General features: G+C 44.2%; 1 protein-coding gene and 2 long non-coding RNA genes across 10 annotated transcripts; all 3 read left to right on the forward strand.

Moving 5' to 3' along the window:
• The first annotated feature begins 521 nt into the window (after positions 1-521).
• Positions 522-49,938, forward strand: LOC127293739 (uncharacterized). Its single transcript, XR_007846082.2, has 2 exons — positions 522-561; positions 49,713-49,938. It is a non-coding gene; the product is annotated as an uncharacterized lncRNA (long non-coding RNA).
• On the forward strand, positions 41,769-45,705 carry LOC127293745 (uncharacterized). Of its 8 annotated transcripts, none has more exons than XR_007846108.2 (7): positions 41,769-42,150; positions 42,281-42,364; positions 42,451-42,504; positions 42,801-42,871; positions 42,944-43,020; positions 44,319-44,453; positions 44,577-45,705. It is a non-coding gene; the product is annotated as an uncharacterized lncRNA (long non-coding RNA). The 8 variants fall into 8 exon arrangements; XR_011742468.1 differs by having other exon boundaries at positions 41,769-42,014; XR_007846088.2 differs by having other exon boundaries at positions 41,769-42,364.
• A 4,503-nt stretch (positions 49,939-54,441) lies between the features above and the next one.
• On the forward strand, positions 54,442-55,017 carry LOC127331539 (uncharacterized mitochondrial protein AtMg00810-like). Its single transcript, XM_051357713.1, has one exon. The coding sequence runs from the start codon at positions 54,442-54,444 to the stop codon at positions 55,015-55,017; it is 576 nt and encodes a 191-aa protein (XP_051213673.1).
• Positions 55,018-72,089: the final 17,072 nt, after the last annotated feature.

Genomic DNA, 72,089 nt, shown 5'->3' on the forward strand with positions numbered 1-72,089 from the left:
TCAGCAGTGTGGCCGGTATGGTGTGATCTTCGTCAAGGTAGTCTTCTCCAGGGTGGCGTCAGGTCCGGAGCCCAACACCTCTGCAGCTCTCGGGTGAGCTTCTCTCATGTTCGATGGTTCGACGCCTTCGAGCCAGGCGAGAGGGCAGGGACCCTCTTCGGCATGAGAACAGGTTGGTGCTTCTGGTGCTCGGTGTCCTGGCTGTTCTCCTCGGATTCAAGACTACAATTCTGCTCCGGGCAGTGCCTCGCCGTGCCTCCGGCTGGTGTCCTTGGTGTCGAACAACGGCGGTCTGCACTACTGCGCTCGCGCTTAGTGCAGTGTTGTAATTCGTTCTGTGTGTACCCTTGTATCTTTCTTGCCGTGGTGTGCGTGGTGTGGTGTCCTGTTGTAACTCCTGGCCGGTTGATGGCTTTGTTAATTCAAAGCTGGGCTTTCGAGCCTTCTGTTTAAAAAAAAAAATTATTTATGCTCAAAGCCTCGCTGATACTTACAATAAAACAACATAACATAGGATATCCACATATTTTATTTCGAGAAACACCCATGCTTATTTACTAGGTCGATTAACTGAATAATATGGAGACTTGCATGGGCCTTTATTGCCTTTGGCCAATAAAATTAGCCAATCTTGGGAATTTTCGCCACCGTGTCGACCCAGATGCGCACACGGCTCTCATCGATAGAATGCGTCACTATTGATCCCACCGCAACAACTTGGACGTTGAGGTCTGGTCGATCTGCTTTGATCTTTTGCTCCGCCTCCTTGATCGTACGCCCGACTAGCTCAGGCCATTCCATCTTGGGAGCGTCGCATGACTTGCTCATGTTGGAAATGGAACTTGGAAAACACCTGTAAGTAGTAGAGCTTTATGGTCAATATCGGTGAATTGCTTGTCTGTTATTAACAGTTGACCATGCTGATCCTGTTTTAGCCACAGGCTTGAAGTTGACCCAGCAGCTGTTCTGTACCTTATTATGAGGCTTGTAGTTTTAATTTGTAGGAATTTGTAACTTAATAATCTCATAGCATAAAAAGAGAACAATATGAAATTATGAGATATGCTAAACCGAAGAACAATAAAATGACAAGAATTTCCAAAAAGAGCAGAGATGGAGGAATGAGATTGTACTTACCACCAGCTCGATGTTTCTATATGTGATTCATCGTCTTTAAGCACCTGCCTTCTTTCAATACGTAGGGTGTGTGTGTGGATGAAGATGTCTTGGCTTGTATTTATAGGCACTCAAACTGGGCATGATTCAAAGCCGTGCGTGCGCACGCTTCGCATCGCAGCCATATCTTCATGTGCCTGTGAGGATATTGTTATTGTCAACAGTTTGGACCCCGCAAAAAAAAACAGTTTGGACCCCGCAATCCAGCGCACGTTGATGTGTGCGTATACGAGAGTTTGATCAAAACCTTAGGGCAAGATGCATACAGCCCTCCAAATCCAAACGAACTATAGGAAAAAGACACAATACAAATAATTATCTCAGAAACTACAAAGGCGTCTATCGTGATAGCGTACCAATTCGTAGATTACACTGTCATCCATACTGAATAAAAATATCTATCACCGTGTCTTTCAACCATGTAGATACCTCCATAAACATGTTACGATGCTCGACATGATGTAGTATGTAGAGACAACCCGGTAGATTACCTGCATAAGAGAAAAACTTTTATCATTAAAAATCTTTTCGTCTATACATAGCCATAGCGAACAAATAACGGAAAATGGTTCCACCCTAATATAAGTAGATTAAACCTATGATCCACGTCATTAAGCCAATTACCGAATATATTTGCAATGTTGTTGGTATAAGGTAGAACCTATCAGATAACAGACCATATAGATCTAGCAAATTTGCACCGTAAGAATAAGTGTTTCCATGGTCTCATCCTAATGACAAAAGACGCATTTTTTTTTACTTCCATGCTAATTGCGTTTTGCAAGGTTGTCATTAGTGAGGATTACTCCTCAATGAAGATACCACGAAATGTTTTTAAAATATTTTAGCAGAATCTTCATCTTTCAGTTTTTTTGTTATTATCTACCGGCATATCTGGCTATATTAAAGCTTTGTACTTAGAATTCAACGAGAATTTACCATTCTCATGCAAATTTCGTCGAAACTCATCAACTCCATGGGTCAACTGGACTAAAGCGAGACGTTGTAGCAACACATTCCAAGATGCAAGCCTAGAACTAATGATATCTCTTCTAAATTATACTTTCCTAACTGCAATGCATTCATAAATTTATTCTTACTTGAAGCATATTTCTTTCACATTATAGGTGAAGTCTCGGTAATACTAACAAAACTATTTGCAGTAGCATGGAACTGTTTATAACAAGATATGGTGAAAATACATGAGTATAGCGGTTTGTTGCTGCTGTTCGCCTTCTTAACTTCTTGATTTGTTTTATGCAATTTTAATACTAAGACAATTTAGCATCGGTACGTTTGTGTCTAAATGTGTCTGACAGTAGCACCACACATATATTTTGCCTAGTAAAAATAAAATCAGCTCGATCGGTAAGATAATTAAGACGATGCAACTAAGCAGATCGACCACGTGTTTCCTTCTATTATTATTAACAAATATAGGATTGATACATTTGGACATTAGCAGAATACACCGGTCCCTGTTGCTTCCCTTAAATAGAAATAAAATACTAGCACCTAAGATCTTGTTGCACTACAACTGTTCTTGCCGAGTTCTCACTTAGGAGTGTGCCCAACATGCAGGACATGTTAAGGAGAATTTTGAACTTGCAGCAATTCCCACAATAGTTACATCGTTGATAGCTTGATAAAAATAGCTAGGGGGTCATTTACAATTTCTTTTGAAGATATAAACCATAGGCAATTTATGGGTTTCTTGACGAACAAATAAACTTACCACCGATCCTCTAGTGAGATTGTCCTGGAATCGTGAAAAGCAATCCTTCATTGGCAGGCAATATGATAAATATCTTGGGTATGGTCTTCGAGAGTAGCATTTCCGTGACACCTATCATCCCACAACTTGATATCTGAGCCACACTCGATAGAGTCCTACCAGTGCATCTATAGGGAGACCCAAAAGCTTTTGAGAGTTCATTCATACATTTCTACTAGTAATTTTCGTAATTTCATAAAGTTGGCGGTGGGTGTAATAATGTAGAACATAATTTGACGTAATTGGGAAAGCGCGAGTCATGTGGAGTGTTACGCAAGTCGGTGCTGACCTACGTGTTTGCTCTGATTACAATGATTGTAAAAGCATTATTACCTAATTAATAAAGCTAACAGATTCCCCTAAAAAGAGTTCAAATGAGGTCTTATACACATTTGGGACTACTATAACCAACTACCATGAGTCATAGCAAAAATTTGTCACAGTTTACCACCTATATAATAATCTATGCACATAACACAACCACAGAATTAACTACAATAGCATGGGACCATGGAACTAGACAATCAGGAACTTCATGACCATCATGCGATAGTCACAACCACAAGAGATGTCGACCATGGTCGTTGATCCAATGTCAAATTTCGTACCGAGGGTTCTCCGCCACCGCACACCTCCTCTAGCATCTTTCCAACTACCCCCGCCACTCAGCCACCGGATCCGGCTCACCGGCCTCTAGATCTTCCTCCGTCTCGGTTTAACAGGCACACACGTAATTCAAAAAACTGCTTTGACCATTAGTTTGGTCAATAAAATATAAAATATGAAATATATTTAAAAATATATATCATTTGAAACCTTTTTTGAATACGAATCTAATGGTATAAATTTTGCAGACATATAATTTATATTTTATTGACCAAATTAATGGTCAAACTTTTCATAAACTACGTGCGTGCCTGTTAATCTGAGATGGAGGGAGTACCATTTTTCATATTCTCAAATCTACCCCTTTCCCTATTCCCCACTTTCTCGTGCCACTCTGCTAGCCAAAATGTGGCCGATGAACTCATCTAACCCGTGTCTGAGGAGCTTCATCCTCTTCATTGTTGAATAGAGTGCCCACATCCGAGCCGCGCCACATGTAAGTGGCCTCCGCCACGGCATGTGCGTACGGTGTTGCTCGTAGGCCTCCATAGTAGCATGGCGCGGGGTGATGGAGCTGGCGGACCGCCAAATGCCTTGTCATGTGAGCGATGCATACGTAGGAAGCTCGTGGGTCGCCGCACATGCTATAGCTGGCTGATACGTCTCAAACGTATCTATAATTTCTTATGTTCCATGCTACTTTATTGATGATACTCACATGTTTTATACACACTTTATGTCATATTTATGTATTTTCCGGCACTAACCTATTGACAAGATGCCGAAGAGCCAGTTGTTGTTTTCTGCTGTTTTTGGTTTCAGAAATCCTACAAAGGAAATATCTCGGAATTGGACGAAATCAACGCCCAGGGTCTTATTTTTCCACGAAGCTTCCAGAAGACCGAGGGGGATACGAAGTGGGGCGACGAGGCGCCGCCACACTAGGGCCGCGCGGCCAGGCTAGGGCCCGCGCCGCCCTAGCGTGTGGGGCCCGTGCTGCCCTAGCGTGTGGGGCCCACGTCAGCCCCCCGACTCTGCCCTTCCGCCTACTTAAAGTCTTCGTCGCGAATACCCCAGTACCGAGAGCCACGATACGGAAAACCTTCCAGAGACGCCGCCGCCAATCCTATCTCGGGGGATTCAGGAGATCGCCTCCGACACCCTGCCGGAGAGGGGAATCATCTCCCGGAGGACTCTTCATCGCCATGATCGCCTCCGGAGTGATGTGTGAGTAGTTCACCCCTAGACTATGGGTCCATAGCAGTAGCTAGATGGTTGTCTTCTCCTCATTGTGCTATCATTGTCGGATCTTGTGAGCTGCCTAACATGATCAAGATCATCTATTTATAATGCTACATGTTGCGTTTGTTGGGATCCGATGAATATGGTATACTATGTTATGTTGATTATCAATCTATCATCTATGTGTTGTTTATGATCTTTCATGCTCTCCGTTGCTAGTAGAGGCTCTGGCCAAGTCGTTACTTGTAACTCCAAGGGGGAGTATTTATGCTCGATAGTGGGTTCATGCCTCCATTAAATCTGGGATAGTGACAGAAAGTTCTAAGGTTGTGGATGTGCTGTTGCCACTAGGGATAAAACATCAATGCTTTGTCTAAGGATATTTGTGTTGATTACATTACGCACCATACTTAATGCAATTGTCTGTTGTTTGCAACTTAATACTGGAAGGGGTGCGGATGCTAACCCGAAGGTGGACTTTTTAGGCATAGATGCATGCTGGATAGCGGTCTATGTACTTTGTCGTAATGCCCAATTAAATCTCACACTACTCATCATAATATGTATGTGCATTATCATGCCATCTTTATTTGTCAATTGCCCAACTGTAATTTGTTCACCCAACATGCTATTTCTTATCGGAGAGACACCACTAGTGAACTGTGGACCTTGGTCCATTCTTTACATCGAATACAATCTACTGCAATACTTGTTCTACTGTTCTCTGCAAACATCATCTTCCACACTATACATATAATCCTTTGTTACAGCAAGCCGGTGAGATTGACAACCTCACTGTCACGTTGGGGCAAAGTATTTTGGTTGTGTTGTGCAGGTTCCAAGTTGGCGCCGGAATCCCTGGTGTTGCGCCGCACTACACTCCGCCGCCATCAACCTTCAACGTGCTTCTTGGCTCCTACTGGTTCGATAAACCTTGGTTTCTTACTAAGGGAAAACTTGCTGCTGTACGCATCACACCTTCCTCTTGGGGTTCCCAACGTACGCGTGTTGTACGCGTATCAAGCTCTTTTTCTGGCACCGTTGCCGGGGAGATCAAGACACGCTGCAAGGGGAGTCTCCACTTCCAATTTCTTTACTTTGTTTTTGTCTTGCTTTATTTTATTTACTGCTTTGTTTGCTGCATTATATCAAAATACAAAAATAAATTAGTTACTTGTTTTACTTTATTTACTATCTTGTTTGCGTTCTCCATATTAAAAACACAAAAAAATTAGTTACTTCTATTTACTTTACTTATTTCATCATGTTTCCTCCTAAGTTTACTCTTAAGGATGTACCGGTAGGAAGAGGGTCTATCATTGGAAAAGATAATATAGAAGATTTTTTCACTCATATTAGTACGGTTGAAGATTTTGAAGATAGACACTTGGTAGAACTTGCTCCTACTTATGAAATTGCTGCTGCTTCTTTAGTACACATGTTAGAAGCTAGATTTGTTAATCTCAATCCCGTAATACAACATATGTTTCTTACACTAGGTGATATGGAAGAAGGAGAAAAGAAAGATTTTGTCTTATAAACCCTTCTTAAAGAATTTGGTGATGTAGCAAGAAAAGCTAGAAAAGTCTTTACTAAATATAATATGCTTGGCTCTTATACCAACTTTGCTAGCACCCTTGAAAAGATGGAAAAAGATAGACAAAAGTACACTAATAAAGTTAATTATGAGGGGAATAATAAAACATCAATACCTTGCAAGCTCTTAGGGATGTGCGAAGCACTAGAAAAGAATTTTGATTGGATTGTTCCTGAAAATTTGTTTGATGAGAGTAGCAAGCCTAAGAGTAATGAAGAAGGAGCCTCTGAAACTTACATAGAAAAGATACAATGCATAGTTGAGAAGACTCCAACCCCTGATGTTGATGCTTCATCTCTTGATAACACTTGATACACACTTTCTGCGCCTAGCTGAAAGGCGTTAAAGAAAAGCGCTTATGGGAGACAACCCATGATTTTACTTCTGCACTTTTGTTTTATATTTGAGTCTTGGAAGTTGTTACTACTGTAGCAACCTCTCCTTATCTTTATTTTATTGCATTGTTGTGCCAAGTAAAGTCTTTGATAGTAAGGTTCATACTAGACTTGGATTACTGCGCAGAAACAGATTTCTTGCTGTCACGAATTTGAGTAGTATTCTCTGTAGGTAACTCAGAAAAATCTTCCAATTTACGTGAGTAATCCTCAGATATGCACGCAACTTTCATTCAATTTGAGCATTTTCATCTGAGCAAGTCTAGTGCCCCAGAAAAATTCGTCTTTACGGACTGTTCTGTTTTGACAGATTCTGCCTTTTATTTCGCATTGCCTGTTTTGCTATGTTTGATGGATTTCTTTATTCCATTAACTTTCAGTAGCTTTGTGCAATATCCAGAAGTGTTAAGAATGATTATGTCACCTCTGAACATGTGAATTTTGGATTATGCACTAACCCTCTAATGAGTTTGTTTCGAGTTTGGTGTGGAGGAAGTTTTCAAGGATCAAGAGAGGAGGATGATACAATATGATCAAGGAGAGTGAAAGCTCTAAGCTTGGGGATGCCCCCGTGATCATCCCTGCATATTTCAAGAAGACTCAAGCATCTAAGCTTGGGGATGCCTTGGGCATGCCCTTCTTCATCGACAACATTATCAGGTTCCTCTAGTGAAACTATATTTTTATTCCGTCACATCTTATGTGCTTTACTTGGAGCGTCTGTTTGTTTTTGTTTTTGTTTGTTTGAATAAAATTGGATCCTAGCATTCATTGTGTGGGAGAGAGACATGCTCCGCTGTTGCATATGAACACATATGTTCTTAGCTTTATTCTTAATGTTCATGGCGAAGGTTGAAACTGCTTCGTTAATTGTTATATGGTTGGAAACAGAAAATGCTACATGTGGTAATTGGTATAATATCTTGAATAATGTGATACTTGGCAATTGTTGTGCTCATATAGATCATGTTTAAGCTCTTGCATCATATACTTTGCACCTATTAGTGAAGAAATACATAGAGCTTGCTAAAATTTGGTTTGCATGATTGGTCTCCCTAAGGTCTAGATATTTTCTGGTAAGGGTTTGAGCAACAAGGAGGACAATGTAGAGTCTTATAATGCTTGCAATACGTTCTTATGTAAGTTTTGCTGTACCGGTTCATACTTGTGTTTGCTTCAAACAACCTTGCTAGCCTAAGCCTTGCATTGAGAGGGAATACTTCTCATGCATCCAAATCCTTGAACCAAAAACTATGCCATTTGTGTCCACCATACCTACCTACTACATGGCATTTTCTGTCATTCCAAAGTAAATTGCTTGAGTGCTACCTTTAAACAATTCAAAAGTTATTACCTCTTATTTGTGTCAATGTTTTATGGCTCATGAGGAAGTATGTGGTGTTTATATTTCAATCTTGTTGGGCAACTTTCACCAATTGACTAGTGGCTTCATCCGCTTATCCAATAATTTTGCAAAAAGAGCTGGCAATGGGGTTCCCAACCCCAATTAATTAACTTTCATAATTTTACAAATAGACACTCCTCCATGGTATGTGATTGTTGGACGGCACCCGAGGATTCGGTTAGCCATGGCTTGAGAAAGCAAAGGTGGGGAGGAGTGTCATCTAAATAAAACTAAAATAAAAAGATACTCCTTCATGGTATGAGATTGTTGGCAGGCACCTGAGGATTCGGTTAGCCATGGTTTGTGAAAGCAAAGGTTGGAAGGAGTGTCACCCAAAAATAAAAAATTTCATGGGAGCCGCTCTTTGAAAGTCTGCCTGGCAAGGGGGTTAGAGTGCCCACTACCATTCATTGACAACAACAAACACCTCTTAAAACTTTACTTTTATTCTCTCTCTATGTTTTCAAAATAAAAGCTCTAGCACAAATATAGCAATCCATGCTTCCCTCTGCGAAGGGCCATTCTTTTACTTTTATGTTGAGTCAGTTTACCCACTTCTTTCTATCTTAGAAGCAAACACCTGTGTGAACTATGCATTGATTCTTACATGTTTGCATATTTGCATTCATCGTATTACTTTATGTTGACAACTATCCATGAGATATACATGTTACAAGTTGAAAGCAACCGCTGAAACTTAAATCTTCCTTTGTGTTACTTCAATGCCTTTACTTTGAATCTATTGCTTTATGAGTTAACTCTTATGCAAGACTTATTGATGCTTGTCTCGCAAGTACTATTCATGAAAAGTCTTTGCTATATGGTTCAGTTGTTTAACCATTATCTTTACCATTGCTTTGGATCGCTGCATTCATTACATATGCTTACAATAGTATTGATCAAGATTATGATAGCATGTCACTTCAGAAATTATTTATATTATCGTTTACCTACTCGAGGACGAGCAGGAACTAAGCTTGGGGATGCTTGATACGTCTCAAACGTATCTATAATTTCTTATGTTCCATGCTACTTTATTGATGATACGCACATGTTTTATACACACTTTATGTCATATTTATGCATTTTCCGGCACTAACCTATTGACAAGATGCCGAAGAGCCAGTTGTTGTTTTCTGCTATTTTTGGTTTCAGAAATCCTACAAAAGAAATATTCTCGGAATTGGACGAAATCAATGCCCAGGGTCTTATTTTTCCACGAAGCTTCCAGAAGACCGAGGGGGATACGAAGTGGGCGACGAGCCGCCGCCACACTAGGGCCGCGCGGCCAGGCTAGGGCCCGCGCCGCCCTAGCGTGTGGGGCCCACGTCAGCCCCCCGACTCTGCCCTTCCGCCTACTTAAAGCCTTCGTCGCGAATACCCCAGTACTGAGAGCCACGATACGGAAAACCTTCCAGAGACGCCGCCGCCGCCAATCCCATCTCGGGGGATTCAGGAGATTGCCTCCGGCACCCTGCCAGAGAGGGAAATCATCTCTCAGAGGACTCTTCATCGCCATGATCGCCTCCGGAGTGATGTGTGAGTAGTTCACCCCTGGACTATGGGTCCATAGCAGTAGCTAGATGGTTGTCTTCTCCTCATTGTGCTATCATTGTCGGATCTTGTGAGCTGCCTAACATGATCAAGATCATCTATTTGTAATGCTACATGTTGCGTTTGTTGGGATCCGATGAATATGGTATACTATGTTATGTTGATTATCAATCTATCATCTATGTGTTGTTTATGATCTTTCATGCTCTCCGTTGCTAGTAGAGGCTTTGGCCAAGTCGTTACTTGTAACTCCAAGGGGGAGTATTTATGCTCGATAGTGGGTTCATGCCTCCATTAAATCTGGGATAGTGACAGAAAGTTCTAAGGTTGTGGATGTGCTGTTGCCACTAGGGATAAAACATCAATGCTTTGTCTAAGGATATTTGTGGTGATTACATTACGCACCATACTTAATGCAATTGTCTGTTGTTTGCAACTTAATACTGGAAGGGGTGCGGATGCTAACCCGAAGGTGGACTTTAGGCATAGATGCATGCTGGATAGCGGTCTATGTACTTTGTCGTAATGCCCAATTAAATCTCACACTACTCATCATAATATGTATGTGCATTGTCATGCCATCTTTATTTGTCAATTGCCCAACTGTAATTTGTTCACCCAACATGTTATTTCTTATCGGAGAGACACCACTAGTGAACTGTGGACCCCGGTCCATTCTTTACATCGAATACAATCTACTGCAATACTTGTTCTACTGTTCTCTGCAAACATCATCTTCCACACTATACATCTAATCCTTTGTTACAGCAAGCCGGTGAGATTGACAACCTCACTGCCACGTTGGGGCAAAGTATTTTGGTTGTGTTGTGCAGGTTCCACGTTGGCGCCGGAATCCCTGGTGTTGCGCCGCACTACACTCCGCCGCCATCAACCTTCAACGTGCTTCTTGGCTCCTACTGGTTCGATAAACCTTGGTTTCTTACTGAGGGAAAACTTGCTGTTGTACGCATCACACCTTCCTCTTGGGGTTCCTAACTGACGCGTGATGTACGCGTATCACTGGCAGCCTCCTTCTCCGGCTCGCGTGGGGTGGGGCGAGCACTCGTCGTAGCCGAGCAGGACAGGGGATCTTTGCGGCAGCCCTCTGCACCTCGTATGTCACCATCATGATCGGCAAGGTGAACCGTGCAAACTGGCTTCGCAAGGTGGATGACCTAGGTCGGGAGCGGTTGGAGGAGGGCCTGGGCCATTCCTAGGAGATCGACGCTCACGAGGCAGAGGATTCTGATGAGTACCACCAGCTTCTCCTCGTCTTGGACTACGATGACGAAAAGGAGTTAGATCATCGATGTCGCCACCTCCTACATGGCCCATGTGAAGTACCTGGTGGCCTTATTAGTTAGGTTTAGGGTTCCGGAGTAGCTAGTTGATCTAGTTTCGAACCACATATGTTAAATATATCAACTCGATTTGTGTGCTGATATATATACTAGCTAAATAGAAATACCCGTGCGTTGCTACTGAAAATACAAAAAAAGATGTATTCATTAACTGTTTCAAGCATGTCACTTTGTGTGTCCACTACGTCTTACTCGCGCTTCAACCTGCATTGTCGATCATGCACCCGTTGCAACTTGTTACAGACTTTTCTCTATAATAAATCCTAATAAATCCCTGACATCAGATAATCAATTGGATTTATCTAATTTATGAATATTTCTCATAATCTAGTTCATTCAAACTGTTAATCCTAATTAACATGTAAGCACACGGTTCATCGTATTTGACAAAAAAAAATTCTACTCCCTCCGAACAATAATAAGTGTCGGGATTTAATACTAGTTCACCTCGCTAGCCGTTATTTCCTTCCCCTTCCTGTGAGATACTTATGATATTTTCTCTTGTCACATGAACAAACGACGACGAACATGTATGGCCTTCAGCTAGACGTGCATTTACAAAGCTAGCTATCACCGTAACTAATCATTCCACCTGATGTGCACGTAGAAAATAGCAGGAACACACACGTCCGCCCGCGGCTGTGATCATTCTGGCGAGACAGCGCACATACAGAAGTGGCCGATTGATACGAGATGCCCAGTACAAAACGCTACTTCGATGCATGTGCTGAGTGCTTCAATGCAAAGTGCGCTAGTTCCATGCATGTGTAATGTGCTGGCTAATGTGTTGGCTAATACGTGAGGAGCCGATAGATCGAACCACGTGTTTTTTTCCCGTTTTCGTTAAGCCAGAACATGGCTAAAACTGCCGAACAGGTAGCTCAGTTAGCGACCTGTTTCAATTTATAATAGTAGTAAAGATGATGAACTCGTTTGCTTATCTGTGTTAAAAAGCAGCGTAAACAGTTTTTCTAAAATCTGCACTATCTACTCTAGCAGATCAATTGTCATACACTACAGGAAACGGATAAAGTGCCGATGGCCATCCACTGTGCTGACGGCTAAATATCGGGGCTGTCGGCACAGGGGCCGTTCCGGCCAGACCAGCAGGCAAGCTGTCGACACGTGAAGGCCTTTGCCGACAGTAACCGTCGGTATAGTTTTCATCGTCGGCACAACCTCTCCGCCGTGACGGCTAGGTAACAATGTTAGGTCTGTGCCAAAGGAAAAGCCGTCGGTATAGCTATTTTCTATTTACAACATTAATTTTAGAAAAATCATAAGTAAATTATTATAATTTAGAAAATTACAAATAATATATCAAAAATTTCAGCAAACTAAGATCTATCTTGGCAAAATATCAAACTTGGAATATTGCAAATATCTCAAAAAACCTTTTCAAAATGAGCTATCATGTGCGGTGTTTCATGGCTTTCACACCTAACGACGCATAGTTTGTGATAATGTGCCCAAATCATGCACACATGTGCATCTTGGGATGATGAACAATGTTGCACGAGGAAGCTTTCATTTTCGCCGCACCAAAAACTATTTTCCATTTTCTGTGTCACAAAAACGGAGTGTTTGGTGAAGCAACCACCAAATAAAAGTTTCACAATAGTACCATCCCATTTTTCAAAAATACTAGACCACCTTAAATACACGATGTCCTAACTAGGGTATCTGAAACATTTCCATCCACCCCTCGTGAAAAAGACAAATTCCAGCCAAGTCAGAAGGAAGTCGGTCAGATTTGAACTACATGTACATGATCTAATGCTCGTGATTTTTTCCGAAAAATAATTTTTAGGTTCACAATGTGCTATTTCATCAGAGATCTATTGCAATTTTAGCGAGGCTCATCCGTAAGCTAAGAATCTTCATGCCCGCCGTTTTGATCACAGTTTGAAGCGGGCATAAGAAATTCAAAAACGATCAAAACAATGAAAACCTTCACGTGGTGTCATATTATGTGACACAGTTGAAAGGAAAAATATCAAACTTGTAATATTGCAAATATCTCAAAAAACCTTCTTAGAAATGAGCTATGATGTTTGATGTTTCATGGCTTTTAGGCCGAACGACCAATGTTATGGCACAGTTTGTGATAATGTGCCCATAAAGTGCACACACGTGCAAATGGGGATGGCGAATAATTTTGCAAGAGAAAGATTCCCTTTCGTCGCACCAAAAATCTATTTTTCATTTTCCGAGCCCCAAAAATGTGATGTTTTGTGAAGTAACCACCAAATGAAACTTTCACAATAGTACCACCCCATTTTTTAAAAATACTAGACAACCTTAAATGCACAATTTCCTAACCGGGGTATCTCAAATTTTTTTATCCACCCATCGTGAAAAAGACAAATTCCTGCCAAATCGGTAGGAAGTTGGTCAGATTTGAACTATAGGTACATGAACTAATTGTCATTATTTTTTTGGAAAAGTCATTTTTGAGTTCAAAATATGATATAGATGTCATATTTTGATTCCTCTCATTTTCCTGATCGATTTAGACATATTATTTGTAAAATTATGATTTACAGATTTAAAGATATTAATTATTCCATATTAAATAGGAAAGTACAAATAATAAAATAATTTTATTGTCATTTGAATTCAACATTAATATTAGTTACTTATTGTAGTTTACATAAGTAATTGTTTGAAATTCAAAAAATAAAGATGTGCAACATCAAGGGATAGGGTTAATATGATTGATATGTTAGTATTATCAACAATATGTCATTTCTTTCACAGAAGCTCATCCGGAAGAAACAGAGAAGTTAAGCGTGCTACGGCTGGAATAATGTGAGTCTGAGTGAATGAACGAGAAGTTTGACCACGAGTGCAATGTGACCTAATATTAAGTGTAGTTAGAATTAAAATGATCCATGTGAGAGATTAAAATAATTAATTAAAAAAATCGAGTCAGAATTGCCAAACGGCCACAGGATGTTGTGCCGACAGCTAGCTTATATTGTGCCAATGACGGGGGGGTCATCAGCACAGGGCTGTACCGACGGCATGGCCGCCGTCGGAACCTTGATTAGTTTCCGTAGTGATACTGCATAATAGACAAGGCACGACACAACAATTTATGCTCTCGAGCGTGCTCCTTCCATCCACCACAAATAAGTGTATGATTTAGTTTTATTTTAATTTAAATTTTATTAACTTTAACCAATTTTTTTTGGAGAAAATCTCTAGGATTCTAAATTAATATCGCTAGGTTCATCTTGCTATGTAGTTCAATAATATAGTATTTTGATATTATAATACCTTCATCCCAAGTTTTAAGGCTTATATCTTTTTTTGAAAGTTAAATCAAATAAAGTTTGATCAATGTTTTTAAACAAAATATATGATAAAATATAATATTTGTAGATATCATATGAAAATATATTTCATTATCTATATAATGATGTTGATTTTGTATTTTGCATGTTAAATTTTTTTGATAAAAAATTAATTAAACTTTATATAGTTAAATTTCTGAAAAAATAAGCCTTAAGATGGAGGTAGTATATGTTGCTATTTTATTTAAAAAGTAAACAAAACTAGTAATAACGTACGTTTATTGGTGGACGACTAGGAGAAGTATGCGTGTAAGCCTTTTGACTCATTATAGTGGGGAATAACATAGAGTAGTAAAATGCACATGTTACTACTTTATGTTACCACCTTCATAGTGGTTAGTAACATCAAAGTAGTATCATAGATCTATGAATTAATTAGCTTGTAGACTCATTGTATCTTGAAAGGTGTGATATTACAGTAACTAGCTATGTTACTCAATCATCTTCTCTACTCTTTAATTTACTGCCACATAAATAAATTTGCTGAGTTGGACACTTAGTTACTACTAGTCAAGTTACTTTCACTATGATTCACTATGAGTAGTCTTACTGCAACCACACCTTCCTGCCCAGGTGACGGAGGGGTGCTTTTTTGAATATATTTTTTGGCCCAGAAACTCTCGTAGTCACGGCCATGCATGCATGTTGATGCGTGGAACGATATCAGATTTGACAACGAAACCTTATCATTTAGTTATGTATCGACATCATACCGGATAAGTTCAAGAAAAACAGCCTCCTCGCTAGGAAAATTCCGATGATGCAGGGAAATGAGTGCACATATATATACATGCTACGAGGAAAATACCACCTGATTTTGTAGATCGGAGGACATGGCCAATTGACCAGGCATCTGCCTAATTCCATTGACTTGGATATGAACCCTTGCTTCGCTGACCCACACAGCTCAAAGCCACGTCTCTTCTTATCCCCAAGCATAAAAGACAAATCCTTAGTGTATCAAGTTGCTGTAGAGGTTTAATTTTTTTTTCCTTGTCAATTCTTTCCAGAAAACTGTGCATACAAGGTTCCATCCTCAATGTGTATACTCCATACACATTTTTTCAAATAAAAGGGCAAAAGATTTAATTCAGGCCCTATCTCTCCCCTCGTTATACCCATTCTACCAGACATGGCAAATGAAGAACAAAATGTGCAGGGCATTTTCGTGAACTCTGCCATTCTGCCAACACACGTTTTAGAATAAAACAAAATAAATTGCAACATATATTTAATTGACATGATGTAATTACTGAAATGTAACAAATAGGTTTAGTTTGAGCGTTTATCTATATTGCACATACTTTTGTTGTTGGTACCAGTTAGCACTTCATTTCCTAGAGTTATCGCGTTGTATTCTATAAGTAGTAAATATTACTAGGACGTATGGTAATTAAATAATGTTTCCTAATGAATGTTCTATGACGTCGAGGGCGTGAATAGGCGGTGTATAAAAACTTCTACTTGGAAGCTAAACTAGGCGGAATAAACTAAACATGTGTTTACTAGTTTAGCTAAGGCCTATCAACTAGGGGTTTGCCTAAGAGCACCAACAACCTATGCTAGCATGATGAGCACAATGTGATAACAAGCTAGGTAAAGCACATCAAGCAAGATAGATATAACAAGGTAAAGCGCATAGGTTAAGGAGCTCGGGTTGAGAAGTAACCGGTGCACGAGGAGACGACGATGTATCCCGAAGTTCACACACTAAGGTGTTACGTCTCCGTCTGGAGCGGTGTGGAGGCACGTGGCACTCCAATGAGCCACTAGGGCCACCCTATTCTCCTCGAGCCTTTCCACCAAAGGAAAGCCTCGATCCACTAAGGAACCTTGGGGTGGTCACCGAACCCTTACACGCTTGGGCAAACGCCAAGTATCGGCTTGAGGCAAATCCACAACGAGGAGGCTCTCAAGTACACGGCCACAAGAGGCTTACAACACACCACCAAGAAAACCAACTCCACCAATGATGCTATGCGCCACAAGAGGCTAACACACTTCACAAAGGCCACAGCGCCATAAAGACCACCACGCCACTAAGACGATGAGATCACTAAGGCTACAAGGCCACAAAGGAGACACGGTGCCACAAGAGGCAACACGGCCACTAAAGGCAAGATGGCCACTTAGGCAAGATGGCCACTAAGGCAAGAATACCACTAAGGATGAACACACACTCTACGAGATCGAAACCCCGGAGAGAACTCAAACCGATGCACCTAATGCAATGGCTAAGAACACCACTAGGATGCCCAAATTCTTCTCTCCCAAATTCCAACAAAGCTAGAAGAAGCTATTGGGGGAATAAGGGAGGAAGAACAAAGAGGAGAAACACCAAGAAACTCCAAGATCTAGATCTAGCAAGATCCCCTCACTTAGAGAGGGATTCAATTGGTGAAGCACTAGATCTAGATCTCATCTCTCCTTTCCCCTAAAAATATGCAACAAATAGTGGGGGGATCAAGAGGAGGAAGCAAGAACCCAAGGTCACAAATGAAGGAGAGAGGATGGAGGGGAAGGGTTGGTTGGGTCGGAGGTGGAAGAGAGGTATATATAGGGGGCCCAGAAATATGACTGTTGGGGCTCAAAAAAGGTCAGATCCGCGCCCAAAGCGGTACTACCGCTTGTCGAAGCGGTACTACCGCTCGCGCGCGAACTGCGCAGAAAACGGTCAGAAAACGGCCCAAATCGGCCCAAAGCGGTACCACAAGCGGTACTACCGCTCGGGCGGTACTACCGGGTCGGTACCGGGTCAATACCGGACTAGATGCATTGTCTCGTAGAGACCAAACCGGTACCTGACCGGTACTACCGCCCTTCCCTTTTTTTTTCTTTAAAATGCGATACGAAAACGGCAATATCTCGAGCTTGGAAACTCCGATTGAGGTGAAACCAATTTTGCCGGAAAGAGGACGACGAGAGATACCACTACACAAGGTGAAAACATGCAAAAGTGTTAGTGATGATTTTCTCATGGTCATAGAGGTGTAACCTCTCAATATGGTATATCGGGAAAATCATCACCCTTGCACATGCAACATGCAATGCATCCGGAATCCGTTTCCGATGAGCTTTAGCTTGTCATGAGAATGAACACAAGATCTAACTTATCTCATGGATAAGAACCAAGAAGAACTAATAAACACGATGCAATGCATGCAAGGTTTGAGCTCTCTCCGATGATGCGACCCACTATCCTATCGAGCACAAACCTTGTCCTTGCGCGTTCTTCTCGAGTCGGCAAGCTCCGTATTCATACTCTTCATACTCTTCATGATTGTACATGCCACCGTCTTCCTTCATCTTGTACGCACGCCACCGTCTTCATTCATCTTTTACGCCGTCTTCTCTCTTCGACACCATCTTCATCATTGTACTCCGTCTTCTCCATCTTACAACCTTAAGTCCAACACATAGCTATGGACTTGACCTAAGATTGATTCTCAATGCAACCGTTAGTCCATAGGGATTGTCATCAATTACCAAAACCACACATGGGGTAATGGAAATGTTCTTTCAATCTCCCCCATTTTGGTAATTGATGACAATCTGTTTGAGAGGGTTTAGATATGGAATTTAGTGAACAACCCAAGTTGAATATTTAGAACAAACTCCCCCATAATATATGCATGTGTGAATGAACTTGAATTTCATTGCATATACCGGCAATTAAAGCCTAGCCGAGTATCCTCTAAATATTCAACCATGCAAAGCAACAAATGCAAGGCATGAAAGGCAAATGCTTAAGAACCAACAAAAGCAATTCCCTTAAACCCTCCAAACTTCTCCCCCATTGGCATCGATTGCCAAAATGGACGAAAGGTTTGGAAGGCCAATATAGTGAGCGTTCCTCCATAAGTTGTGCATTTCTCATAATTGTGAGTGAAATCAAATGCACATATTCAATGACGAATATTCGGAGGAAATCAAACTATATTGAGGATCAAAGATTGCAAGAGGATGTGAAGGTGAGAAAGCTTCAACAAATGAAGCAAGCAATCAATGAACCAAGAAGAAACACAAGCTTAATAAGAGGCAAGTAAAAAAACGAAGCTTGTGCCAAAATTCAAGTATGAGTGCTTGAAGATGCAAATAGGATAAAATGAGCACTCAACCACAATCTTTGTGGAGTCATCAACAAGTCAAATAAGAATGAAGGAATGGACTCCAACAAAGAGGGATATCAAAAGATATGCACCATCTCTTATGTATATAAGTTTCTCTAAGTGGACAACATCACGAAGACGTTTGTCCACAAAGAAACATGCACACACAAGATAGGTACAAGAGAGATAGAGCAAGATATCTAAAACAAGCATGCTCAAGGACTTATCTCATTTTAAGAATCTAAACCAAATATAAGAAATGAGATAACCCACTCCCAAAGAAAGCAAGGTTCCAAATAAACCAAACCCTCAACACTTTTCATGATGGCACAAAAGTACCGAAAAGAAAAGGTTTGTCTTCCAAGGTCAAATCCTTGAAACAAGGGAGTGTTCTAGCAAACATAGGAGAGCTCCCCCAAAATTAGTGCACTATTTAGAATTTTGCATTTGATTACAAAATGCACAAATGCGGGATTATTGCTCAACCATGTTTATCAAAACACTAACAAGGTTCAAGTGAAATAAGGAGATCCAAAAGAAGCAAGGAAGACAAATGGAAGTCTAACCCACAAGGACAAATTCTTGGCAAGAAATGAAGCAATTGAGCACATGAGCCAAGTGTGAGGATGATCCGGAATAATACCACACAATTTATTACCAATTGTCCAAGAACAAGAGGTATTTAGGAAATATCCATATTGTAGATTGTGAGTATGTAAAAGTGTTAGTGATGATTTTCTCATGGTCATAGAGGTGTAACCTCTCAATATGGTATATCGGGAAAATCATCACCCTTGCACATGCAACATGCAATGCATCCGGAATCCGTTTCCGATGAGCTTTAGCTTGTCATGAGAATGAACACAAGATCTAACTTATCTCATGGATAAGAACCAAGAAGAACTAATAAACACGATGCAATGCATGCAAGGTTTGAGCTCTCTCCGATGATGCGACCCACTATCCTATCGAGCACAAACCTTGTCCTTGCGCGTTCTTCTCGAGTCGGCAAGCTCCGTCTTCATACTCTTCATGATTGTACATGCCACCGTCTTCCTTCATCTTGTACGCACGCCACCGTCTTCATTCATCTTTTACGCCGTCTTCTCTCTTCGACACCATCTTCATCATTGTACTCCGTCTTCTCCATCTTACAACCTTAAGTCCAACACATAGCTATGGACTTGACCTAAGATTGATTCTCAATGCAACCGTTAGTCCATAGGGATTGTCATCAATTACCAAAACCACACATGGGGTAATGGAAATGTTGTTTCAATCTCCCCCATTTTGGTAATTGATGACAATCTGTTTGAGAGGGTTTAGATATGGAATTTAGTGAACAACCCAAGTTGAATATTTAGAACAAACTCCCCCATAATATATGCATGTGTGAATGAACTTGAATTTCATTGCATATACCGGCAATTAAAGCCTAGCCGAGTATCCTCTAAATATTCAACCATGCAAAGCAACAAATGCAAGGCATGAAAGGCAAATGCTTAAGAACCAACAAAAGCAATTCCCTTAAACCCTCCAAACTTCTCCCCCATTGGCATCGATTGCCAAAATGGACGAAAGGTTTGGAAGGCCAATATAGTGAGCGTTCCTCCATAAGTTGTGCATTTCTCATAATTGTGAGTGAAATCAAATGCACATATTCAATGACGAATATTCGGAGGAAATCAAACTATATTGAGGATCAAAGATTGCAAGAGGATGTGAAGGTGAGAAAGCTTCAACAAATGAAGCAAGCAATCAATGAACCAAGAAGAAACACAAGCTTAATAAGAGGCAAGTAAAAAAACGAAGCTTGTGCCAAAATTCAAGTATGAGTGCTTGAAGATGCAAATAGGATAAAATGAGCACTCAACCACAATCTTTGTGGAGTCATCAACAAGTCAAATAAGAATGAAGGAATGGACTCCAACAAAGAGGGATATCAAAAGATATGCACCATCTCTTATGTATATAAGTTTCTCTAAGTGGACAACATCACGAAGACGTTTGTCCACAAAGAAACATGCACACACAAGATAGGTACAAGAGAGATAGAGCAAGATATCTAAAACAAGCATGCTCAAGGACTTATCTCATTTTAAGAATCTAAACCAAATATAAGAAATGAGATAACCCACTCCCAAAGAAAGCAAGGTTCCAAATAAACCAAACCCTCAACACTTTTCATGATGGCACAAAAGTACCGAAAAGAAAAGGTTTGTCTTCCAAAGGTCAAATCCTTGAAACAAGGGAGTGTTCTAGCAAACATAGGAGAGCTCCCCCAAAATTAGTGCACTATTTAGAATTTTTCATTTGAATACAAAATGCACAAATGCGGGATTATTGCTCAACCATGTTTATCAAAACACTAACAAGGTTCAAGTGAAATAAGGAGATCCAAAAGAAGCAAGGAAGACAAATGGAAGTCTAACCCACAAGGACAAATTCTTGGCAAGAAATGAAGCAATTGAGCACATGAGCCAAGTGTGAGGATGATCCGGAACAATACCACACAATTTATTACCAATTGTCCAAGAACAAGAGGTATTTAGGAAATATCCATATTGTAGATTGTGAGTATGTAAAAGTGTTAGTGATGATTTTCTCATGGTCATAGAGGTGTAACCTCTCAATATGGTATATCGGGAAAATCATCACCCTTGCACATGCAACATGCAATGCATCCGGAATCCGTTTCCGATGAGCTTTAGCTTGTCATGAGAATGAACACAAGATCTAACTTATCTCATGGATAAGAACCAAGAAGAACTAATAAACACGATGCAATGCATGCAAGGTTTGAGCTCTCTCCGATGATGCGACCCACTATCCTATCGAGCACAAACCTTGTCCTTGCGCGTTCTTCTCGAGTCGGCAAGCTCCGTCTTCATACTCTTCATACTCTTCATGATTGTACATGCCACCGTCTTCCTTCATCTTGTACGCACGCCACCGTCTTCATTCATCTTTTACGCCGTCTTCTCTCTTCGACACCATCTTCATCATTGTACTCCGTCTTCTCCATCTTACAACCTTAAGTCCAACACATAGCTATGGACTTGACCTAAGATTGATTCTCAATGCAACCGTTAGTCCATAGGGATTGTCATCAATTACCAAAACCACACATGGGGTAATGGAAATGTTCTTTCAATCTCCCCCATTTTGGTAATTGATGACAATCTGTTTGAGAGGGTTTAGATATGGAATTTAGTGAACAACCCAAGTTGAATATTTAGAACAAACTCCCCCATAATATATGCATGTGTGAATGAACTTGAATTTCATTGCATATACCGGCAATTAAAGCCTAGCCGAGTATCCTCTAAATATTCAACCATGCAAAGCAACAAATGCAAGGCATGAAAGGCAAATGCTTAAGAACCAACAAAAGCAATTCCCTTAAACCCTCCAAACTTCTCCCCCATTGGCATCGATTGCCAAAATGGACGAAAGGTTTGGAAGGCCAATATAGTGAGCGTTCCTCCATAAGTTGTGCATTTCTCATAATTGTGAGTGAAATCAAATGCACATATTCAATGACGAATATTCGGAGGAAATCAAACTATATTGAGGATCAAAGATTGCAAGAGGATGTGAAGGTGAGAAAGCTTCAACAAATGAAGCAAGCAATCAATGAACCAAGAAGAAACACAAGCTTAATAAGAGGCAAGTAAAAAAACGAAGCTTGTGCCAAAATTCAAGTATGAGTGCTTGAAGATGCAAATAGGATAAAATGAGCACTCAACCACAATCTTTGTGGAGTCATCAACAAGTCAAATAAGAATGAAGGAATGGACTCCAACAAAGAGGGATATCAAAAGATATGCACCATCTCTTATGTATATAAGTTTCTCTAAGTGGACAACATCACGAAGACGTTTGTCCACAAAGAAACATGCACACACAAGATAGGTACAAGAGAGATAGAGCAAGATATCTAAAACAAGCATGCTCAAGGACTTATCTCATTTTAAGAATCTAAACCAAATATAAGAAATGAGATAACCCACTCCCAAAGAAAGCAAGGTTCCAAATAAACCAAACCCTCAACACTTTTCATGATGGCACAAAAGTACCGAAAAGAAAAGGTTTGTCTTCCAAGGTCAAATCCTTGAAACAAGGGAGTGTTCTAGCAAACATAGGAGAGCTCCTCCAAAATTAGTGCACTATTTAGAATTTTGCATTTGAATACAAAATGCACAAATGCGGGATTATTGCTCAACCATGTTTATCAAAACACTAACAAGGTTCAAGTGAAATAAGGAGATCCAAAAGAAGCAAGGAAGACAAATGGAAGTCTAACCCACAAGGACAAATTCTTGGCAAGAAATGAAGCAATTGAGCACATGAGCCAAGTGTGAGGATGATCCGGAACAATACCACACAATTTATTACCAATTGTCCAAGAACAAGAGGTATTTAGGAAATATCCATATTGTAGATTGTGAGTATGTCCAAGATTATCTTCACAACAAGAAAGCATATGGTAAAGTGTGATTTGTTTGAGCAAACATGTCACATAGGAGCAAGATAATCTATAATATCAATTCTATGTGACACAACCTCAAGTGTTCACATTTTCTAGGTTTGTAAGATGCAAAAGGCACAATACTCCCCCATAATGTGATAAAGACATTTTTCGTGCAAGAGGCAAATAAGAACCAAGTGAGATAATTAATGGAAATTATAGGATTTTAATTCATCATGTCGCACATTTTAGGATTGTGAAATGCACAAAGCATATCACTCCCCCAAAAAGGGATAGTCCATTAATTTCTCACATGAGCCAACCACTAAGATATGAACAAGATGCAATAGGCTCAACAAAGAACAATTGTACATGATGTGCCACCCAACATATATAAGAAGCAAGATAAGCAAGTAGGAAGCACAACATACACAATCACATGCAAGGTACAAACCCAACACATGTAAAAGGGGAGCGAGTAACTTTTCAATGTAAAGGAGTTGAGGACTCGTTACCGCAAGGAGGTGCATGGGTAAAGGATGGAAGGAATACAACTTGACTTGAGGAAGTGAGAATGATGAAGATCCCCTAAGTCTTCATGAGCTAGTCAAGCCTCCATGCCCTCCACATGTACCTATTGATCAAATTTTGGCTTGTTGGTCCCCAACCAAGTTGGGTCCTAAGAAGTTAGTCACAATAGGCTTGGCAACCCAAATGGTTCTTTTTGCGAAACCACTTTGAGTGCCAACATATTTGGCAAACACATCGCCAACCTTATCCTTATGTAGAGAATAAGCACCATGGATCAAGATAGGGTTGGATGAGTTACCACTAGTGCAAAAGGAGGAGATGTGGCCCTTCTCACGACATATGTAGCATCTTCTTCTCTTCCCCTTCTTCTCACTTGATTTCTCCACAACGGGAGCCTTGGCTTGATCCTTCTTGGGTAGTGGCCCTTCTTCAAGTTGAGGTAGACCTTGAGCTTGGCCTTGAGGTAGACCATGAGCTCCATCTTGAGACCGCTTCCCTTGTTTCTTCACGCCAAGTGGCTTCTTCTTCAAGGGGCACAATATAACATGATGCCCTTCAATCTTGCACTTGAAGCACACAATCTTGGCGGGGTCCTTCACATGCCCTTGGCCCTTCTTCCACTTGTGCGAGGTGGACTTGTTCTTGTTGTTGGAGTTGAATCCAAGTCCACTCTTGTCATTGGGGAATTGCTTCCCTTCATGACCCTTTACCAAGTCCTTCTTCAAAGAAGTGACTTGGGCCTCGAGCTCTTCGATTTCCCCTACATGGTTAGTAACAACACAAGTACTAGATGAAGTGGAAGCTTTATTGTTAGAGCAACAAGGCAAGGTATGTAATTCACCACAAGATATAGCAATAGCATGGGTGGGTGAATTACTAGCACTAGCACATGGAATTGTAGAACGAGGCATAGAAGGTAGTTCACCACAAGATAAGTCAATATCATGAGTGGGTGAACTAAAAGCACTAGCACATTGCAAAATAGCATTTTGAGAGGTAGTGCTAGTACTCACATGAGGCTCACAAGATTTTACCTTTGACACGATAGCCTCATGGGCTAACTTTAGCAAATCATGAGAGACTAGAAGATCATCATGGGAGCTAGAAAGCTTTCCATAATTTTCTTCCAATTTCTCATAATTGCTTGTTAGCAAAGCAAGTTGAGCCCTTAGCTCAACATTCTCCTTCAAGATGGAGGCTTCACAAGAGGTAGAGTTAGTAGCACAAGCATTATCAATCATAGCACAAGGAGAAGGCAACTTAGCAAGCTCTATTAGGTTGAGAGGCTTAAATTGCTCATGTGACTCGGTGAGTTTGATGAGCTCACTCTCAGTAGCCCTAGAGCTACTTTTGAGAAGCTCAAAATCCTCAAGGAGTTTATCAATAGCACTTACTAGCTTCTCATTTTTAATTTGAAACTCATGTGCCACCTCTAAAGCTCTATCACGAGATTCCCTTTCCATAAGTATCCTTAGAGCAAGGTTCTCTTCAAGAGTTTCATTGGTGAATTTTTGTTCTTTAAGAGCTTCACTAAGAGTTGCAATCTCGTTTGCATACTCGCGCTCATGCTCTTCCATTTTCTCAATACGTTTTGTGCTCTCAATGGCAAAATCGAAGATTTTCATGAAGTTAGAGCAAGCAAATTTCTTCTTACGAAGAGCATGAAAAACCGACTCTCCCAACTTGTTTAAGGAAGCAACATTAAGTCCTTCCATATCATCATCCTCATCATCACTAGATAGATAGGGTTCCAAGGAAGGAGATACCTTAGAAGCCTTAGCCATAAGACAAGTGTAGGAACCGTGCGATGATGAAGAAGATGAACTACTTGAAGCTCCATCCAAGATCTTGTCTTGGCCCATAGTATCTTCGGTTTCCTCTACATTGTTAGTCACACAAATACTAGAGGAAAGCAAAGTATCTTCATTATGGCAACAAGACAAGAGAAGCATATCATCATGGAATGAAGATATGCAAGGACTATCAACACTAGCATGTAAAGCATTTATAGTGCTACAAGTGTTAAAGTCCAAAGATGAGACATTGCAATGAGATAGGGATGAAGAATCATCAAGAGAAAGCTCACCATCAACAATGCAATGTTCATCACCACTCACCATACCATTACCTTGTGTCTTACCACACATTGGTGAAGTGGAAGTAGTGTGATCATCCTCAATGGTCTTGGATCCACCATATGTATCTCGAAGCTTTGTCCAAACCTCATGAGCACTCCGGAAAGGCGCAATGGAGGAAATCACTACATGACTCACAACATGTCAAAGCACTTTAGTAGCTTGAGCATCTAGATAAGAGTTTTTCTTCTCTTCAAAAGTTGGATTTTGTGGATCCTTAGGAGTAGAAAAACCCATATCAAGAATTCTCTCCACATGTGGGTGCATGCCCCTAAAATAATCAAGCATGTAGAATTTCCAAGCATCATAATTAGTATCATCAAATGTAAAGGAGGAAATGTGCACTAATCCTCTAGCCAACGTCATACTCTCTAGGCGGTGAAGCCCAACAAGATAAGAGAGCCCTAGCTCTGATACCAATTGAATGTTCTAGGACGTCGCCTAGAGGGGGGGTGAATAGGCGGTGTATAAAAACTTCTACTTGGGAGCTAAACTAGTCGGAATAAACTAAACATGTGTTTACTAGTTTAGCTCAAGGCCTATCAACTAGGGGTTTTCCTAAGAGCACCAACAACCTATGCTAGCATGATGAGCACAATGTGATAACAAGCTAGGTAAAGCACATCAAGCAAGATAGATATAACAAGGTAAAGCGCATAGGTTAAGGAGCTCGGGTTGAGAAGTAACCGGTGCACGAGGAGACGACGATGTATCCCGAAGTTCACACACTAAGGTGCTACGTCTCCGTCTGGAGCGGTGTGGAGGCACGTGGCACTCCAATGAGCCACTAGGGCCACCCTATTCTCCTCGAGCCTTTCCACCAAAGGAAAGCCTCGATCCACTAAGGAACCTTGGGGTGGTCACCGAACCCTTACACGCTTGGGCAAACGCCAAGTATCGGCTTGAGGCAAATCCACAACGAGGAGGCTCTCAAGTACACGGCCACAAGAGGCTTACAACACACCACCAAGAAAACCAACTCCACCAAGGATGCTATGCGCCACAAGAGGCTAACACACTTCACAAAGGCCACAGCGCCATAAAGACCACCACGCCACTAAGACGATGAGATCACTAAGGCTACAACGCCACAAAGGAGACACGGTGCCACAAGAGGCAACACGGCCACTAAAGGCAAGATGGCCACTTAGGCAAGATGGCCACTAAGGCAAGAATACCACTAAGGATGAACACACACTCTACGAGATCGAAACCCCGGAGAGAACTCAAACCGATGCACCTAATGCAATGGCTAAGAACACCACTAGGATGCCCAAATTCTTCTCTCCCAAATTCCAACAAAGCTAGAAGAAGCTATTGGGGGAATAAGGGAGGAAGAACAAAGAGGAGAAACACCAAGAAACTCCAAGATCTAGATCTAGCAAGATCCCCTCACTTAGAGAGGGATTCAATTGGTGAAGCACTAGATCTAGATCTCATCTCTCCTTTCCCCCAAAAATATGCAACAAATAGTGGGGGGATCAAGAGGAGGAAGCAAGAACCCAAGGTCACAAATGAAGGAGAGAGAATGGAGGGGAAGGGTTGGTTGGGTCGGAGGTGGAAGAGAGGTATATATAGGGGGCCCAGAAATATGACTGTTGGGGCTCAAAAACGGTCAGATCCGCGCCCAAAGCGGTACTACCGCTTGTCGAAGCGGTACTACCGCTCGCGCGCGAACTGCGCAGAAAACGGTCAGAAAACGGCCCAAATCGGCCCAAAGCGATTTCGGCTTCTTGCGCCCAAGTTCCTCTATATAGGTTTCACGTCGGATGCCATCGCTGAAGGCATCGATTCCTCCGTCGACAGAAACGTCTTCGGCAGCGTTCAGGAGTTTGGTGAATCTTCCGATGTATGCGCGCATCAACTCCTTTTGCTTCTGTTGGCAATGCCGTAATTCCTCGATCCCAACAGGCCTCTTGTATGTTGCTTGGAAATTCGCGACGAAAGCGTCAACTAGGTCATCCCATGATTTGATGGAACCTTTCGGCAGGCCTCTCAACCAAGCTCGTGCCGAATCTTTTAGGTAAAGCTGCAAGCACTGCATTGCTGCTATCTGATTTCCCTTGTGTATGATCACAGTCTGTAGGTAGTCGTCTATCCATGACCTTGACTCCTGCTATCCATCGTACTTAGCAGCGTTAGTGGGGGTAGGTTTGAATTTTTTGGGCGGCATCGTCTCACAGATCTTCTAGCTCAAGCAGTCAGCTCCCCTTAGCTCGCCGTCGTACTCTTGGCTTTCATCTGAGGCATCACTGTCGTATTCCTCCCTAGCGGTGCGTCGTCGCCTCGCTTTATCGATTCTACTCTGGGTGATTTCGTCTCGAGCATCCCTCGAGCGATGCTTTGAACCACTGGCCTGTAATGTGGTCTTTTCCTTCTGTGGGACCAATTTGTCTCCTAAGACTGCAAGGCTTTCTAAGGTGCCATGGTGGGCTTGAGCCATAGAACCTTCGGGTCGTTGATTGATGTGGTACGCCGCAAGATTCGCAGTTGCTCCCTCGACGGTTTTCGGCCGTAGCATACCCACAGTGTCTGTAGTCATGAAGGACTTGGACAGGTTCGACGTTATTTCTCTAGCATCATCTTCCGAAAGCCTGGATAACCTCGATCGGTGCTTCCCTACGCCTTGACTGCTTCGGGAGGCGCTTCCTCGCGATCCCCTTTGTCGCTCGCTAGATTGTTCTGCGGCGAATAGACGTTTCTCGAGGGTGGCTTGCTCTTTCGATAGACGCTCCCGGTTTTTCTCCAATATAGAGCGATAGGCATTGAGGGTTCCAACTGAAGTTCCAGCGGGGAGTGATGTGTTATTAAGCAAGGCTGCTCTGGCTGCCGCCCATTCTTCCAGCGGGGAGGCTGTTGTTGTTACTGGCGCTGTTTTCAAAACTTAGCCGCCTGCTGGAGTGAGGGGTGTAATCTCCATCTCCCCTATTCCTTGCGTTTCCTGTGTTATTGGCAACATAAACTTGGTGGTGCGCCGCTTTCCAGGTGACCTCCTTGACGATGATGTCGACACTGTCCTCTCCCGATGAATACTGGACGCTGCAGATGAACAGTGTGTCGCTCGATCCCAACCCATGCCTGGTGTCGCAGTTCAAGCAGTAGTACGAGGTCATCTCTGAAGACACGGGGTTAGCGGATCCAACTGACATTGAAGACGTCGACCGAGGGGTCGATGGCGAGGATGAGTTCGTCGAGTCCATCAGGCCAGCCGAAAGGTCGACTGATGATGGCATGCTTGGTCCCGCGGCCGGTGGTGGTGATTTCTTCGCTGACCTGGGGGCATATGGTTCTTGCAGTCGAAGGAGTCCTTCCGCGTTGACGTTGTAGTGGACGCTGCCGAACGTCATTTCCATATTTCCTTGTAGATCTGAGAAAGTCGAGCGAGAAGAGTCGCTGTGCGGGGTGAACTCATAGGAGCCGAATCGAATCGGGCTTCCTAAGTTTGGCGATGATGACATCGACGAAGCTGCCGATGACATGACTGGATCTGCCGATGACGGATCTTGTGCCGACAGGGTTCCCACAGACGGCGCCAATTGTCGAGGGTACTCCTCGGCAATGCCCTCCGATTGGGGCTTAGGGTTTATGGAATCCTGTAGGCTGATGTCTACGCACGCTTCTATTCCTGTAGATAGTGCTGGGCCTCCAAGAGCAGAGGTTTGTAGAACAGCAGCAAGTTTCCCTTAAGTGAATCACCCAAGGTTTATCGAACTCAGGGAGGTAGAGGTCAAAGATATCCCTCTCAAGCAACCCTGCAATTACGATACGAGAAGTCTCTTGTGTCCCCAACACACCTAATACACTTGTCAGATGTATAGGTGCACTAGTTCGGCGAAGAGATAGTGAAATACAAGTAATATGGATGATTGTAAGTAGTAATAGCAATCTGAAATAAAGATGGCAGCAAGCAAACATGTAACAGAACTTGTTGGAAACGGTGTTTCAATGCTTAGAAATAAGGCCTAGGGATCATACTTTCACTAGTGGACACTCTCAACATCGATCACATAACTGAATAAATAAATGCTACTTTCTACACTCTCTTGTTGGATAACAAACACCATTCATTGTGTAGGGCTACAAAAGCACATCTCAAGACGGAGTAAACAAGCTCCACAACATCCGGAGTTCATATTTCAGTAACCTCTAGAGTGCATAATAGACCGTTGCAATTTAGGCCGAGTACTAACATAGCATACACACTGTCAACAATAGCTATGAAAGGGGGAATAGATCGCATCAATACTCATAGTAATAGTTAGCTTCATAATCTACAAAAGATTACAATCATAACCTACGCCAAGTACTACATGATGCACACACTGTCAACATTACATCATGGAGGAGGAATAGAATACTTTAATAACATCACTAGAGTAGCACATAGATTAATAGTGATACAAAGCTCATGATCACATTAAGATCACATGGGAGAGAGAGATGAACCACCTAGCTACCAGTAGAGCCCTCAGCCTTGGGGGAGAACTACTCCCTCCTCATCATGGGAGACAACAACGGCAATGAAGATGGCGGTAGTGTCGATGGAGATGACTCCGGGGGCAATTCCCCGTCCCGGCGGCGTGCCGGAACAGAGACTTCTGTCCCCCGAAACGGAGTTTCGCGATGGCGGCGGCGTCCCTGGAGTCTTACTGGAGTTTCGTCAATTGGTCTAGGGTTTTTAGATTCCGAGGGATAATATAGGCGAAGAGGCGGCGCGAGGGGGTGCCTGCCCACCCCATAGGGCGGCGCCCCCCCTCTTGGTCGCGCGAGCCTATGGTGTGGGGGCCCTGGGCCTCCACTACGTCTCCCCTTCGGTGTTCTGGTCCATCTCGGTGAAATAAGATGTTTGGCTTTCGTTTCGTTGAATTCCGAGAATATTGCCCGAACAACCTTTCTGGAACCAAAAATAGCAGAAAACAGGAACTGGCACTTCGGCATCTTGTTAATAGGTTAGTTCCGGAAAATGCATAAAATCATTATAAAGTGTGAGCAAAACATGTAGGTATTGTCATAAAACTAGCATGGAACATCAAAAATTATAGATACGTTGGAGACGTATCAAGCATCCCCAAGCTTAGTTCCTACTCGCCCTCGAGTAGGTAAACGATAACAAGGATAATTTCTGAAGTGACATGCTATCATAATCTTGATCAACACTATCGTAAAGCATATGAGATGAATGAAGTGATTCAAAGCAATGGTAAAGATAATGATTAAACAACTGAATCATATAGCAAAGACTTTTCATGAATAGTACTTTCAAGACAAGCACCAATAAGACTTGCATAGGAGTTAACTCATAAAGCAATAAATTCTTAGTAGAAAGTTTTGAAGCAACACAAAGGAAGATATAAGTTTCAGCAGTTGCTTTCAACTTCAACATGTATATCTCATGGATAATTGTCAACACAAAGTAATATGATGAATGAAAATAAGCAAATATGTAGGAATCAATGCACACAGTTGATACAAGTGTTTGCTTCCAAGATAGAAAGAAGTAGGTAAACTGACTCAACATAAAGTAGAAGAAAGGCCCTTCGCAGAGGGAAGCATGGATTGCTATATTTGTGCTAGAGCTTTTATTTTGAAAACATAGAAACAATTTTTTCAACGGTAGTAATAATTCATATGTGTTATGCATAAGACATCCTATAAGTTGCAAGCCTCATGCATAGAATACTAATAGTGCTTGCACCTTGTCCTAATTAGCTTGGATTTACATGGATTATCATTGCATAACATATGTTTCAACCAAGTGTCACAAAGGGGTACCTCTATGCTGCATGTACAAAGGTCCAAGGAGATATATCGCATTTGATTTCTCGTTTTTGATAGATCTCAACTTAGGACATCCATACCGGGACAACATAGAAAACAGATAATGGACTCCTCTTTAATGCATAAGCATTCAACAACAGATAATATTCTCATAAGAGATTGAGGATTGATGTCCAAACTGAAACTTCCACCATGATACATGGCTTTAGTTAGCGGCCCAATGTTCTTCTCTAACAATATGCATACTCAAACCATTTGATCATGATAAATCACCCTTACTTCAGACAAGACGAACATGCATAACAACTCACATGATATTCAACAATGGTGTAATAGTTGATGGCGTCCCCAAAAATATGGTTACCGCTCAACAAGCAACTTATAAGAAATAAGATACATAAGCGACATATTCTTTACCACAATAGTTTTTAAGGATATTTTCCCATGAGCTATATATTGCAAAGACAAGGAATGAAATTTTAAAGGTAGCACTCAAGCAATTTGCTTTGGAATGGCAGAAAAATACCACATAGTAGGTAGGTATGGTGGACACAAATGGCATAGGTTTTGGCTCAAGGTTTTGGATGCACGAGAAGAATTCCCTCTCAGTACAAGGCTTTGGCTAGCAAGGTTGTTTGAAGCAAACACAAGTATGAACCGGTACAGAAAAACTTACATAAGAACATATTGCAAGCTTTATAAGACTCTACAATATCTTCCTTGTTGTTCAAACACTTCACCAGAAAATATCTAGACTCTTAGAGAGACCAATCATGCAAACCAAATTTTAACAAGCTCTACAGTAGTTCTCCACTAATAGGTGCAATCTACATGATGCAAGAGCTTAAACATGATCTATTTGAGCAAAACAATTGCCAAGTATCAAATTATTCAAGACCATATACCAATTACCACATGAAGCATTTCTTGTTTCCAACCAAATAGCAATAAATGCAGCAGCTTTCAACCTTCGCCATGAACATTAAAAGTAAAGCTAAGAACACCAGTGTTCATATGAACGAGCGGAGCGTGTCTCTCTCCCGCATAAGCATGAATTTATTCAGAGAATGAAAATAACAAAACGAAAATAAAACACACAGACGCTCCAAGTAAAGCACATAAGATGTGACGGAATAAAAATATAGTTTCACTAGAGGTGACCTGATAATTTGTCGATGAAGAAGGGGATGCCTTGGGCATCCCCAAGCATAGATGCTTGAGTCTTCTTGAAATATGAAGGGATGAACCACGGGGGCATCTCCAAGCTTAGAGTTTTCACTCTTCTTGATCATATTGTATCATCCTCCTCCCTTTACCCTTGAAAACTTCCTCCACACCAAACTCAAAACAAACTCATTAGAGGGTTAGTGCATAATCAAAAATTCACATATTCAGAGGTGACATAATCATTCTTAACACTTCTTGACATTGCACAAAGCTACTGAAAGTTAATGGAACAAAGAAATCCATCCAGCATAGCAAAAGAGGCAATGTGAAATAAAAGGCAGAATCTATCAAAAAAGAACAGTCCGTAAAGACGAATTTTTTAGAGGCACTTAACTTGCTTAGATGAAAATGCTCAAATTGAATGAAAGTTGCGTACATATCTGGGGATCACTCACGTAAATTGGCAGATTTTTCTGAGTTACCTACAGAGAGGCCTACTCAAATTCGTGACAGATAGAAATTTGTTTCTGCGCATAAATCCAAATCTAGCATCAACCTTCTATTAGAGACTTTACGTGGCACAACATTGCAATAAAATAAAGATAAGAAGAGGTTGCTACAGTAGTAACAACTTCCAAGACACAACAAAACAGTAGTAAAATAAAAACATGGGTTATCTCCCAAGAAGTGCTTTCTTTATAGCCATTGAGATGGGCTTAGTAATTTTAATGATGCTCACATAAGGATGAGAGTTGAAGCAAAGAGAGCATCAAAAAGCAAGTATGAAACAAATTTAAGCCTAACCCACTTCCTATGAAAAGGAATCTTGTAAATAAACAAGTCAATGAAGAACAAAGTGAATAGCATAGGAAGACAAAACAAGTGTAACTTCAAGATTCTCAACATAAAGAGGGGAAACTTAATATTATTAAGATGCATATAACCATGTTTCCCTCTCTCATAATAACTTTCAGTAGCATCATTGATGAAATCCACAATATAACCAACACTTAAAACATTCTTATCATGGTTCATATGCATAAAAGTATCATTAATTTTGGCATAAGAAGAACTCTTCTCATTAATAGTAATTGGAGCAGGATCATTATCAAGAATTTGAACATGATAAACAAGTTGCATACTAAGGGAATTGTTTTTGGAAATCCAATCATAGCTATGACAAGTTTCATAAGGATAATTATAACCTATGTCATAGCATTCTTTATAATAACTATCAAAGATTGGAGGCATAGTGTCATCATAAGAAATAGAATAGATATCTTCCACAGTATGTTCATCTGTAACCTTACCATCATTGTTACTAGAGGGAGATGTATCAAACATATAATCATCAGTAGCAGAAGGATTTTCAAACACCTCATCCCCAAGCTTAGATCTTTCTATATCATTATGGGAAGAAGCATGGATAATACTAATACTATGGCAATTATTAACATCATCATTTTCAGAATTAGTTTCCCAGAGATTTTCAATATCAAAAGTAGTGTGCTCTTCTAAATCATGATCACTAATGTAGGTAAAGGGTATAGGAAGATCATTGTACTCAGATTCATTATCATAATAATCATTAGGAGCAACATACTTACGGTTACCTATTGTTATCTCATGCACGCGGGGATATGCCGTTACCTCTTTCTTTTTATTTCCCCTCTTCTTCTTCTTCTTCGTTCCCTTCTTCTTCTTCTTCTTCTTCTTCTTTTCCTTCTCCTTGTTCCCTTCTTTAGGAGGAAGAGGCTTGAAGGGAGGCTTCTCCACATAACCTGATTTATTTCCAGAAACAATAGAAGAAACTTGGGAGGATTCCTCCTTTTCTTTAATAAGTCTAAAACACACAGCGGTCCTATCATATTTTGGCAAAGTGTCATCTTCTAAAATATTTTGTATGTAAGTATTTGTTTGGCAATTATTAATGCAATAAGAAAGACACCCATGCAGGACACTATTAATATCAAGATCACTCATATCTAACAAAGAATTTTTTCTTGATAACTCTTCACACTTCAAAAATAAAGTAAGTTCATCATGCTGATTAGGAGTAATTTCATCATCACAATACAAATTTGCAACATTCATGGGGTTCGAATTATCATTGGAGGAGCATTGAAAATTAAAATGACCCACTCTATGGCAAAGTTCACAAATATAAGGATAGAGGGCACACACTTTTTCACCAAGATCATCTAGATCCCTAGACCACTTTCTAGTTTTTTAATTCCTATGATGGATACAATATTCATCTTCGATTTGATTAATTCCACAAGGTCTATGCATTCCACAAAAATTAACATGCTTATAAGAAATAGTATTTTCAGAAGTTTGGACATGTTTATTGCAATCATTAACAACAATTTCATTTTCCATGCAAGTGTCTTTGAAAGGTTCATGATACTTATCAAAATTCTTCCTAGGCAATTAAAAATGAGAGGAAAAAGCTTTATAAAAATTTGCAACAACTTGAGAGTCAAGACCATAAGTAGCACTCATATTACGAAATTTATCAGTATCCATAAAAATTTCAATGCATTCATAATCATAATTTATACCTAACTCTCTATCTTTGTCGTTCTCCCATCCTTCAGTATTCTCCTGAATCCGATCAAGGAGGTCCCATTTAAACTCTTCTTTGTTGCGTGTAAATGATCCAGAACAAGTAGTATCCAGCAAGGTTTTATCTTGAAAAGAAAGTCTTGCATAGAAATTATCAATGATGATATTACCAGGAAGCTCATGAATGGGGCATTTGAGCATTAAAGACTTCAATCTCCCCCATGCTTGGGCAATACTCTCTCCATCGTGAGGCCAGAAATTATATATGTGGTTCCGGTCTTTGTGAATTTCACTTGGCGGATAGAATTTAGAATAAAATAGAGGCACAATATCCTTCCAATCAAGAGAATCCCCATTCTTAAACAATTTATACCAATGCGCCGCTTTACCAGACAGCGATATAGAGAATAGTTTCTTCCTAACTTCATCCATAGCAATACCTGCACACTTGAATAACCCGCATAATTCATGTAAAAACAATAAATAATCTCCAGGATGGACAGTTCCATCCCCTTCATAGCGGTTATCCACAACACGTTCAATAATTTTCATGGGTATCTTGAAAGGAATACTTTCAGTAGGTGGATTTAAAATATCACAAGCATCATTAGAGTTATCGCATATGGGAGATAAAGTATTATCAGAGCAAATTTTCTCCCCTAAAGATGGGAAGCTAAAAAGATCATAAAAACTAGCTTCCCCCAAGCTTAGACTTCTCCATAGAATTAGCGGTAATTGCGTTCATACTAATAACATTGCTACTAGCATGCAAATAAGGTTCCATAGGTTTTTTAACTTTCGCATCAAATAATTCATGTCTTAACTCAGGAAATAAATTAAAAAGCTCACTGTTGTTTTCCATTATGCCTAACTAGTGATAAATAAAAACAAGAAACAAAAAGATGCAATTGCAGGATCTAAAGGAAATAGCTTCGAGCACTCACACACCGGCAACAGTGCTAGGAAATAGCTTAGTAGTCGGAGGATGTGAATACCTTTTACCTTACCTCCCCGGCAACGGCGCCAGAAAATAGCTTGATGTCTACGCACGCTTCTATTCCTGTAGACAGTGTTGGGCCTCAAGGAGCAGATGTTTGTAGAACAGCAGCAAGTTTCCCTTAAGTGAATCACCCAAGGTTTATCGAACTCAGGGAGGTAGAGGTCAAAGATATCCCTCTCAAGCAACCCTGCAATTAGGATACAAGAAGTCTCTTGTGTCCCCAACACACCTAATACATTTGTCAGATGTATAGGTGCACTAGTTCGGCGAAGAGATAGTGAAATACAAGTAATATGGATGATTGTAAGTAGTAATAGCAATCTGAAATAAAGATGGCAGCAAGCAAACATGTAACAGAACTTGTTGGAAACGGTGTTTCAGTGCTTAGAAATAAGGCCTAGGGATCATACTTTCACTAGTGGACACTCTCAACATCGATCACATAACTGAATAAATAAATGCTACTTTCTACACTCTCTTGTTGGATAACAAACACCATTCATTGTGTAGGGCTACAAAAGCACACCTCAAGCCGGAGTAAACAAGCTCCACAACATCCGGAGTTCATATTTAAGTAACCTCTAGAGTGCATAATAGACCGTTGCAATTTAGATCGAGTACTAACATAGCATACACACTGTCAACAATAGCTATGAAAGGGGGAATAGATTGCATCAATACTATCATAGTAATAGTTAACTTCATAATCTACAAAAGATTACAATCATAACCTACGCCAAGTACTACATGATGCACACACTGTCAACATTACATCATGGAGGAGAAATATAATACTTTAATAACATCACTAGAGTAGCACATAGATTAATAGTGATACAAAGCTCATGATCACATAAAGATCACATGGGAGAGAGAGATGAACCACATAGCTACCAGTAGAGCCCTCAGCCTTGGGGGAGAACTACTCCCTCCTCATCATGGGAGACAGCAACGACGATGAAGATGGCGGTGGTGTCGATGGAGATGACTCCGGGGGCAATTCCCCATCCCGGTGGCGTGCCGGAACAGAGATTTCTATCCCCCGAAACGGAGTTTCGCGATGGCGGCGGCGGCCCTGGAGTCTTACTGGAGTTTCGTCAATTGGTCTAGGGTTTTTAGATTCCAAGGGATAATATAGGTGAAGAGGCGGCGCGAGGGGGTGCCTGGGGGGCCCACCCCATAGGGCGGCGCGCCCCCCCTCTTGGCCGCACGAGCCTATGGTGTGGGGGCCCTGGGCCTCCACTCCATCTCCCCTTCGGTGTTCTGGTCCGTCTCGGTGAAATAAAATATTTGGCTTTCGTTTCGTCGAATTCCGAGAATATTGTCCGAACAGCCTTTTTGGAACCAAAAACAGCAGAAAACAGGAATTGGTACTTCGGCATCTTGTTAATAGGTTAGTTCCGAAAAATGCATAAAATCATTATAAAGTGTGAGCAAAACATGTAGGTATTGTCATAAAACTAGCATGGAACATTAGAAATTATAGATACGTTGGAGACGTATCATAGGCCGACACGAGACATCGGTTAACAGACAAGCGGGGAGAGCAATTTACCCAGGTTCGGGGCCCTCGATGAGGTAAAACCCTTACGTTGTGCATGTCTGATCTTGATTTTGAAAATATCGGGTTACAATGGGGTGCCGAAGGTTTCGGCTGTGATCTCGTCGAGAGGCTAAGTGCTACGGCGACCTAGCTCCAGACTTATGGTGGCTAAAATTGCTAAGATTGATTGTGTCCCTTGGCAGCCCCTCTCCTGGCCTTTATATAGGAGGCCAGGTCTCAAGAGATCTGTCCTGGTACGACTAGGTTTACAAAAGACCTAGCCCTAAACCTTCCTTATTCGGCTCCTCTCCGTCTTGTTCTTCAAGGAATCTTCTCCAGCACCATCCTAGTGGCCCACCTTGCCATCGGGTATCTTCATGGGCCTCCAGTTGGGCCGCACAGGATAGGGAAATGTCAGTTACCCAAAGGGTAATGCCCACGTCACCGGTAGCATGGATCAAAGGCGGCGGCGCTGCGGCCCGAAGGAGCAACGCAGCGGCACCCCGATGCTCGATCGGTGGTAGGCGCGTGCTCGGGGACATGCTTAGCGTAGTCGTGCACGGGGTCGGTTGATCTGACCGACGGCGGCACAATACGCGCCATGGCGTGGATGACGCGCAGATCGGAGCCGATGGCGCTACAGAACTGGACGCCTATACTGCCAGATGCACGGCTGGAACGGTCGGCCTGGGGTCCGGTACGACCGGCCTGGGCGCCGGTCCAACCGGCCTGGGGCCCAGTCTGACCAGCCGGGGCGCCGGTCCAACCGACCTGGAGCCCGGTCTGCCGGCCTGGGCGCCGGGTGACTGGGCGGAAGCCCCTGGATAGCGGCCCGGTAGGCACCGGTTCTAGGCCCGGTTTGGTCCGGTCCGACCCAGTCTGGAAGCCGGTCCGACCTGGTCTGGAAGCCGGTCCGGCCGGTTGTAGCGTCGGGTAATCCGGTCAGGTGGCCGGTCTGCCGGTCGTGGCACCGGCCCATCCGGTGCTGAGGCCGGTCGGCTGGGTCGTGGCGCTGGCCGCTTGACGGATCTGACCAACGGCGGCATGATACGCGCCATGGCATGGACGACGCGCCGATCGGAGTCGATGGCGGCGTTGTCGATGTAGTCCCGGTCGATGGCGACGAAGACGGGCAGGCGATGGAGACCGCGCGAGCAAGAACAGCCTGTTGCGATGCACGTAGGGGCGCCCCGTGTGCGGCGTGTGGCTGTGTCGTGCGGTTGATGGCCGGTGCAGGTCGATGCCGTTGTCGAAGCAGAGGCACAAGGACGACGGCGACGGGCGACTCAATCCGATCTATGATCGGTAAACCAAAAAGGAAAAACGCCGGTCGAGCGACCGGCGACGCAAAAAGAAAACCAATCTACGGATTGGAAAAAAAGACTCGAGGGCAGCGGATCAACGGATCGGCGGACAAACCCTCATACGGGTTGCGCGGCCCCCGGAGTAGGCTATGGAGATTGACCTCCCCGGAGGCGGCGCCGGCGGAAGCGCAGTCGGCGGCTAGGTCAAGATCAGCGCCGCTCTGATACCATGTAGAAGGATAGAGAGGGAGAGATATGCGGAATATGTTGGATGTATTATTGAGCCTCATGGACGAGTATATATAGGCGTACAGGGACCATCTTGGAGTGCAGGACAAGACACAAGATATATCTCTATCCTAGACTACCTAAACCGTATGTGTACTCTAACACTCCAGTCTTGACAAAACTTGGTTCTCACCTACGACCGTGTCCTCTGACATCTCCAATCTCCAGGACGCTCCCGAAATGCAACTTGTGACATCTGCAAGGTCCATGTTCCACAACTATAGCTCTGCCAATAAAGATCACGCAATTTTTTTTTGCGCCTCGGCGATTGTGGCTATGACTACGACTTGCACTACATCGACTATGAATACCTCGACCACGCCTACTACATCATCGACTTCCTCGACATCGACATCAGCGCGACGCTACAACGATATATCGAAAACCATAGTCCACATTGTCAGCATTAGCACTTGTGTTCATGATACTTCTGGTGTGACTGCCCGAGAGGGAAGAAAGGAGACGCACATGAAAGGCATCAAAAGGCGACACAGTCACAGCCCTAGGCCAGCCCAAGATCATCAGAGACACATTTGATGATGATGAAGCGGAGAAAATGAAGAACTCAAATCACGCGAGTTTAAAGAGTTTAAGCCTAATCTAACTTGTACGAATTTTGATTAAAGGGATGTTAGGATTATATCTTTCCATATATGTAACCGAATATGCTAGGAGTATAAAGTATATTTGGATCTCTAGTTAATCCCCTTAATTCAAACAATCCATGTAATTCGTATGTAACCAAATATAGCATATTCGGCTAACTATACACACGCATACAATAGACAAAGTATCGCTCCCCACGTGAAAACTCGACCGGTGTTTCCTGCTATTATCAACAAAAATAGGAATTGATGCATTTAAACATTACGGGAATACTAGCACAGCACTTGTTGCTTCCCTTATAAAATAAAAATAAAACACTAGCACCTAAGCCTTTGGCGCATTAGAAATGTTCTTGGCCGAGTTCTCATTTATGAGTGTGCCCAACATGCAGGACACGTTAACATGACTTTTGAACTTGTAGCAATTCCCATAATAATTACATGGTTTATCGTTTATAGGTTGATAAGAGTAAAGTTAGGAGAATCATTTATACTTTTTTGAAGACATAAACCCTAGCCAATTCATGGACTCCTTGTCAAACAAACAAACTCACCACCGATCTCCGAATGAGATTGTCGTGGAATCCTGAAAAAACAATCCTTCATCAGCAGGCAAAGATCTGGGTATGGTCTTGGAGAGTAGCATTGCCCAGACACCTATCATCTCACAAGTGAGTATCCGAGCCACACTGGATAAAGTCCTACTGATGCATCGATAAAAAGATCCAAGAGCTTTTGAGACTTCATCCCCACATTTCTACTTGTAAAGCAATGTTCAAGAAATCGTTAATCTTAACTTATCGGCCAGCCTCAAAATGAAGATTAATCACTTATCGTCCGATTAATCGATTTTATCGGTTGCCCATTTATCAGCTTCATTTTTTGTATATTCTAATTTGCAGCACTCAATTTTTTATAATATGCTATGTAAAAATAATATTGGAGCATTAAACAGAAGTATTACCTTGATTATTTGCATTTGAATCAATCAAAATGAAAATTTTGAGCTAATGCACAGTTGTACAAGACCACAGGAAGAAAATAACGACTGCCATACAAAATTTCAGTGAAATTTCACGGACAATCAGCCGAAATATCTGTCACTAGAGTGAAAATCGTGCGAAATATCGGCCCTCAGACGGAAAATCGGCCGAAATATCGGTGCAGCGATAAATTAGCCGATATGATGAAATCTTATCGGTTACCACCCGATTCACGATAAATCGGCTGATAAATCGGTATCTCGGCCGATTTTTTAACAGTGTTGTAAAGTATAAAGTTAACTGTGGGTGCAATAATGTAGCACATAATTTGGCGTAACTAGGCAAGCGTGAGTCATGTGGAGTGTCAAGTGAACCGGCGCTGACCTACGTGTTGGGTTTAATCTTGAATGATTGTTAACACATTATTATATAATTAATAAAGCTAACGATTTCCCCTAAAAAAGTTCAAATCTAGTCTTATACACATTTGGGACTACTATAACCAACTATGAGGAGTATATATCATAAAATCACCACCATTTTTATAATCATATTTACCGAACAATACTAGTTTGCATTTACGGGATAAAAAACCACCACATTTCCGTATGTTTCTCTACTATTTAAAAAGACTAAAGTGGTTCCTTATTCTGCCAATACGTTCGTCGTCGCGCTTCCTCGGTTCGTCGTGCTTCGTCTCTCCGATCGCCCCGAACGGGCTTAATTGGGCCAAGCCCAACTAATAATCCAAGAGCCCTCTCGTCGTACATCCTCTTCGACCTACTTCCCTGCTCCTTCCTTCGTTCGTACCCATCGCCCACCGATGGGAGCTCCCCTTGCGTTCCGCTGCCGCCCCGAGACGTCGTCTTCCCTTTCGATCTCCGCCCAGCACGAGCCCGGCCGTACCATCTAAGCTACGCCCACTACAAGCTATGCCCAGATTATAATCGCCTCTCATCCCCCACCCCATCGAACCCAACTCCATAGCCGCCGCATCACATTGCCCCCATGTCTCAGATCCAGCATCTAGGAACCTCCATCGGCCGGCTCTTCGACTCTCCAGGTTGGCTTTCTCGTCCTGTACTCCCACTCTACGGTCATAGAGGGGACACCAATGCACACGAATCTGAAGTATTTTCCCTTCCACGGGAAGAATTCAGTGATACTGTAGCTCGCCAGTCGACGGTTTCATGCGTCCGGTGACCTCTCTCTCCATGCATCTTCTATACAATCCTCATGAGTATTATCTCATTGGATCGTGTATCTGCCATCTTATCATTTCATAGCTACATCTCACAGTTTAAACTTGTTACGTGGTATATGCACCAGAAATATTTGCCGTCACGGCCAAAGTAACCTCTCTGAGTTTCTGAACTGCATCTGCATGTACAACACTGCCAGCGCAAGTCTTCTGTAAGTCTACAATTTCGTTTTGATGCTTGTTCTAAATATCACATTCACATTAGAGTTCATTTGTGGTCTATTTGTCTATATTGTAGTATCTGCTGCACTTGAACAGGTTTTGAAACCTATAGTATCTTGGGTTATCACTGGTACGTGATGTTTTCCAATTCACACACAGGAAAGTGCCCACTACAAGTGGCAGTTTAATAGTTCAAATTATATTGTTATATGTGTCTCTCCTGTCCTTTCTACGTTCAGATTTGTTCTACCAACTGATTTGCTTTCATTCGGTATAAATGCACTCGCTAGATATTTTGACAGATACTGTTTGGTTCTTAAAATTCATCTACCAATCTACATCCAAGACTTTTTCATTCTGTAAGCTAACGCTGCATAATTAACTAATAACTGTGTACACCTAATTGGCTCATCCTACATTATGCAGGACAATGCGCAGCAAACAGAAAATATAACAGTGGCAAAGAGCTGTTCCATCATACTAGAAAATACTACCAGGTATGAAACTACTAATAACAACACAATGTTATTTGAGTACGCAATTCTAAATAAAACTTACTTACTCTACAGGATATTGGATGATCATTGAGGAATCAGCAAATCGAGTGTGGATGTAAAAGATATTGTGTATCGGCTTATCTACATTAGTAAGTCCTTACTTCCTTACTCCTTCTATGTAGGGAGAGATTGGATATGAATGTCTATTTTGGTACCACTTTGTGTTTCGGGAGCAAAAATCCACCACATTTTGACGAGGTTTTCTCAAAAAACACTAAACCATAATTGATAACAAATTGACACGAAAATTGGCAGTGGGACTCACCTGTCTGTGCTGTTTTGCTGATGTGGACTGGGACCCACACGTCTGCTCACATTAAGAAAATGAAAACCTACAGAAAAAGGGGGAAAACAAAATCTGAAAAAGGAAAAAAAAACCGCCCACCCAGATGCCTGCCGCACATCACACCAACCGCCGCCATGCTCTGGCCGCCGCCGCCGTGCTGCTGCGAGGCAGGCCGCCGCCGCCGTGCTGCTGCGAGGCAGGCCGCCGCCATGCTCAAGCCAGGCAGGCCACCGCCTCTGTACTCCGGCCCCCTCCACCGCCGTGTCGGGCAAGGCAGGCCACCGCAGCTGTACTCCGGCCCCGCCACCGCCGTGCTCGGGCCAGGCTGGCCGCCGCCGCCGTGCTCCTGCGGGGCAGGCCATCGCTGTTGACCTGCGCCGCCAGGCCCCATCTCCACCATGCGCTGCCGGCATGGACGACCGAGGCACCCTAACCAGGTCCAGCGGCGGCGACGGATCTCCACGCTCTCGGCCATGAGCTCGCGCGCCTCGTTTGGGGATGAAAGAGATGGAGGTTGGGATCGCCGGCGAGGTCTGGATAGGGCGAATCGACGGAGGCAGCGAAGGCCGTCGCTGGGGAAGACGAGGTCTGAGGCTGCAATTTGATGCTCATCGGGGCGAGGTGGTCTCTAGTGTGGTACAGGGCAGCAGCCTGGTGGTCTCCGGCGAGGGCCTGGCAGTGGCCTGGTGGTCTCCGGCGAGGGGATGGGTAGCAGCCCCGGCCGTGATCTCTGGCGAGGAACAGAGCAGACTCCTGTGGCTAGATATTTTTGATTTTTTCGTTTTAATGAGATTTTTTGTCTTTTAACATGGGCTGGCTTGTTAATATTGCCACGTCAGCCTTACATGTGGGCCTTCTATGCCAGAATGGCTATCAATTCGTGTTTAATACCGATTTAGTGTTTTTTGCGAAAATCTCAGCAAAATGTGGTGGTTTTTGTTCCCGAAACACAAAGTGGTACTAAAATGGACATTTAGCTGGAAATGTGGTGGTTTTATGTTAACAACTCAAATAAGAGTGTGCTACTACCAACAGTACGGCGCCCCAAACCATATGGCTTACCAACTTTCTCCTTCTGTGTTCAAATGCTCTGTTGAACAGAAGAACTAAGAAGACACAAATGAGAGTGAAGGAAGCGCCTCAGGGGGTGAGGATGTTGCGACTGGCGAGAGTATTGGAGGAAAGGTACAGCTTGCCTCCCACATTCAAACCTCCAGAGGCTGCATCCACCAAGAAGTGAGTGAGAGCACAGTCGTTACACAATCATTGAGTGGTTTTACAATTTCTTGGCTGCATCAAGAAGTTATCTTGGAATGAGCGTAACTCTTGATTTTGACCTCTTTTTTTTTCTTATGGCAGAGTTAAAAGAATTTTAATATAAGCACTTCTCCCAGGCTCCCAAGGTTGCATTTCAGTACTGTGATGTGCCGTCGAGAGGGGCAATGGCGAGAGGATTTGGTCAAAGAGAGAGAAAAGAGAATGATATAGATGGTGAGATTGAATGCAGCTTCCAGTGACGTTGAGATTAAAAGTCACCGCTGGACTTTGGCGACATCTCGTCATCCAAAGCCAATCCAACGGACAGGAGTTGAGCAATCAAAAATTCCCCCACCATTAGTCGTTTCCAGCCTGAAATTGTATTTAATCACAAACCTTGAATTCACTGAAACTTCCCAAGAATGCATAATGCAAATTATATGATTTGCTGAATTTATTTCAAAATTTTATGTGAAGTATGAATTTTGAGTTCAAATTCTGCCCGTGAAATTAACATGAGGTTTATTCACAAACCGTATGCTCAAATCAGACGAAACATTCGTAATGTATAGCATTTACTGGATATTTTAAATTTTTCGTGGCAATATAAATTTTGAGTTTAAAATTTGGTCTTGGAACATAAAATGAGATTTACTTACTAACTTTATCCTCAAATTGGACGAAAATTACTGGATTGTTTTTGTTTATTTTAGGCAGTTCAAATTTTGAGAATTTAGTTCTTTAGTAGGATTTCAACAGCTTTTTAGCCAGATTTCAGCACCGTTTTTCACCATTTTCAGTTATTTTAGCTTCAATTGTAATAGTCCAGATTGTAGGTCTTTTATTTTTATATTACTGCAAACTAAAATATTTACTAACTTGCTTGCCAAAAATATTATACGTCTGTTATAGCCTATGAGAACATCTTATAAGAGGTGATAGGCGAATATTTTACTAAGAAATCGAGTGAAAGTACATCACCATATAAATCTAATATTGTTGAGTTTCTTGCATGAGCCTACAAAGCTACTTTAAGTGATGATTTGCTTCAGACCAGTCTGCTTTGGGATGAGGAGTGCACCTGAAGTACACATTCAGAAATGTGGTGTGTAAACTCCGTGGGCTATAGTGGTTTATGTTCCTATGTGACAACTATTATTTTAAAGTTATTTATGTGTTGGTCTTGATTACATGTTTTGTAACCTGTGGGCTGTAATAGTTTATATTCCTATGTGTCAACTATTACTTTGAATTTATTTATGTGTTGGTCTCCTGAGAACCAAAAATCCGAGTCATTTTTATATGTTTTTAGGGATGGTTGATGTTTGTATTTTAACTTTTTTTTTTCTTTACATGTTATGTTACCCGTGGCATCGCACGAGCATTTTACTATGGTATTATAAAATATTGGTGCTGATATTAACCGAAAGAAAATTACTGAATATTTCATAGCATCTTTTTCAAAGAGTAGATTAAATAAGAAAAAAATTAAAGGTTAAGATGAAAGGGTGAACAGAGGCTGAGTTTGTGGCTAAAGTTTAGATTTTTGGGATTTTTTTTTTCTCGCATTGCAACACACGACTTAAGGTGTTTTCAGTAGCAAGTTTTGAAGCGCAATTGCAATATGATGTGAGTGTGATTAAGATAGACGAAATAGTTTGACATGAACATGTATAAGAAGATGTGTTTCCTCTAATCATTCAAATTCAATAATAATATTTATTTTTTTCTTTTCTAAAACACATGGGCTGTAACGTGGTCTACCGTAGCAACGATTGTGATATCTTGATCTATTAATAAAGAAACTTTTTCTCCCTTTTTTATCCGTTACAATGTATCATATTTATTTTATGATTGGAGTTTCAGCTAAGGTAATCCTGATCCATCTCGCATGTATGTCTTATATCTTTCTAATTTAGACATAACTGTTACAATTTAATTTATTCTGGCATATTGATACAGAAATTTCTTTTTATTTTTTATTTTGAAGTTCACATATTTTGCTCCTCCGCAGCAACACGCGGGCATTGTCCTAGTTAATAAAGAAAGCTAAATGGAAATTGAGCATGAATTGGCACAGAAAATCTGACAAAGTGGATCCCATTTGTTAGGTCTAACTTTCTGACGTGTACTTGATCCCATTTGTCTGCTCCACCATGGCGGACGCCGCTGTAAGCTTCTGCCTAGGGCCCGCCATGTCCAAGCTTGGCAAGCATAGTGTGCCACCCCACCACGCCTTGAAGCTGGCCGCGAGCAGGGATGTGGCAGATGCACTCGGTGGCAAGAACATGTCAACATGGGCTGCTACTAGGGGCGGTGCTTGGCGGCAAAGCTTGGGGGCATGACGGCGAAACTCCACCCTCTGTCTCAGAATTTGATTTTCAAAGTGTTGATTCTATATCAGAGATGAACGAGGAGAATCACGTTAAAATAAGCTTTCCGTCTCACAGGGCGAGTTTGGTTGCTTGTAGATTTTCTCTGCATCTGAGGAAGTTGGCTCTGTAGAAGCTGTAAGAGGTCATGTGATCCAAAAATCATGTTGTGCAATTATATTGGTTGCCAACAAGTCGTTTAGAGCATGCATCGCAGCAGAAGTCCAAGCCCCATCGTTTGGTTGGGCCCTTTTTCTATTAAATTGTTGCACCACGAGTCCACGGACAAGTGGTCGTGATGCAACACATGTTCATCAACCGAGAGGTTGTTTTCATCAACCATAATTACTCCCAAAAATATACATCATCATCATGATGTTCATCATCTTCATTAACGCCAGAACGAGCAGCACAACGAGAACCCAATACATGGGCTCCACAAAAGTAATACTTCTTCAGAAAGGTAGTAAACCAATTGCAGGGTACCTGGTGGCATGTGCCATTTGCACCATGAGGTGGCTAAAAGAGCACGGTGGATCACAGTAGGAGAGATAGGTGCTTGTGGAACACATCCGACGTAGATCATCTTCATATGAGCATAGTTTGCTATGGGCGTTTTGAGGATACTTTGTCCCTCGAGTGAGTCTGCAAACAGGAAGATAGTTAGTTCATCTTCTTGTCATACCATTATTTATCGGCATGTGATCTTTGACGAAACTCGGTTCCCTTCACCAATTTTTTTGGTCTCTAACATGCAGACAATGCTACACCGCCCCCAATGTCGATCCACTCGACGACGTGGTTGCCTTGGTCCCTGTGCCTCCCATGCACCCTAGACTATGCCCGACTGGTGGGCCATCTGGGTCCATCGGACCACACCCTACCTCTCACCATCTGCATCGATGCCGGCTTGCTCTGCCCTAGGCATGTTGGCCCACTCGGCCACGCCGGCCTCCTCGCGCGAGCCGAGCACGCCGGCCCACTCGACCACACTAGCCTCCTTGCCCGAACATGGCACGTGGTCCCACTCGCCCGAGTCGGTCGAGCTAGCTTGTTTGACCGCTGTGACTCCCTTGGCCTCGACTGTATCGGTCTCCCCCGTCTCGTAGGACCCTTGCATCGAGACTGCCACGTCCAGCTCCCCCGCACGTTCGCCCTGTCTCCTGCGCCCGCTGCTCCTTGTCACCAGACGTTGACTCGTCGGCAAGACCATTATTCCACACGAGCATATCAACCTCCACGTTAACACCCTCACCGGTTCCCAAGTCCGTTTGTGGTGCTCTCAAGATGCCAGTATGTGTACTGGGTTTTGAAGATAAGTCGATTATTCAATTCTTGTGTATGTGCTTCATCACATTTCTTTTTTGTTTTTTGAACTTCGGTCACGTGAATATATATTAAAGATGGCTCAAATGTCCGAGGCTTATTTGTTTGACATTTTTCAGATTTGCCCGTTCCCATTTATGCAGCAAGTGCATGGTCCTAATCATTTTGAAGATTGCATCGTATCTTTTCATTTCAGTACATAGTTCTATTTTGCCCAAGTTTTGGACATGAGGAGATTGGTGAGTTGTTGTAACATGAAGATCTTTAAACTTAGAGCATCTCCAGCCGCGTCCCCCAAAGCGTCCTCCAAAGCAATTTGGGGCGTGTCGGACCAAAAAACCGTTCCAGCCGCGTCCTCCAAAGCCCATTTTTGTCCGGCGCGCCCCGATACGGTGTCCGGCGCCCCGAACCCATCCCCGTCCCACAGGGGACGCTCCGGCGCGCCGGACACAACGAAAAGCGAGGCTGGCTCTCACATGTCGGCGACTATTTGCATAAACCGTTGGTTCGCGCCTCTTTTTTCGTCGCTCCTTCCTTCCCGCGCCTCCCACCCCTCCGCCGCTGGATTTCCCGGCCGTTTGGGTGTCTGATCTCTGCTGAGAGTCGGCACCGTCGTCGCGGCTGGGGCTCCCGCCGGTCGTGCCGCCGCCGCCGCTTCCCCAGCGCGTCCCAGAACGCGCCGTCAAATCCGCCCCACCTCCGCGCACACAAGGTGCTCGACCACTTGCCAGGTAGGCGCGATTGGCCGCTGTTTGTTGCGTCGTCTGCCTCGGCGTAATTTTAACCATTGATTTTGCTTTAGCCATGGACAACGACGATGAGATGCTTGCCCTGCTGCTGGAGGACGAGCAAGCCTTCGACGATGACCTGCGGGAGCATTTGCTGATCATCGCGTCCCTCCAGGACATGGTTGACGCTGAGGCGGAGAAAAGGAAGAGGCCGCACCGCGGAGGATCAGGGCGGGGAAGAAGGAAGTCGAAGCCCCGGCAGACGATGGAGGGGCATACCATGCTGCACAACGACTACTTTGCAGACGGTGCAACACATGAAGACAATTTTCGGCGCCGGTACACGATGAGCAAGGGCCTGTTCATGAATATCCTCCACGGCGTTCGAAAGTTCGACCCCTACTTCAAGCTCAAGCTCGACGCTGTAGGCGTTGTCGGGTTCTCGTCCATTCAGAAGTGCACCGCCGCCATGAGGATGCTTGCATACGGAGCACCTGCCGATACACATGACGACTACCTTCGCATGAGTGAGTCTACTGACATTGAGTGCATGTACAAGTTTTGCCGAGCTGTGGTGGGAAAGTTTGACAAATACTATTTGAGAGGGCCAACTGAGTAAGAGACTGCAAGGATCATGGCACAAAATGATGTCAGATGATTCCCCGGAATGCTTGGAAGCATCGATTGCATGCACTAGGCATGGAAGAACTGCCCGTTTGCTTGGCAAGGTATATACAAAGGACATCATGGATATTACAGTGTGGTGCTTGAAGCTGTGGCAGATTAGAGAAACACCCGTGCTTATTTACTAGGACGATTAACTGAACAACATTAACATATGCATGGGCCTTTATTGCCTTTGGCGAACTAGGCTACAGCCTAGCCAATCCTAGGAACCTCCGCCACCGTGTTGACCCAGATGCGTACGCGCTTCTCATTGAACTGCTGAGTAACAAATGTTCCCACCGTGATAGGCTGGACATCGAGGTCCGGTCGATCCGCTTTGATCTTTTCCTCTGCCTCCTTGATTGTACACCCGACTAGCTCAGGCCACTCCGTCTTGGGAGCGTCACATGGCTTGCTCATGCTGGAAATGGAACTTGAAAAACACCTGCAAGTAGTAGCTCTTCACTGAATATAGGCCGAATGACTTTCTGTTACTTACAGGTCCACAATCAGATCCAGCAGCTGCATGCTCTTGTACTTTGTTTTCAGGTTTGTTGTTTCAATTGGTAACAAAAAATAATTTCATAGCCTAAAAGGAGTTAATAATGACAAATATGAAATTATCACCATTTACTAGATATATTAAACAAAGAACAAAAAAAGTATGACAAGAATTTCCAAAAGAATTTAGAGATGGGGGAATGAGATGGTACTTACCACCAGCTCGATGTTTCTGTATGTGATTAATCGTCTCTAAGCACTGGCCTGCTTTCAAGATGTGGGGTGTGTGGATGAAGCTGTTGTGTCTTATATTTGTTAGACTTTATATAGCTGCTCTTATATTATACGTGTATATGTACGTTGTACCCCTATATATATATATGAGATATGCCACCCCTAGAGGGTTGAGCAAGTTCCCCATAAACATTATTTTACATGGTATCAGCCTAAACTCCCGATCCGCCTACCCTAACCCTAGCCGCGCCGCCATCCCTAACCCTAGCGCCGCGCCGCCGCCTCTCCCACCATGACCGCTTCCGCCCCGGGCACCACCAGCTCCGGGATCCTTCCCGCGTCGCTTGCTGCCCTCCTCAACGCCCCACCTTCCCCGCTTGCTCCCCAGATACCGCAGTTTTTCGGCACCACTGCCGTCGGTTCCATGTACTCGGCTCCGCCTCCACCGCCGAGCACTGCCACGGCCACTCTCCTCGCCGCGCTACCTGCGGCCACCACGGCGTCCCACGACGTCGCCTCGGCGGGTTCACCCGCCTCTACTCTCTCCGTCGTCCCGACGGTCTCGGGGGAAACCGCTGCCTCGGTCACGCCCGTGGTGCAGCATCCCCCACCCACGTCCGTGGCCTTGGCGACGGCTGCAATGGCCCCTGCCCTGCCCGCGGTCCCTTCATCCGCTGCGGTGGTGGCGGCGGCACCGTTCCACTTCGCCAATCAGATCACGATCCGCCTCACCCCGGACAACTATCTGTTCTGGCGCGCTAAGGTGTTGCCGTTGCTACGTAGCCATGAGCTTCTTGGGTATGTTGATGGTTCTCTTCCATGTCCTCCTCAGGTGATCATGACAATGCAAGGGCCGGCCATCAATCCGGACCACCGCGTGTGGGTGCAGCAGGATCAGGCGATCCTCTCGGCCATCCAGGGCTCCCTAGGTGAGGGTGTCGCTGGCCTCGTCCTCTTCGCCGCCACCTCCATGGAGGCGTGGACAACCCTGGAGCATGCTTTTGCCAACGTCTCCACCTCTCGCACCATGGCCCTCCGTCGGCAACTTGGCGAGATCAAGAAGCTCGACTCCTCCGCCTCCACCTACTTCAACAAGATCAAGGTGGTGGCGGACACGCTGGCCTCCCTTGGTCAGCTGCTCCGCGATGAGGAGTTCGCCGGCTTCATCCTCCAGGGGCTGGACTCCGACTACGACAACCTGGCTCAGGCTGTCAATGGCGCCACAACGCCAATGCCTCCCCACGAGCTTTACTTGCGCCTCCAGTTCACGGAGCAGCGTGTCGAGGCCCGCCGCGCCACCGGCGTCATCACCGACCAGGCCGCGGCGCACTGGGCCAACCGTGGCCAGCGCCCGCCCGCACCTCCAGGCGCTGTCTCGGCGCCACCGGCGGCCAAACCCGCCTCTCCCTCTACACCGACCACGGGTGGCGGGCATGCTGGCGACACCTGCGTCTGCCAGCTGTGCGGCCGCCCGGGGCATCTCGCCTCGAAGTGTCACCGCCGCTTTCAGCGCAGCTTCTTGGGCATCGGCAACAATGGGCAGGGCAATGAACGCCAAGCCCAGCTCGCCGACTTTGGTCCACCTCCAGCAGCTCCTGCTGCCTTCGCTGCGGCCAAGGGCAAGGAGACTGTCCAGGGGTCTACTCCGTCGTACCCCATCGATCCTGCCTGGTACATGGATACTGGCGCCACGGATCATCTGACCAGTGAGCTTCACAAGCTTACCACCCACCAGCCCTACTATGGGCACGATAAGGTTCACACCGCCAATGGCGCAGGTATGCCCATCTCTCATATTGGCCAAGCATCTCTATTGACTAGTCATCCTAGTAGGCAGCTTCATCTTCGCAATATTTTACGTGTTCCCTCGGTCACTCGTAATTTGTTATCCGTTCCGAAACTTACACTTGATAATAATGTCCTATCTGAATTTCACCCGTTTGATCTTCTTATTAAGGACCGAGCCACCCGGGATGTTCTGCTTAGTGGTAGACTCAGCCAAGGTCTGTACCGCCTGGAGGATACTACACTCTCTCGTGTCTTCAGCGGGATTCGGGTGTCGTCTTCACAGTGGCACTCTCGCCTTGGTCACCCTGCCACTCCCATAGTCCGCCATGTTCTCCACCGTCATGAGCTGCCACTAGAGTCTAGCAATAAAGAGTTAAGTGTTTGTGATGCCTGTCAGCAAGGCAAGAGTCATTAGCTCCCATTTGTTTCCTCTACTAGAGAAGTAAAGCGTCATCTTGAGATTGTGTTTTCAGATGTATGGGGCCCTGCCCAAACCTCTGTTAGTGGTCACAACTATTATGTAAGTTTCATTGATGCATATAGTCGATTTACTTGGCTTTATCTCATTAAGCGTAAATCTGATGTGTTTGATATATTTGTTCAGTTTCAAAAGCATGTTGAACGCCTTCTCCAGCATAAAATCATTCATGTTCAGTCCGACTGGGGGGGCGAATACCGCAACCTCAATACATTCTTTAATAAGCTTGGAGTATCTCATCGTTTGTCCTGCCCACATACACATCAGCAGAACGGTGCCGTTGAGCGTAAACACCGGCACATAGTTGAGACTGGACTCACTCTTCTTGCTCATGCCTCTGTACCTTTTCGGTTTTGGAGTGATGCATTCACTACTGCATGCTTTCTTATTAACCGTCTACCTACACGAGTGCTTCATATGAAAACTCCTATTGAGCTTCTCTTGCATGAAATTCCTGACTACACTTTTCTCAAAGTGTTTGGGTGTGCTTGTTGGCCTCATCTTCGCCCCTACAATAGTCGCAAACTTGAGTTTCGGTCTAAAAAATGTGTATTCCTTGGGTATAGTTCTCTTCACAAAGGTTATAAGTGCCTTCATGTACCAACAAATCGTGTCTACATATCGCGTGATGTTGTTTTTGATGAGAACAGCTTCCCATTCTCCACCATGACACAACCATCTACCAGTGATCCACAATTGCATTCATCTTCCATTCTGCCTGGCCAATTTGAAGATGTTGCATATGCGCCTGTGTTGTTGCCTAATCATGGTGCAGGTATTGGTCGCGGTGCCCGCCTTGAGCTTCTCCCGGACAGCGCCCCCACGCCGGCGTCTCACGTCGATCCGGCCATGCATGTGCATGCCCCGGGATCTGTGCCTAACGTGGCGCGCTCGCCCCCTGGCGACTCCCCGCCGGTCACGCCCACGGCCTCGCCACGCATGGCCAGGCCCGTCTCGCCCCTGGCCCGCGTCGCCTCTCCATTGCCTGGGTCGTCCCCGGCCTCTTCGTCGCCCGAGCCTCGCTCGCCTGGGTCTGGGCGCTTGTCGCCTTCGCCGTCGCCTCTAGCGTCTACACCGCCTGCATCGCCCAGGTCTGCGACGCCTGGGCAGTCCGCCTCGCCATCTTCCACTGCGCCTGGCTCCACGTCGGCGTCCTCACCACCGGCTGCTCCGCCTCCGCCCGTACCTGCTGCCTCGCGTCCTCATACACGCAGTCGCAGTGGCATTGTTTGCCCTAAGGAGCGCACCGACGGCACTGATGCTTGGCTGGCAGCTTGCATGGCCCATGCTATGGATGATCCCACTGCTGAACCTCGCAGTTATCAAGCCGCCATGACCATTCCCCATTGGCGGGCTGATATGGAGCAGGAGTATCAGGCTCTTCTCCAGAATGAGACCTGGACGCTTGTTCCTCCTCCCCCCGTGTCAACATCATTGACTCGAAGTGGGTCTTCAAGGTGAAGAAACATGCTGACGGTTCTATCGAGCGCTACAAAGCTCGTCTTGTTGCCAAGGGGTTCAAACAGCGTCATGGGCTTGACTATGAGGACACCTTCAGTCCTGTTATCAAGCCTACCACCATTCGGCTCCTTCTGTCTTTGGCGGTCTCCCGAGGTTGGTGTCTTCGACAGCTGGATGTCCAGAATGCATTCCTTCATGGTCTTCTCGAGGAAGAAGTCTACATGCGGCAGCCCCCAGGATTTGTTAGTCCTGATCAGCAACATCATCTGTGTCGACTGACCAAGGCTCTGTATGGATTGAAGCAAGCACCGCGTGCTTGGCATGCTCGCCTGGCTTCTGCTCTTCATACTCATGGCTTCATCCCCTCGAAGGCCGACACATCGCTGTTTCTGTTTCAGCGACCCCGTGTGACTATGTACCTACTGGTCTATGTCGATGATATTATCTTGGTCAGTTCTTCACCGACAGCTGCTACTGCTCTCATTTCTGCTCTTGGCGCTGATTTTGCTGTCAAAGATTTGGGTCAGTTGCACTTCTTCTTGGGTATTGAGGTTGCTCATCATTCCACTGGTCTGGCTCTCACTCAGAAGAAGTATTCTCTGGATCTCTTGCGCCGTGCTGGTATGCTCAAGTGCAAGATGTCGCCCACACCCATGTCTTCTACTGACAAGCTCTCAGCAACTGATGGTGTTCTCTTATCTTCCGAGGATGCAACGGAGTATCGCAGTATTGTTGGTGGCTTGCAGTACCTGACCATCACACGTCCGGACTTGTCCTATGCTGTCAACAGAGTGTGCCAGTATTTGCATGCTCCTACTGATGTACATTGGTCTGATGTCAAACGCATCTTGCGTTATGTCAGTCACACGTCTTCGTTTGGTCTTCATCTCCGGGTCAGTTCATCAGGCGTTTTGTCTGCGTTCTCTGATGCTGATTGGGCTGGGTGTCCAGACGACAGGCGATCCACGGGGGTTATGCTGTGTTCCTAGGTCCTAATTTGATCGCCTGGAGAGCACGCAAGCAAACCACCGTTTCTCGCAGCAGTACCGAAGCCGAATATAAGGCTGTTGCCGATGCAACTGCTGAGCTCATATGGGTTGAGTCCCTTCTTCAGGAATTGGGTGTCTCTCAACCTCGTCCACCGGTCCTTTGGTGTGACAACATCGGTGCCATGTTTCTTTCATCTAATCCGGTGTTTCATGCACGGACCAAACACATAGAAATTGATTTTCATTTTGTCAGGGAACGTGTCTCGAAGAAGCTACTACAAATCAAGTTCATCTCTTCAAAGGATCAACTTGCGGACATCTTCACCAAGCCTCTACCTTTGCCCATGTTTGAGGTCTGTAGGCGCAATCTCAACCTTCATGCTACATCAGGAGTGAGTTGAGATTGAGGGGGGTGTTAGACTTTGTATAGCTGCTCTTATATTATACGTGTATATATACGTTGTACCCCTATATATATATGAGATATGCCACCCCTAGAGGGCTGAGCAAGTTCCCCATAAACATTATTTTACAGTATTTATAGGCACTCAACCTGGACATGATTCAAAGCCGTGTGCGCGCAAGCTTCTCATCGCTGCCACACCTTCAAGCGCATGTGAGGATATTGATATTGTCAACAGTTTGGACCCCGCAATCCAGCGCACGTTGATGCGTGCATATATGAGGTTTGACCAAAATCTTATCGTTTCGCATAGTGGATAGATAAAAATAAAACCAGCTCGCTAAGATAATTGAGACGATGCAACGGCACAAACCACGTGTCTTCTTCTAGTATATTACTACTTCATCCCAAGGCTCAGAGCATATTTAGTTGGGTTCTCAAACCGTTCCCTGAGGGATCTGGGTGCGTAGGACAAAAAAACGATTTCAGTCGTGTTTCCCAAAGCCTCTTTTTATCCTGCGTCGCTCAATACGATGTCCGGCGTCTCGAGTCCATCACCGCTACACAGGGAACACTCCGGACACGCCGGACGCAACGAAAAGCGAGGCGAGGAGGCGTGAGCCCGACGCGTCAGTAGGACAGGAAAAATTTGTCCCCTCTCCCACCAAATCGCGCCTCTCCCGCCGCGCATTTCTGCCCTCCCAACACATTTGACCTCCTATCCTACCGATTTATTGCTCCCTCCCGCCGTCGCTACTATGTACCTCCCATCGCCGCTACCCTCTCCCCATCCATGACGCCACCGACAGCCCCCAAAAAATGACCAAGAAAGCGGCCAAGAAGCCGTCAGGCAATGAGACGAAAGGGGCGAAGGCACCCTTCGCGAAGCCGCGGAAGGCACCGGCTCCGAAGAAGAAGCCGGAAGGCTGGACCGATGATCAGTGGCATCAAGACTGTCTGCGCCGGAAGATGTCGACGACGGAGTGGAAGGGACGGAGGGCGGCGCAGCTGGAGAAGAAGGCGTTGGCGGCGCGCGCGCACCAGCACACACTGGCCGGGTGTATCGCTGCCACCAACACGAGCCCATGGAGTACGTCGATGCCGGTGTACATTCCAGGAGTGGTCTCTCCGTCGATATCCAGGTTCTACAACGACGGCCCCTCCGCCACTCCCGGGTGCGTGACGCCAAACTTGTCGCCGCACTACCAGGATACGTTGCCGCATGGCGGCTTCAACCCCAACTCCGTCTTCTACTCCCCAGCGTACAAGCAAGCGTCCCAGCGCGAGCCAGGACCCGGTGCAGACGGCGCCCCGTTCACTGGCCGCAGGGGCCTGCTCGAATTCAACGGCGCCGGTGCTGAGGAGGAGGAGGGGGAGGAGGAGGAGGAGGGGAGGGGGTGGAGGACGAGGAAGACGACGAGGACGAAGTCGGCAGCGACAAAGAGGATGACGAGGGTGCCGGTGAGGATGTTGATGATCTCGTGGCGGTTGACGCGGCCGGTGTCGGAAGAAGAAGAAGAAGAAGAAGAAGAAGAAGAAGAAGAAGAAGAAGAAGAAGAAGAAGAAGAAGAAGGCGTCGGGCACATGAGTGAGCAATGAATCCATTATCGGCGCCAACCAAAAGTACGAGAAGTATTGGGAAAGGATCAAGGCCGAGTTCGATGAGCGCAAGCTAATCAACAACGACTACAATAAAGTGACAATGAAGAGGAGCCAAAAGACAATATCGACGTGATGGGCCATCATCCAGGCGTCGGTGAACATGTTCCATGGGTTACATCACGAGATCGAGACTAGAGGTGACAGCGGCATCGACGTCAGCCAAATAGTACGACTCTTTCTTAGATAATCTATGGCGCCTACATTTTGTTCGACGAAATGATTGTGTTTCCTTTGGTTATTTCGACAAGGCCATGGATATGTACCGGAAGTTCTCGGAAGGGAATAAGTCGTTCGCGCTGATGCATTGCTATAGCAAGCTCAAGAAGAACCACAAATGACAGTTGACACGCATTTCCTTGTCAAAGGAGAAAGACGCCATTGATCTGGATGCGCCGCTAGCAACATCGGCAGGGCGTACTATTGGCAACAAGGCTGCCAAGGCCGTCTTGGCCGACGCTGCGTCGTCCGAGAAGACGCAGGCGTTGATCATGCAATGCCTCGTCGAGGTCTCCTCGACCTTGTTCTCCCACGACAAAAAGGACGATGAAAGTTGGGCGGCGCTGCTCAAGAAGCAAGAGGATAAGATGGAGCTCAAGAAACGCAGGGACGACATGTCCCTCCTGAGAGCGCCGATAGAAGGAATGTCTCCCCGGACGCGGACAACACACAACTTCTTCAAAGGTCAGATCCTCGATGACATCGAAGCCAAAATGGCAGCGGCCCTGGCAGCGGCATCAACCCCAACCCCGGAGCAAGAGCCGGCAGACGCCTCTGCGAAAGCATCTGCTAGTACACCTGCGTCGGCCTATGTGTTGGCGAGCGAGCATGCACACCGGACTGATCACGACGAGGTCGTCGTGATCGACGGGCCTGCATCGACTCAGGATGCGCTGTTGGCATCGGCGTCGCCCAAACCCTTCTTCTAATTTTTACATCGGCATGTAATATGATCGCGCGTCCAGTACTTTGATCGCCGCTACTCTGATCGCGACGACTTCGGCGGGAACGATCTCTTTTGAATGCAAACTATTTGAATTTCTGATTGGGGACTGACACGCGTACAGCACGCGACCGTTGGGAACACCAAGTGGAAGGTGTGATGCGTACAGCAGTAAGTTTCCCTCAGTTAGAAACCATGGTTTATCGAACCAGTAGGAGTCAAGAAGCACGTTGAAGGTTGATGGCGGTGAAGTGTAGTGCGGCGCAACACCAGGGATTCCGGCGCCAACGTGGAACCTTCACAACACAACCAAATTACTTTGCCCCAACGTGACAGTGAGGTTGTCAATCTCACCGGCTTGCTGTAACAAAGGATTAGATGTATAGTGTGGATGATGATTGTTTGCAGAAAACAGTAGAACAAGTATTGCAGTAGATTGTATTCGATTAAAAGAATGGACCGGGGTCCACAGTTCACTAGAGGCGTCTCTCCCATAAGAATAAGCATGTTGGGTGAACAAATTACAGTTGGGCAGTTGACAAATAAAGAGGGCATGACCATGCACATACATGATATGATGAGTATTGTGAGATTTAATTGGGCATTACGACAAAGTACATAGACCGCTATCCAGCATGCATCTATGCCTAAAAAGTCCACCTTCAGGTTATCATTCGAACCCCTTCCAGTATTAAGTTGCAAACAACAGACAGTTGCATTAAGTATGGTGCGTAATGTAATCTACAACTACATCCTTAGACATAGCATCGATGTTTTATCCCTAGTGGCAACAGCACATCCACAACCATAGAACTTTCTGTCACTGTCCCAGATTTAATGGAGGCATGAACCCACTATCGAGCATAAATACTCCCTCTTGGAGTTAAGAGTAAAAACTTGGCCAGAGCCTCTACTAATAACGGAGAGCATGTAAGATCATAAACAACACATAGATAATAGATTGATAATCAACATAGCATAGTATTCTCTATTCATCGGATCCCAACAAACACAACATATAGCATTACAGATAGATGATCTTGATCATGTTAGACAGCTCACAAGATCCAACCATGAAGCACAATTAGGAGAAGACGACCATCTAGCTACTGCTATGGACCCATAGTCCAGGGGTGAACTACTCACTCATCACTCCGGAGGCGACCATGGCGGTGAAGAGTCCTCCGGGAGATGATTCCCCTCTCCGGCAGGGTGCCGGAGGCGGTCTCCTGAATCCCCCGAGATGGGATTGGCGGCGGTGGCGTCTCTGGAAGGTTTTCCGTATCGTGGCTCTCGCATGCGGGGGTTTCGCGACGAAGGCTTTAAGTAGGCGGAAGGGCAGGTCAAGAGGCGTCACGGGGGCCCCACACAATAGGGCCGCGCGGGCCCCCTGTAGGCCGCGCCGCCCTACTGTGGCGGCGCCCCATGGCCCCACTTCGTGACTCCTTCGGTCTTCTGGAAGCTTCGTGTGAAAATAGGCCCCTGGGCGTTGATTTCGTCCAATTCCGAGAATATTTCCTTACTAGGATTTCTGAAACCAAAAACAGCAAACAAGAATCGGCTCTTCGGCATCTCGTTAATAGGTTAGTGCCGGAAAATGCATAAATATGACATAAAGTATGCATAAAACATGTAGATATCATCAATAAAGTGGCATGGAACATAAGAAATTATCGATACGTTGGAGACGTATCAGCATCCCCAAGCTTAGTTCCTGCTCGTCCCGAGTAGGTAAACGATAACAAAGATAATTTCTGGAGTGACATGCCATCATAATCTTGATCATACTAGCTGATACGTCTCCGACGTATCGATAATTTCTTATGTTCCATGCCACATTATTGATGATATCTACATGTTTTATGCATACTTTATGTCATATTTATGCATTTTACGGCACTAACCTATTAACGAGATGCCGAAGAGCCAGTTGCTGTTTTCTGCTGTTTTTGGTTTCAGAAATCCTAGTAAGGAAATATTCACGGAATTGGACGAAATCAACGCCCAGGGGCCTATTTTGCCACGAAGCTTCCAGAAGACCGAAGAGAAGACGAAGTGGGGCCACGAGGCGGCGCCACACTAGGGCGGCGCGGCCCAGGTGCTGGCCGCGCGGCCCTAGCGTGTGGGCCCCTCGTGACTCTCCCGACTCTGCCCTTCCGCCTACAAATAGTCTTCGTCGCGAAACCTCCAGTACCGAGCGCCACGATACGGAAAACCTTCCAGAGACGCCGCCGCCGCCAATCCCATCTCGGGGGATTCAGGAGATCGCCTCCGGCACCCTGCCGGAGAGGGGAATCATCTCCCGGAGGACTCTACACCGCCATGGTCGCCTCCGGAGTGATGAGTGAGTAGTTCACCCCTCGACTATGGGTCCATAGCAGTAGCTAGATGGTCGTCTTCTCCTCATTATGCTTCATTGTCGGGTCTTGTGAGCTGCCTAACATGATCAAAATCATCTATCTGTAATGCTATATGTTGTGTTTGTTGGGATCCGATGGATAGAGAATACTATGTTATGTTGATTATCAATTTATAACTATGTGTTATTTATGATCTTGCATGCTCTCCGTTATTAGTAGAGGCTCTGGCCAAGTTTTTGCTAGTAACTCCAAGAGGGAGTATTTATGCTCGATAGTGGGTTCATGCCTCCACTAAATCTGGGACAGTTACAGAAAGTTCTAAGGTTGTGGATGTGCTGTTGCCACTAGGGATAAAACATTGATGCTATGTCCGAGGATGTAGTTATTGATTACATTACGCATCATACTTAATGCAATTGTCTGTTGTTTGCAACTTAATACTGGAAGGGGTTCGGATGATAACCTGAAGGTGGACTTTTTAGGCATAGATGCATGCTGGATAGCGGTCTATGTACTTTGTCGTAATGCCCAATTAAATCTCACAATACTCATCATATCATGTATGTGTATTGTCATGCCCTCTCTATTTGTCAATTGCCCAACTGTAATTTGTTCACCCAACATGCTATTTATCTTATGGGAGAGACACCACTAGTGAACTATGGACCCCGGTCCATTCTTTTACATCAAATACAATCTACTGCAATACTTGTTCTACTGTTTTCTGCAAACAATCATCATCCACACTATACATCTAATCCTTTGTTACAGCAAGCCGGTAAGATTGACAACCTCACTGTTTCGTTGGGGCAAAGTACTTTGGTTGTGTTGTGCAGGTTCCACGTTGGCGCCGGAATCCCTGGTGTTGCGCCACACTACATCTCGCCGCCATCAACCTTCAACGTGCTTCTTGGCTCCTACTGGTTCGATAAACCTTGGTTTCTTACTGAGGGAAAACTTGCCGCTGTACGCATCACACCTTCCTCTTGGGGTTCCCAACGGTCGCGTGCTGTACGCGTATCACTATTGTAAGCACATGTAATGAATGCAGCGATCAAAACAATGGTAATGCAATGAGTAAACAAATGAATCATATAGCAAAGTCTTTTCATGAATAGTACTTTCAAGACAAGCATCAATAAGTCTTGCATAAGAGTTAACTCATAAAGCAATAATTCAAAGTAAAGGTATTGAAGCAACACAAAGGAATATTAAGTTTCAGCGGTTGCTTTCAACTTGTAACATGTATATCTCATGGATATTGTCAATGTAAAGTAATATAATAAGTGCAATATGCAAGTATGTAGGAATCAATGCACAGTTCACACAAGTGTTTGCTTCTTGAGATGGAAGAGAAATAGGTGAACTGACTCAACATAAAAGTAGAAGAAATGCCCTTCGCAGAGGGAAGCATCGATTGCTATATTTGTGCTAGAGCTTTGGTTTTGAAAACAAGAAACAATTTTGTCAACGGTAGTAATAAAGCATATGCGTCATGTAAATTATATCCTACAAGTTGCAAGCCTCATGCATAGTATACTAATAGTGCCCGCACCTTGTCCTAATTAGCTCGGATTACCTGGATTATCACCGCAATACATATGTTTTAACCAAGTGTCACAAAGGGGTACCTCTATGCCGCCTGTACAAAGGTCTAAGGAGAAAGCTCGCATTGGATTTCTCGCTTTTGATTATTCTCAACTTAGACATCCATACCGGGACAACATAGACAACATATAATGGACTCCTCTTTAATGCTTAAGCATTCAACAATTATTAATTTTCTCATATGAGATTGAGGATATTTGTCCAAAACTGAAACTTCCACCATGGATTATGGCTTTAGTTAGCGGCCCAATGTTCTTCTCTAACAGTATGCATGCTCAAATCATTCAACTCATGGTAAATCGCCCTTACTTTAGACAAGACGAACATGCATAGCAACTCACATGATATTCAACAAAGAATAGTTGATGGCGTCCCCAGGAACATGGTTATCGCACAACAAGCAACTTAATAAGAGATAAAGTGCATAAGTACATATTCAATACCACAATAGTTTTTAGGCTATTTGTCCCATGAGCTATATATTGCAAAGGTAAAGGATAGAAATTTAAAGGTAGCACTCAAGCAATTTACTTTGGAATGGCGTAGAAATACCATGTAGTAGGTAGGTATGGTGGACACAAATGGCATAGTGGTTGGCTCAAGGATTTTGGATGCATGAGAAGTATTCCCTCTCGATACAAGGCTTAGGCTAGCAAGGTTATTTGAAACAAACACAAGTATGAAGCGGTGCAGCAAAACTCACATAAAAGACATATTGTAAACATTATAAGACTCTACACCGTCTTCCTTGTTGTTCAAACTCTTACTAGAAATTATCTAGACCTTAGAGAGACCAATTATGCAAACCAAATTTTAGCAAGCTCTATGTATTTTTTCATTAATAGGTGCAAAGTATATGATGCAAGAGCTTAAACATGAGCACAACAATTGTCAAGTATCAAATTATCCAAGACATTTTACCAATTACTACATGTAGCATTTCCCGTTTCCAACCATATAACAATTTAACGAAGAAGATTCAACCTTCGCCATGAACATTATGAGTAAAGCCTAAGGACATATTTGTCCATATGCAACAGCGGAGCGTGTCTCTCTCCCACACAATGAATGCTAGGATCCATTTTATTCAAACAAAACAAAAACAAAAACAAACAGACGCTCCAAGCAAAGTACATAAGATGTGATGGAATAAAAATATAGTTTCACTAGAGGAACCTGATAATGTTGTCGATGAAGAAGGGGATGCCTTGGGCATCCCCAAGCTTAGACGCTTGAGTCTTCTTGAAATATGCAGGGGTGAACCACCGGGGTATCCCCAAGCTTAGAACTTTCACTCCCCTTGATCATGTTGTATCATCTCCCTCTCGTGATCCTTGAAAACTTCCTCCACACCAAACTCAGAACAACTCATTAGAGGGTTAGTGCACAATCAAAATTTACATGTTCAGAGGTGACACAATCATTCTTAACACTTCTGGACATTGCACAAAGCTACTGAAAGTTAATGGAATCGAAAAATCCATCAAGCATAGCAAAACAGGCAATGCGAAATAAAAGGCAGAATCTGTCAAAACAAAACAATTTGTAAAGACGAATTTTTAAGAGGCACCAGACTTGCTCAAATGAAAATGCTCAAATTGAATGAAAGTTGCGTACATATCTGAAGATCACTCACGCAAATTCGCAGAATTTTCTGAGTTACCTACAGAGAATTAGACCCAGATTCGTGACAGCAAGAAATCTGTTTCTGCGCAGTAATCCAAATCTAGTATGAACCTTACTATCAACGACTTTACTTGGCACAGCAATGCAACAAAAATAAGATAAGGAGAGGTTGCTACAGTATTAACAACTTCCAAGACTCAAATATAAAATAAAGGTGCAGTAGTAAAATCATGGGTTGTCTCCCACAAGCGCTTTTCTTTAACGCCTTTCAGCTAGGCGCAGAAAGTGTGTATCAAGTATTATCAAGAGACGAAGCATCAACATTACCTTGGGTTTTACACCTACCTTTCTTGTTCTTTTTCTTACTCTTTGATTTAGGGAATACATGTCTACCCCCCGGTGTAGAGGTGAATTTTAGGGTGCCTTCTCCCACATCTATGACTGCTCCCAATAGTTTCAGCAGGGATCTTCCGAGTGTGATTTGTCCTGTTCCTACACATTCAATAACAAGATAATCAATGGATATTGTTCTTCCAAGAATGGTTGTATGCACACCCGCGGCTATTCCCTTAGGAATTATAACAGAGTTATCAATAAGAGTTATTCCTTCTCCCCCTTCAATGAGTCCCCAAAGTGTCAAAGATTCATAAATACTCTTAGGCATAAGGCAAAATTCAGACATAAAATCACAATTGGCATAAAAAGTTTGACCGCCGATAACAACTTTAATAGTAGGGTCCCATAATGAAGGTTCAGAGTTCACTAAAACTTGATCAAGACGGTTACCAACATAGCTATAATTTTCGTGCAAGCGAGATGCACTTGTCTCAAGAGTGTTTATTCTATTATAAATGCTAATAAGAGCTGAATCAAAGTTATTAGCTGAATCATGTGATGCAACCAATTTCTTTATGGCATTAAAAGCTTGATCCCCATTGCAATGAAGGAAATCTCCTCCCACTACAGCATCCAAGGCATATCTATAGCAAATCATAAGCCCAAAATAAAAGTTACTAAGGAGCAAACTTAGAGTCATTTGAGGTTCAGCTTTACGATAAGAATCAAAAATTCTGGACCAAGCATCTTTAAAACTCTCCTCATCCCCTTGTTTAAAAGTGAAGACTAATTCCTCAGGTGAGGAAGTAACAGGTGCAGAACTAGACATGGTAACAGAAGTAAAATGCAAGTAACTAATTTTTTGTGTTTTTAATATGGAGAATGCAAACAAGACAGTAAATAAAGTAAAACTAGCAACTATTTTTTTTGTATTTTGATTTAGTGCAGCAAACAAAGTAGTAAATAAAATAAAGCAAGAAAAAAACAAAGTAAAGAGATTGGAGGTGGAGACTCCCCTTGCAGCGTGTCTTGATCTCCTCGGCAACGGCGCCAGAAATTTAGCTTGACACGCGTACAGCACGCGACCGTTGGGAACCCCAAGTGGATGGTGTGATGCGTACAGCAGTAAGTTTCCCTCAGTTAGAAACCAAGGTTTATCGAACCAGTAGGAGTCAAGAAGCACGTTGAAGGTTGATGTCGGCGAAGTGTAGTGCGGCGCAACACCAGGGATTCCGGCGCCAACGTGGAACCTGCACAACACAACCAAATTACTTTGCCCCAACGTGACAGTGAGGTTGTCAATCTCACCGGCTTGCTGTAACAAAGGATTAGATGTATAGTGTGGATGATGATTGTTTGCAGAAAACAGTAGAACAAGTATTGCAGTATATTGTATTCGATTAAAAGAATGGACCGGGGTCCATAGTTCACTAGAGGCGTCTCTCCCATAAGAATAAGCATGTTGGGTGAACAAATTACAGTTGGGCAATTGACAAATAAAGAGAGCATGACCATGCACATACATGATATGATGAGTATTGTGAGATTTAATTGGGCATTACGATAAAGTACATAGACCGCTATCCAGCATGCATCTATGCCTAAAAAGTCCACCTTCAGGTTATCATCCGAACCCCTTCCAGTATTAAGTTGCAAACAACAGACAATTGCATTAAGTATGGTGCGTAATGTAATCAGCAACTACATCCTTAGACATAGCATCGATGTTTTATCCCTAGTGGCAACAGCACATCCACAACCTTAGAACTTTCTGTCACTGTCCCAGATTTAATGGAGGCATGAACCCACTATCGAGCATAAATACTCCCTCTTGGAGTTAAGAGTAAAAACTTGGCCAGAGCCTCTACTAATAACGGAGAGCATGCAAGATCATAAACAACACATAGATAATAGATTGATAATCAACATAGCATAGTATTCTCTATTCATCGGATCCCAACAAACACAACATATACCATTATAGATAGATGATCTTGATCATGTTAGGCAGCTCACAAGATCCAACCATGAAGCACAATTAGGAGAAGAAGACCATCTAGCTACTGCTATGGACCCATAGTCCAGGGTGAACTACTCACTCATCACTCCGGAGGCGACCATGGCGGTGAAGAGTCCTCCGGGAGATGATTCCCCTCTCCGGCAGGGTGCCGGAGGCGATCTCCTGAATCCCCCGAGATGGGATTGGCGGCGGCGGTGTCTCTGGAAGGTTTTCCGTATCGTGGCTCTCGGTACTAGGGGTTTCGCGACGAATGCTTTAAGTAGGCGGAAGGGCAGGTCAAGAGGCGTCACGGGGGCCCCACACAACAGGGCCGCGCGGGCCCCCTGTAGGCCGCGCCGCCCTACTGTGGCGGCGCCCCGTGGCCCCACTTCGTGACTCCTTCGGTCTTCTGGAAGCTTCGTGTGAAAATAGGCCCCTGGGCGTTGATTTCGTCCAATTCCGAGAATATTTCCTTACTAGGATTTCTGAAACAAAAAACAGCAGAAAACAACAACTGGCTCTTCGGCATCTCGTTAATAGGTTAGTGCCGGAAAATGCATAAATATGATATAAAGTATGCATAAAACATGTAGATATCTATACCTAATAATAAAGTACGAAGCGTTTCCGTGGTTCGGTCCGTTTGATTATCCATCATCTTTGTTTTCGTCCGTCGTTGTTGTTCGATACGACCGCTAAAAACCGGCTTCGTTTCACCCATCGATCGATAAGTGTGAGCTGGCACGTGACCACACATCTGGTCGGTTCCTTTTTCTATACCTAAAATATACTTCAATCAATTAAACATGACACGTACCGGTTTGGAGAAGTGCTGAAAAAAGGAAAAACTAAGGGGCTCCATCGTCCGGTTGCTCCGTACATCAAGTAAATCGATCAATTCGGTGATTCATCCAGGGAACAGCGGCCACGTAACCGAGCATCTCTTTGAAAAGAGTTCAGATCGACATACTCCTTATGTCGGTTGCTCTGTATAAACGATCAGCATTTTTTCACCACCTTGATCAGCGCGATCTTACGATCTTCCCTTGAGAGTCGAGAGGATCGGATCTAGACGAAGTTGGTGGCGGCGGAGCTGCTCTCCAACCTCTCCCGCACCACGTTACGCCCAAGTCCCTGTTCGGCTCTTCCTCCTCACCCGTTCCGCGGCTTCGTCTCCGCTGCCGAGGCCTGGTTGCGGGAGATCGCCTCCAGGGTTGTCCGGGAGTTTTCGCTATATACTGCTCGCTCAATTGGTGACACGACGCGCGAGCGAATCCGCTTCTCGGCAGCCTAAGCTTGGAGGTTCTGTGCAGCCCGTCCAGCGTCCTCTCCATGTCGTCCCTGATCGACAGCCGCTAGGCTGAGCGCGCCGACAAAGTGTTGCATGCCGAGACCATGCGGTTTTGGCTTGGTATTATATATAGTAGTTCCGCGGACAAAACCCTTAGGGCCAGCCGTTCGCCGGAGGACGTCAACGTGTACATGCTGCGGTGGCTGCGGAAGGATGTACGAGTCTGCAGGAGGAGTGGACTCTGAGGTGTTCGGCATGGGCCTGCTGCGGACCAGGGCGCGCGCAGGACGAGAGGTTCATAGATAGGGAGAGCAACATGGACCTGCTGCCGCCAAGGACAAGATGGTTCAGAGATAGGGATAGGAAGAGGAGCAAATCCTCGGCTTCTACATGAAAAGCTGGGTGTGCCTCCCCTGAACTCAATCGGCATAATCGTCCGATCTTGATGAACTTCGGGTGGAGGGTGACATCCGCAATATCCTCGATTCAGGAGATTGGAGCCGGACAAAGACGATGGTGGCTGAGGAGGCCACGCTGGCAGCGGTGCGCAATGGCCAGCAACAAGTTTTCTTACTTCAAGATCGAAGTTCTTTCTCTTTTTATAAGTCGACAAACAGTCGCGGATCGATGTGGTTTTCTTCCATCCTAAGGAAACAACCTGTTTGTGTCGTAAAATCGGGCACGGTGACGTGCTTGACAACTAGCTGGTCTGCGGTTTGCTGCGACTACATGAAGCTCGCCCAGCCAAACTCTGAAACTCAATACCGAAATCAGCAAGCTAGCGAAACGGTAAGCAGGCTTACAGGAACCACGGCTCAAGTGCTAGAGATCAGCAATAGCTTCATTGATCTGGTGGAGGAGGTCAACTCGATGGCCTCCTGCTTGTGGCGCACACATGCGACGGATGTGAGGTTGGCCGAGCTCTTTCATTGACTCTGCATGCATAGATAGTTGTATGGTCATGCATACGGTACCACCCAATGCATCATGAAACAGCAACACACGTGCAGTGCAGCTTCACCAGCATCAACACTAGGCCAGCTTGACTGGCATATGCATATCAAAGCTCATCACCATGATCTGATTAATGTGGATTCGCACAAAAAAAGGATCTGACTAATGTAATACATGTATGCTTTTATTTTTCGCCACTCATCAATATGCAAAACAAAATAAAAACGATTTTTAATTAATTATTGTAGTAACCGCATTTTCAATCATGAAATTCTCATGGTCTAAAAATATTTTATTGTAGTAAATAAAATGAGTTCTAATTTGTTTGGATCCACATCTTAATAAAATTTAAGAACCGAGTCCACCATCATTACAAATTTGCGGTATTCCAAGTGGGTGTTATGAGGGCTCGCAATATAATATTTTTATAATTAATCATGTTCATCATGAATAGGAGAAAACATGCCCACCATCAACGAACGATCGTTACAAAGAAAAGTAGTGTCAACCCAGATGGTTTGTTGTGACGGTTGAGTATTTATTTCTCCCGGTGCAACGCACGGGCACTTTTGCTAGTCATCAATAAAGTGGCATGGAACATAAGAAATTATCGATACGTTGGAGACGTATCAGGGACGACGTTTAGGGGGACGCGGCTGGGGAGCGACATCAAACACGGCACGAACAAAACACGTCCCCCAAACGCTCGATCCGGCGCCCTTTGGGGGTCGCGACTGGAGATGCTCTTAAGGCCTATATTTTTTCAGAAAGTCAAACTATGTTAAGTTTAATTAAGTTTTTATCAAAAATCATTAACATGAAAAGTACAAAATCAATATCATTAGATAGATAATGAAATATATTTTCATATGGTACCTACAAAATATCATATTTATTCATGAGAGCATCTCCAGCCGCATCCCCCAAAGCGTCCCCCAAAGCAATTTGGGGCGCGCCGGACCAAAAAACCGTTCCAGCCGCTTACCCCAAAGCCAATTTTTGTCCGGCGCGCCCCGATACAGTGTCCGGCCCCGAGCCCATCCCCGTCCCACAGGGGACGCTCCGGGCACGCCGGACACAACGAAAAGCGAGGCGGGCTCCCACATGTCGGCAACTATTTGCATAAACCGTTGGTTCGCACCTCTTTTCTCGTCGCTCCTTCCTTCCCGGGCCTCCCACCCCTCCGCCGCCGCTGGATTTCCCGGCCGTTTGGGCATCTGATCTCTGCTGAGAATTGGCACCGTCGTCGCGGCTCGGGCTCCCGCCGGTCGTGCCGCCGCTGCCGCTTCGCTAGCGCGTCCCAGAACGCGCCGTCAAATCCGCCCCACCTCCGCGCACACAAGGTGCTCGACGACTTGCCAGGTAGGCGCGATTGGCCGCTGTTCGTTGCGTCGTCTGCCTCGGCACAATTTTAACCATGGATTTTGCTTTAGCCATGGACAGCGACGATGAGATGCTTGCCCTGCTGCTGGAGGACGAGCAAGCCTTTGACGACGACCTGCGGGAGCATTTGCTAATCATCGCGTCCCTCCAGGACATGGTTGACGTTGAGGCGGAGAAGAGGAAGAGGCCGCGCCGCGGAGGATCAAGGCGGGGGAGAAGGAAGTCCAAGCCCCGGCAGAGGATGGAGGGGCATACCATGCTGCACAACGACTACTTTGCAGACGGTGCAACACATGAAGACAATTTTCGGCGCCGGTAGAGGATGACCAAGGGCCTGTTCATGAATATCCTCCACGGCGTTCGAGAGTTCGACCCCTACTTCAAGCTCAAGCTCGACGTTGTAGGCATTGTCGGGTTCTCATCCATTCAGAAGTGCACCGCCACCATGAGGATGCTTGCATACGGAGCACCTGCCGATACACAGGACGACTACCTTCGCATGAGTGAGTCTACTGCCATTGAGTGCATGTACAAGTTTTGCCGAGTTGTGGTGGGAAAGTTTGGCAAATACTACTTGAGACGGCCAACTGAGGAAGAGACTGCAAGGATCATGGCATAAAATGCTGCCAGAGGATTCCCTGGAATGCTTGGAAGCATCGATTGCATGCACTGGGCATGAAAGAACTGCCCGTTTGCTTGGCAAGGTATATACAAAGGGCGTCATGAATATTGCAGTGTGGTGCTTGAAGCTGTGGCAGATTATGACATGTGAATTTGGCATTCTTTCTTTGGCATGGCGGGATCACACAATGAAATCAACGTGTTGCAGCAGTCTCCGGTGTTCAGCAGACTAGTGGAAGGGCATGCTCCACCATGCAACTATGAGATCAATGGCCACCAATATACCAAAGGCTATTATCTAGCCGATGGTATATATCCAACATGGGCCACTTTTGTCAAAACAATATCGAATCCATCAGGTCTGAAGAATTCCCACTTTGCTACGCGACAGGAGGCTTGCAGGAAGGATGTCGAGCGGGCACAATTTGCCATTGTCCGGTACCTGCTCTAAGCTGGTCTCACGACCAAATGTGGGAGGTGATGCAGGCTTGTGTGATCATGCACAACATGATCATCGAGGATGACCGCAAGAATCATGCCAGGACACATGTTGGTCCCTATGAGTGTCAGGACCCTCTTGCGGAGGTTGATCATGAGTTGCCTGCAGATTTTGCTAATTTTCTCTCCATGCACGCAGAGATCCGTGACAGCAATGTTCATGAACAACTTCAAGCTGATCTCGTTGAGCATTTGTGGAGGATCAAAGAAAATACCGTGGCACCTTGATCTAGCATCTAGCCCTATTTATTATACGTGTTTACTTATTTTATTGTTTGTTGTAATTTAATTTGAAAACAATCCTCGCAAACATTTTTATTCATATGCTATATTTGATAAATGGTTCTGTGTTTAAAAAAAGTATTTTAAATGTTTGGGGGCGGCGTTTGGGCGACGCGGCTGGGGAGCGACGTCCCCTAAACGCGACACGAACAAAACACGTCCCCCAAACGCTCAATCCGGCGCGGTTTGGGGAACGCTTTGGGAAACGCGGCTGGAGATGCTCTAAGTTCTTCTAAAATTTTAGTCAAACTTTACTTTATTTGACTTTCTAAAAAAATAGACCTTAAGCTTTAGAATGGAGGTAGTATCAAATAGGAACTAGACCATAATTGTGAGCGTTGCCGCGTCCGTCCACCTTATTGGAAGAACACTATAAATATTTTGGAATAATTAGAGTGGAGATTTGATACATGGGCACCAGTTATCCCCTTCTTTTTAAAAAATAAAAATTGTATTTCTGCATTTCCAAAAAATTGGAAAAAATCAGGATGTAGCCAGTGATGTATACCACAAACATCGAAACTAGATATTGAAAATGATGTGTATTTTGAACTACACAAAAATGGAAAAATGTGAATCTGAGTATCATATTTTTGAATCTCCACAAAATATCAGATTTTGTTGGTTTTGTGTAGAGCATAACAAAAAATCTCATTTCGATTTTGCATGCAAGTAGGATATATCATGAGAGTAGTGCTCTAATAAAAATCAACACGGACGATGCGCCAGATGCAAACATTGAGGAGGCACGACTCTTTACACAACGATTCAGGGGTAGTTTGGTCCCAGATGACGGAATAGCCTAACAACCAACGGCGATGTGTCACATAAAGGAAAAAGATTTAGACCAAGTATCAAATAGGGAAGAGAGAAAAATTTAGTCTTATTTGAACCAAAGTTTGAAGTAGTGTCAAATAACGAATTATCTCATATATCAATATAAAAGTACTTAACTGTTTAAAAAATTGAAACTACAAATATGTTTATTTATTTATTTTTCATATAGTGGGATCACTAGAGCTCATATGCCAGAAGACTTTTCGGAACATTTGAGAGAAACGAATGGTTGGGTAAACTAACCAATTTGGATGACACTTTTTTGTTCAGAG

This window comes from Lolium perenne, chromosome 1 (genome assembly GCF_019359855.2).
Source record: "Lolium perenne isolate Kyuss_39 chromosome 1, Kyuss_2.0, whole genome shotgun sequence".
NCBI lineage: Eukaryota > Viridiplantae > Streptophyta > Magnoliopsida > Poales > Poaceae > Lolium > Lolium perenne.

What these genes read in the sequence shown, in the direction of transcription:
- LOC127331539 (XM_051357713.1), top strand. Translation starts at nt 54,442, where the DNA reads ATGTACCTACTGGTCTATGTCGATGATATTATCTTGGTCAGTTCTTCA.